We start from the raw sequence: 60602 nt of genomic DNA, 5'->3' as shown, positions 1-60602 counted from the left end.
GTTCTCCTAAGTAGATCAACATTGGTATGTATATCGAAAATACTTGTTTGATTAAATTGCATCGAGTTTTAAGCTAAACCCTTTACTCTTTAAGGGTAGCACTAACAAAATCATTTGTATTTATCGCTCCACTAGAGTCATAGACATAGCATGTCAACAGGACAGTTGATAAATATCAGGTGTCTGGCGTTTGCTACGCTGTTACATAACTTTATCATTCGCATTATGTGAGGGCAGTTGGCTGTGAAATATCCTAGCCATGTATTTTGACAGTATGTTTGTTATCGCATTACGTAAATACTTCACAACTTCCTATTTTTGGGCTTTTTTTTACAAAGCCCAAAACATTTGCTCAACAAAAACTTTTTGTCAATTTGACATTTGTCTGCTATAGTACATCTTAAAAATAAGCTTAATTTAATTGTTTTGGAACTTCATCGAGACGTAAATAAGTTGTCCAGACCTACAAGGCCAATAACTTCTGAATGATTGGGTTATGTACACAGGGTCCCTTATTGTGGATTTTATTTTGGTTTACTTTTCATGAAGGCATTACGGTTTGTTATCCAAGCGTTGCCCGTTGTGTTACCTGATGATGAGCAGTTGTATTTTATGTTTAGTGAGAAAACTTTCTGGAAAACATATCAGCGAATATTTTGTTTTTAGTTTCACGTTATGATAATCATTTGCAAAGTTAATGAATAATTTTTAATAGGGCATGTCAATATCATCAGAACTGTAGCTTATTTTATTTACTTCCTTACAGTTATCAATTGGATGTAAACGCGTTGAATACAATCGTCAGCACCGCAGCCGCAGGAATGTTTACTGAGTATGAGATGAAGAAGGTATATATTTGTATTTTCAAGTTATAGCCCTAATGTACACGCACAAGTCATAGTAAATTAGACTGGGCGACATCTTAACCTTTTGCACTGGTCTTGATACACTGCTTTTTATACCATGTCTGGTTGTTATTCAATTGCTGAAAAACAACCAGGTCATCATAATTATAATTAAAATTCTATAAGACTCGTGAAAAACTACAAGGAGAATCAGATAAGGTGTTCCGGAAAAGTGAGTGTCTTCCTATTTATTGACGATAATCATGGTCAATTCAAGTTAGTAACGTCATGTACTCAATAGTAAGAGAGAATAAGGTATACAAAAACGGAACCAAAAGGCAAACTAGCGAACGTCAAACACGTCAAGCTTCAAACTTTACTTAAGCAGCAGTAGCATATGTCTTAACCACTTAATCACTATGACGACCGTTAAATGTCCCCATAATTTTTATCAACCTGCATCTTTTGAAGACCTTGTTCATCGATTGACGACTTCCTGCACGTAAATCGTTCTAATGGGAACAGTTCCTTGAATATCGAATCAACTGCGATATTTTAATACCAATTGCTGTGGATGCAGCGTGGTTGCTATCTAGAAATTGAAAATTCACTACAGCTAAATTTAAATCATCACGCGTTTCATACAGCTTGGTGGAAAGCAGTCCATGTTGAATTGGTTGTAGGAAAAGACAGAAAAAACCGGCTAATGTAGAAGAGTCTGCTGTGTCTTGAAAATTTAATAACTTCTAGATGTGGCATAGCAAGGACTTTTGGATTTATACATAATTGAAAAATATGATTGTTGTTTGAATTTCATATGTTGCGGGTGTTCGGGATTACATAATGTGTCAACCGTGATATATCATATTAGTCAGTTAAGTTCATGTGGCCATCTTCTCTAAACTTGAAATATGAAAACGTATTCCACGTAAAGTGATCTTGAACCCTTTTCCTAACAAAGCTACATGTGGGTCCCAAATAACTTGTTCCCTTTTTTATTACAGATAGAAAACTGGAGAGATGAAATTCATCCCGATGGCGCCGCAAATCTCAGCGGGTTTGATGTTGCACTTAACCGAATTTCCGTCAATATGGAGTGGCACAACAAGTACTATGAACGGGTGGCCCAATGGCTCGAAAACTACGTCGGATCCGGACCGTAAAGTTTGCAAACATTTTGCGAGCATTCAACAAGAAATTGAAATTTCAAATCCGTAAATATCAATAGTACTGGAACGTGATATCGCAATCAAATTTCCAGGATTCCATATCGACAAATACATGTAAACAAGTGTGTAGACAACGTGGCGGTGTGGATATATCATTACAAACACTGCTCGAGTCCAACTGTAACTGCGTGCTTTTTAGCGAAGAATGGCAAAACCCTCACTGAATCCTGTCTAATGAGGGTATCTTAATATCCACACCGTATATAGAGAGACCAATATATCGTGACCATATTATCACATCGAATGATTCATTAGGTCATATTTGATTATAAATTGATTTTGAAATATATCCGTATCAAGCTCAAGCAAGAAAACACGTAATAGTGTTGGGCGTATGTCCATAATGATTGCCTGAAGTATATATATATGGTAGAGGTAGGTAGAGATTGTAGTGTGGTGTATATATAAACATTATGTATTGAAGAGCTTACCTAAGCTGTCATAAGACTCTCTGTATACATCGGCCATTAGTTTATAATTTGACCTGAATGCGAACACTTGCAAGATTTCTTTTCGTCTTTTTTCATAAAAAGTTATTCCTGTTTAAGAAAGACTGTTAACATTACATCATATTAACCATGATTTAAATTCAACATAAGCGTTTCCCTGGCTCCCAATCAGCTTTAAACGGTTGCTTTTGTTTTATTATTGAAACACTCGCTAACATTTGGTTTTGGTTGTTTATAAGGGGAATGAAATATTCACTTCGATGTGAAAGATTCGCTTCACCATTAAATCATCCTTATACATAATAAAACTTTGTTGTTTTCACTAATATATACCATAATTTTACTTTGCTTACTCAATGTCTTCTCCCACAGTATCACCTTGACAAATAGTTCTAATGACCCTACCTTCATTCACCATTAATCACGTGCAAACACTCGTAACATGTGACATCTTCACTGAATAGCCAATCAGCTGATGTGGTCGTTATTATCACTGCTACTCATTGCATACCTTCAGTGGTCGTTGTTGGTGTAACTAGTCCTTTTTCAGCGGTTATTTATGTTCTCCATCTGTTCCTTGTTGTTTGTGGAAATGAACAAGGCATTTTACCGTGATTTGACCGAGTATTTAACACGTCTCTTTTCTAGATGGTCAGCTGTCCACGTGCAGTTTAGTCATGACCATTTTGTTACGATTGCTTTGGGGTTGAAACAGGCGGGCTTTCGGTTTTTTTATTGTACAGGGTTAGGGGATGCTCAGCTCACATATTCCGTTGTCTTATCCAGTCTTGCCTTCCTTACCGATCCCGGGATGGTCGTAGCTTTACCTTCCTGTCCTTCGGTCAAGGGTGGTAGCGCATGTCTTTAGAGAGCCAGTTTGGCCCGTTTTATTGTCACTCCACACTCCCATTCTCTTGTGGGTTTGGGTACAACTCCGTAAACATCCAAGTTGGAAATCTTGGGATTTGGTTTCTACAACTAGGGCTGGCTAAAATGATAAGGGTTTGTTGTCCGTAGCCTTGACCATTAGACATTTGACATCTAAGCTTCCTTTTATGGCCTCTTTCAGAGTGTTTCTCTGGAGATAGGTCCCTATTTCTCACTTTCTGTTACGACTGCCTAGGACCATTACGTCACAGTAGGTCATTGGACAAGACGATACATGTTTCGAGAGTGCATGACAAGTGGAAAGATTGGTTTATCCTTCAAATCAGATTCCGTCAAAAGCTGACTTCATTACTCTACTTATTTATCGTTTGGCCAATTTGCCTGAAAAACACATAACCTCAACATAGTAGACTGTTATTTAGGACAGAGTTACGTTTGCTACGAACTGGACTTGAAAAGCATCAGCTGCCTTGACGCTATCTCATTTCTTTTACCTGGTATTAGCTTGACTGTTCTCCATCATGAGGAACTGTCCCACAAAAGGTCACTTCCTTTCATGGTTGCTGACAGCTCCCTTCTATTGGGGGGTACCAAATTTTCTGATCAGAAGGACTTAATAAGGTTCAGTTAACAGCGTGGTCGTACATTGCATGGTTCTGATCCCAAGGGCAAACCTCGCTGAAGAATTGACAGTGGCTAATGGAAACATGGTAAGGAGAAGAACCCTCCAGGATTCAAGAAGAAGAGTTCTTTATCCTTTCTCCATCATCGTTATCATGACAACACAGTCGTCTCGAAAGGTGGATGACATCCTTCACGAATACGGAAATTACAAAAGACGTTTGGGCGATCTCCGAGGCCACGAAGGGATAAGGAATCCCCTTTCCCCTGTTATATTTTTACTTTAGAAAAAAAATTTGGGACATATTCTCATTATTAGAACATTCAATAAGCACATGGAATCCCATCGCTTCAAGATAAAAGACATCATGGGATATCATCGCCTCAGTGCGGGGTATGTGGGCGACATCAGGGTATTAATCTTTCACCTTTGCGGACGTTTAAATTTTTAAATTCTCCGATAAATATAAATATGGTTTCTGAAGGGAGACTTCACGTTGAGTCTTTCCGTTTGTTTCTGTAATCAACTGGGTTCCTTCAATGGATTGGAAAGCATTACTTTCATTTTTTCGAGGCGGTGAGGCAGTTTTCTTGATGGCGGGCCTTTTAGTACATCATCTTGCAGGGTATCCTTTGCCAAAGCATGCTTTCACTATGACACCGACCTTTATGTTAGGCTGGCAAACTTACCTCGACAGTTATGTCCTGTAAGGGATTGGTCTGGAAAACAACTGCGGTCGATATGAGAAATGTTTGCTTAGCTGTACAATCCTTACGGGTTACTTTGCAGTCCAACGTGGCTACCGACGTATCTACCGTTGACGCGTACCTGGAGAAACAAGGGTTCTTCCAACTGATTCGAAGTGGATCTATCAGGTTGTGATATTTTTATTTGAGAACTTTGATGATGATATTCGGGTTCGGTATAGTGATAGAGCTCATGAAGTTCTGCATTTTCTTCAATGACTTTACTTTTGACAAGCATCTCGGAGCGTCATCTCCCACTTGTCGAGGAGAGTGTTTCATCTTTTAATCTCGGACTTCTTGAAGCTTACCTTCTCCTATTTCTTAAGTATTGTATTACTGAAATTAAAGGGTTTTCGTGTAAAACTAATTTTCATAATGTAATACTTACCATAACTGTATTGAGATATAGTCCACCTCCCATTTACTCCTCCTCTGTGACATAGCTTTGCCGTTTTCGTTTGGCTCAGAAGATTCGTACGTGAGTATTGGGAAAAGTAGACGGGACAATTTGAAATCATTGTTAATGAGATACTAAGATGTTCACTAAACACTGGTTATCTCTAACCTAACTAACATTTAAAGAACCGGGGCCTGATGTTACGTGAATGCAAACTCTTAAAGTTCCAGGTCATTGTTAATAACAATAAAACTACAAGGATTGGACATATCAAACCACATATCGCCTAAGGATGCAAGCAGTTTTCCAGAGAGATGATGACCGAAGAGTTTTTATTTCAGTCTTCATAAACATACTCCGACAGTTGTCGACAACTATTGCATTCTTATTGACAACTTCGAGACAATGTTCATAAAAGCGCACATATCACTAAGACAATTTCAAGATGATTTATTACTTAATTCACAACTGTTACATTTGACGAAAAGGTTAAGAATTTTTACACCATTTTGAATTCATAACGTAATGTCATTGTTTACGTTATGATGTCAGAATTGAATTCTTGCTGACGCAGCCCATGAAAACGTTTCAGAGTTCTATTACTACTAGTGGCATACTCCTTGGTAAAAGTTCGATTATGTGTTAATTTCTATGACAATGGATTACTCTATCATTTTAACATCTAGCGCTTGCATTTACGTAATAGTTAAGGTCATTAAACTTTGTGTAATAAAATTAAGCTGTCAACCTCAATCACATTGTGAGTCTCTATAAATAAGCATTTTGTCCTTGAATTTTTTTAAATCTAAGATAGATTTTCTTACAGTTACGCCTGACTAAGTAGCACTTACTTGTGTAACGTCCTGCACTACAAGTATTTCTGTAAGGCCCGGACACAAGTGGATAGCTTCAGACGAAATGTTTGGAGGCTCCACCGACAAATTTGATTTCTCTGATATTGAGGGTAGAAAAAAGATGGGGCGTAACGATGAGGATGGTGGCTGCAGAATGTCCGGTGCATCGGGGTTTCTGATGGTGTTGCTTGCCATAGCTATCGCAGTGGGTGTTGGACTGATCGTGCATTTCGCTGGAAACCAAAAGGAACTTAATTGTAACTGCCAGTGTGGACCAGCGGAGGGCGTTGTCACAATGGCTCCAGAATTTCTAACGGAAACATGCAAGGCTAAAGCTGTTCTAGGGAACCAAGAGCTATGTAAGTCCATTTTGTTTTAAATTGTTGCTATTTTTCAAAAATGAGGTAAACATATATGGGAATTTAACATTAGCATCGGCCCTACTTGGAATTTCAAAATATGATAAACAGATATGGGTATCGGGAGCTTAAATACGGAAAAGTTAGTCTCGGAATGGATTTCTTATAAAATGGTTACTCCTTGACTAACACCTTGGTAGGTGTTAAAGAAGTTGTTACATTATTTCTTCTAGGGCATTATTATGTGGCGATTCCAATCAAATTTTGTCATTAATGGGTGCACATTGTACCAACTAACATTTAGGTACCACATATCACATTATTTCAGGAGAAACGTTTTATTTGTGTTGGAGAATGCAGCCAAAATTCATATAATAAGTCATTACTTTTGAGAAAAGTACCGTTTTGGACATTTTAATTTTCATACTTCCGAAACCAATCTATTTTTCATACTTGATTAAAAGTTGGCCACAGACGATATATTTCAAAATGAGGATTCTTGGAAAAAATGAAAACTAGTAAATTTGTAATTTTACACATTTGTTTAAAAAAACTAAGAAACACTGATATTTTTTTTTATCATTTTCGTTAAATAGTGACAGCTTAATAACCAAAAGTCTGTAGGTTTTGCTATTTGACAAGGTGGTTGTTCATGTCAATATTTATCAGTTTGGTTAACATTGCTGAACTTTACCTCTGTTCAAGGTCACAAAAATGAAATTTGTTAAAATAAAGACATTTTTGTGCAATTTTCACAATTTGAAGATTTCGTTAGCAGCTGTATACAAATCTTTTGATGAAGGTCAATAAAGTGACCTTATTGGATAGATTATGTACAGTAATAGTGACTGGTTTTGCCTTTTTCAGTTCCGATCCATAATTGTGGCCCTTTGAGAAGCTAATAAGAGATAGAACAGTTACAGCACATTACATTACGTTTTTGTATAGTAGAACTGCTGAAATGATTGCTTGTTTGAACTTTAGTGTTGCATGGACTGGGTTAGTTTGATCTTGATGCTGAACATGGCCCAAGAAATGCAAAATGCATGCAACATGTGAACACATTCCAACGGTTCGCTTGCCCGCTGGACAGATACAGTAGTAATCTTTGACAGTGTCATCTTAATCATTTCTGTCAAACGCAATCCAAACATTGTATTGACTGTGATTTGTGTCTTGAATGGATTTGGCCTCAGAGAAGATTTTCATCTTGCTGATAGACCCAAACTCAGATGTTCAGCAATAAATCTGGGTGTTACTTTCGACTGGTATGATCCGCAGGTTACTGCTTCTAAATATTCCATATCCAGTACTGGAAACTCTGTTGAACAGGCATCAAGTTTCACCCAGTTGGCCTTGTTGCGTTTAAAAAGGTCAGGTTCATATGCAACCCTTGATGCCAAGGTGTTGGGCAGAGCCAACCGGAATTGCATTAGCTCAGCAAGACGACGGTCCCTCATGTACCTCTCTGGTGTGGACACATAAATTAATCCACGTACAGCATTCAAGGAAGCAGCAGCTACTTAAACCAGTTCCGCTGTGATACTAAGGAAGTAGTTTGAGCTGAGTTGTTCTCTAAACAGTTTCCACTGTTTCAGTCGACCATGGTAGCTCTCCAAAACCCATCTTGACCGAGTACACTGGCGGTCCTCGTTGGCAGTAAGTATATCAACAATCACATTGTCATCTTCACTGAAGCACAAGCTCAGATTCTCAACTGTTCCAAGAATTTTTCTTAAGACATTTGCATCATTTTCATTGCCATAAAAGGCCAAAGAGTGTCTAGTACATAACCACCTGAAAAGACAATGCTCACGAATTTAACATAGTTGCACTTCTTTAGCCCACAGTATAAGGATCTTTGAAGGGGATGAACAGCACTTTTTTTGGACATAAATATAGGTACCATCAAGGACTACACAGTTACTTTATCCCCGTAAAAACATCTTGTAAAAGCAGTGTTATGGCACTTAGCGTCCTCACGGGTAATGCGTCTTGCACCAAGGAAACGGGGCACAAAGGTCGGGCTCAAAGCTTTTATGACACTATGAAATGTGTGAGACACATACTGTTTTTTTTTGTCAGACCACACAAGACACCAAGTTGACACCATGAAATATTGGTCTTCACTTTAATCCAGAAAAAAAACTAATCATGAAATGTAGAGGAACATGATCCTCTATTGATGTGTGAGGAACAAATGCTATGGTTTTGCTGCATTTGTTCAAGTTTGTAATCAGTCCATGCTTAGAATTCTTCATTTCTGAAATGGTCTACGTTTATGCCTGTGTTGGTTGGAGTACCAGCAGAAAGCTCTTTCTTGAAGACGAAGTGCTAACGGTTATCTTGTTTGCAGATCTAGTGGCAAAGAAGGATTTAGAAAGTAACCAATTACATGGTCATTGCAAACACGAGCAACAGGGGGGCACCATAGAAAATGGAAAAATATCAAGTTTGTCCTGGCATGCTGGGGTATGGTGCAAAGCTCAGTGCCCTCTTTTCCACATATGACACACCTCTTATGTGAATTGCCACCATAAAATAATTTCTCAACCGATATTAGTGGTAGTTTGTTGGATGACATGAAATCAGTGTAAGCATCATCTGTATCATTCGCCAGGTCATACAAGTCTGACTGCAATGGCCTTTGCTTGAGGTACCGCTTGTAGCACTTTCCACATAATATGCTTTCTTGTTATGCTAATGATATCAGCAGTCAGCAGCTGATGCAGCCAGTTGTGCTAGGGTAAATATACATGTCTCACTTGAGCTCGGGCTCCTTAAGATAAATTTTTCAACCTGGTTTTGTAACCACGACCTATGCACATGTCTGACATGATTATTAGCAAACTTGATGGGAGATTTGCAGTAATTGGAATTTAAAACAGAATGTCTAATATAAGTGTAACTTTGTCCATGTAATTGTCTACAGATACCTAGCAAAAATGGTATTAATACTTTATAGTAATATCTTTATATGTTTCAGGAAATTAACATACTTGCACATTCAGGTTCGGACAAGGTTATCATTTCTGGCCTCATTAATTAATTAATTAGAATATCTAACTAATTTATATCCAATATTGTTATGTGTGATGATAAACGAAGAAAAAATATATTGATCATTTAATCATTAAGTTTACATTTTTAATGCCAATATAACATATGTGGTATCAAAATAAGGGACATTTTATTACTTTCGGCTGGTATATAAATATTTTCATTTAAAATTACCATGTAGCAAGTATTTCTCATTATGTTAGGGTGCCTTTGTCACTCAACCTGGTGTTATACGAGGAGGTCCAGTATGACTATAAGTAGCTATAATGACCAATCATTTATGCGGTTGTAGGTTATTTTTATGTATCTAAATATGGCGAAAAATAATAGAAATCTTTGTGGGGCCAAATGTTGACCCCACATTTGGTGTGGTTTCACTAAATATTCATTGAACAAGAAGTATGTGTATAAACATTTTTTTCGACTTAGCAGTACAATGAGAACTTTCTTGATATATCTGTGAAATGCCCGATGCTTTTAACCTGTAGTTTTCCCCTTCTTATCATCAGAGACACACGTCAGTAATTATGTAACGTATGTGTGTATTGAATGTACATTATGTGTAGAGGATCCTACAACATTTTCAGTTCTTACATAATTAAGAGGCTAACACAACTTCCCATCTAAATTTCGACATAAGATTTATAAAAAACTTTTCAATCGCGAACTAAAAGAAATTAGATACGAGATATTTCAGCTATCACATCGAAACGGATTTGATTATCTTTATATCACATGATTGATTATTCCTGCAAATGTATAACACTGGTGTTTCTATGTGAAACTTAAAGTCCTTTCAGCTCTTTATCTATGGTGCGTGTGTTACGTTATTTCATTATCTTAACTTATCATTACCATAATCCATATTAAACAAGTATCACAGAGGTGTAATGTAGCTTATTGTCACGCCACTTTAAATAGTGAAATGGTGTCAAAGTTCACAGGTGGCAGGATGATGTAACAATACAAATCATAGATAATTAGATATTGATTAGTCATGGTTCAGACTTGACGCATAATTTCCGTTTTCTACCATAACTTCTTGAAATCGATTATGTGATACTAAATTTGTTTCCATTTCATTTGTGATACATGAAACTCGCATGATTTTTCCTCATTTTAGCGAGCCTTTTGATAGAAATAAAACTCAGATTCATATCTTAACCTGACGTCACCATAATTTCATAGATATATATATTTGTAAATAATGTAAGGCGTGCTATTCTCCTTTGTATCTAAACTTGCTCAAAGATATTGCGTTTACAGTACAGTCAATATTTCAATTAGTAAAGAAATCAATTTTCAACTGCAGCTAATTATTTTATCTATATATTTAATAAATTTGTGTATTTATTTGTATATATTCGTCAGCTTATTGGCGATTTCACTATCACACGCTACCCTAAATGAAGATATAACAGCAGATGTCTCAGCCTCGATATTCAATACTGTAAGAATGTAAAAATAAAAAGGATATATGCAGGACATTTCTATTAATAATGGACAGATCTAGAACTACGACACATGGCAATTTGCTGAGTTATCATTGTCAGTCTGATATATTGAAACATTGATAATATTACGTGTATCATAAAAAGTGTCATTACATAATATTTAAACTCCATGTCAAAGATTGATCAAAAGGCACGCAAGCAAACACTGTCTTTTTATGCAAACATGGAATTAGATGCCGTAGAGTCAAATTATAAATTCCATACAGACATGCAATGTTCTAACAAAAAATGTGCCTTGTGATATGATACCTTCATGTTTACGACATGAATAGCTTTAGCAGTGCATACTACGAAGTTATTTTAAGATGAAATCTTGACATAAGATAGCTTAAATGGCAATATGTTTTGTCTTCTTGAATGTAGGTAATTTAAAATCGTGTATTTGCTCTTACATCAACATTTCTAGTTGAATATACAAACATATTCAACTTACCGTAGATTGTAAAACTTGAGAGATGATGTGTTTGCGACATGTTTGTGCATACTTTACTTCGTGACAACTTTCTAGTGCTAATACACTGAAGTATGCTGCCAAAAACAGGGCATCAAAACTGGTCACCTTATACTAACAACGGGTAAACTAATCGTTGCATTACAACAATGCTGAAGCAAAGCAGGAAGAGGTTACTATAATTTCAAAAGACTTTGGAATATGTCGGCCACGTAACCTGAAACCCTACTCGATGGGGCAAAACTCTCAACTAAAAGGTCTAAAGTGAGGCAGTGTCAAGGGGAAAAAGAAAGATCTGTAGATAAAAAAGATGACAAAGTATAGTCGCTCACATGCACGAAGTGTCTGAGAGCTTATGGAATAGGGAAGAATCTGTCGTCCTTCCATCGGTCAATCTACTTTTATTTTTTTTCTGTAAAGTATGAACAACCGGTTACTGATATTTCTCATGAAGGACCAGTAGGAAAATAGGCACAAAATATACTTAAGATAAGATCTTTCAAAATGTCCTTATAAACCTCGCTTGTGTCGAACACGCTTGAATCGAATACATCGGATAACTCGAATACTTTGTTCGAATCCGATTTTTTCATTTAGTGAATAAAGCACGGATGATTCGAACTGATTCGATTACTGCGTTTGTGTCGGATATATTTTGTGGTTCATCCCTTCTAAATTCTACCAAAATTCTCCTTTTTTGTGTCGAACATTCAGGCGTCACCTTTTTGCCGGGGAAAAACGTCGCGGCTTGGTTCCAATGAGTGAGTGTGATCGATCAGCCGTATCTGTGTTAACGAACTCTATGGTGATTTTCGATCGAACATTAATCTTTAATCCCTGCGTGTATACAGGTGTACAAGTGAAAGTTTGAATTTATAATAATTTGCGACGAAAATAAAGCACTGACTTAATAAAAAAAAAAAAAAAAAAAAGAAAAGAAAAAAAAAAACAAAAAAGAAAAGAAAAAAAAAAATAAAAACAAAAAAAGAAAAGAAAAAAAAAAAAAAACAAAAACAAAAAAAAAAAAAAAAAAAAAAAAAAAAAAAAAAAAAAAAAAAAAAAAAAAAAAAAAAAAAAAAAAAAAACAAAAAAAAAAAAAAAAAAAAAAAAAAACAAAAACAAAAAAAGAAAAGAAAAAAAAAATGAAAAAATGAAAAAAAAAATAAATAAATAAATAAATAAATAAAAAAAAATAAATAAAAAAAACTACCGCCCTAAAGAGAATTAATGGAGATATTAGTTTGTCATCGACACATCCGTTTATCATGAAATACATTTACTGGATATACAAATATATAAAGAAACTTTTTTATCTTCTATTTACTGTATACGCTCTTATAGTGATGTTTTCGAATAGTTATTCTTCATTGACATTGACTCAGAGCTATCGATGTTATAAAATGTTCATAAGTACGTATTTATTTTAAAATATTGTTGACGGGATTTTAAGGATATAAATGTTACGATATTTGTATTACTTTAGGTATCGATTTCACTAAACAATTTTAGAATCATCTCAAGCGTCAGAAGACTCAGGGTCCTGGTAATTTGTGAGCTTGTAACAAAATTGCTGATCAATTTGGAATTAGCTCAGTTTAATGTCAAACATCTTTTCATGCAAACCAAAATATCAAGATAACTTGTGACGTTGACATAATTAACAACAGCAAACTTTGAAGATGATTCTACGCAAGACGTCGAATATATTGATCAATATTTTAAAGTAAGAATGAAGATTAAAAGATACAGAACAAACTGCAAAAAACAATTTGTATCTGGTAAGTAATTTAGGAATAATTGAAGGCAATTGAAAGGGAACTCTGTAATCTGAAATCGAAATGGACTGATTATAATTGTGGTAGCTGGATAGTCAATATTCAGAGGTTTGGGGGGGGGGGGGGGGGGGAGGAGGCGTTGTGACGTCATGCGCGGATGCCAAGACCCAGGTCTATCTGTTTCCCTTAGACGTCTAACAAGACGTTCTATAGTGCAAATATGGACACCGAAATGTTGGACAATCTATATTTGCCTTTGGCCTTACATAATCATGCGCTGTAACCTAGGGAGTTGCATGGCCGATGTTCACTGTTTTTTGACTACGCGTTAGCAAGATATTGCAAATAATGTCACCATGCGTTTCTTTATACTTTGAGTATACATTTGAACCTTGAACAACTGTCATAAAAACACGTGATAATTAGTTTGGCATTATTTCCTTACATAGCCGTGAAAGCAACACAAACCACCACCTTCGTTACCTGGATTTCAAAGATGCAGAGTCAAGGTCACTGTTTTTATTTTCAGAAATTCCTTATAAACGTTCTTACGGTTTCATTTCTTAATGGATTGCATTGAAACGTCAAGTACATGTCTATCTTTTACAGCTATATCAACGTTAAATGAGTAAGGGATTAGTATCGTTTGAGAAGCCTTGTTAGCAATTGATTAAAGGTGTATAACCCAATTTTTGTCCTCTGCCTTACCTGCTTAGTAAAAACAGCTCATACACTTCAATTCATATATCGATATAATGCACCACAAACGTCACCAATTGTGCCACAAACGTCACTAATTGTGCCACAAATGTCACGCTGTCAGCACTGTTCATTTTTGATACGATTTAAAGTATTCAAAGGCGAAAAAGTTTGTGAAGAACATTTACCACTTTGTTATAGATAGACAAGATCATACGGCAGTTAGCAATGTCTCATAATAAAACTTAATAGCGTTAACATTAGCTTTTGATAAAAGGTTATATCATTACTGTATATAAAAACGTTAAATACATGCTCCAAGGTGAAAAGTTGAATGCTCACACTCATATGCCGTTATTACAATGTATGTAACATATCTTTCTCTTCGGACTCAAATTAAGCAAAGGTTTAATCAGTTGAGTTTCGAGGTGTGTTAAAAAAGCTGCAAATCTAATGATATTTAAATAAATAAATTCATGCTTAATTGCGGGAATTATTTGTTCAAAGTCATTGCATGTATAACAAAGGGTCAGTCAAATCTGGTCCTTCCAAACTAGAAATTTGACTTTAACAACTGTACCTCATACGATATCAAACATCTCATGTGAATAATAGTAGCATCGACCTGTATATGGCAATGTTTTTTCTCATTGATAAAGTGTGACTTTTCACTGGTGAAAACACATACACATACAAACAAAACCGGAAACATGAAGGGGTTGTTACTAGTAACAAGGCCTTCAATTCAATGATAAACTTTTATTTCCATGAAATTCATCAAACAATGCAATGTACATTACCTGATCAGAGATCATACCCAATCCCCAAACAAATGTCGAGCTTACACGTTAGACATTTCAAGTGGATTCTTGTCATCATTAGCGACAACTGTACGTTGTCGCCATATTTTCAGGCGCGTAGTAACTTACCACAGGTAAAACTCTCTGTGGACGTTTTGAAGTGAATTTTGTTAATGACATCAATACGTAACACTTTCTATGAGAATACATAATTAATTTACATTGAAATTTGTGGTTACATATTTTGAATAAAAAAACGATATTTTCTCGCGTATTGCGAAGTGGTAATGGGTGAGTAGAATATGCAAAAAGCCTAGTCAGCTTTCTCATTTTTATGTGTACTGAATATGCCAGTAATTTGGCTATTTTACTGTAGACAATTCATAGTGACTTCAGAAATAATAAACATATCTTATTACTGTGTCAAATATAATTGTATCTTTCATGAGTGCTGCTATGATACTGTTTATTAGACACGTTTGTGAAATGTATTTGCTTTTACAGAATTATCAATTTATCAAATATCATGTCTCTATTAATTGATATTCAGGTGGACTGTGTCCGGAAAGAACCACTACACCATCACAACCGTCAATGTCCACAACTATGGGAATGAGGACAGCATCAACCATGCCAAACACTACAATGCCACCCACCTCTTCACCACACCCGATCACGGATACGCGTCTACCTACCTCTGTAAAACCTCTTCACTATGAGTTAAATTTGAGACCAGAGATGTACAATAACAAGCCGGAGACATTCACTTTCAATGGAACCGTGGCTATAAAAGTAGAATGCAAAAGTTCCACAGACAATATAACACTCCATATTGCCACGCAGAATCTTACCACTACCCCAACTGTAGAGGCATCAGATAACACTGAGGTATCTCCTGTTGTACTCTACACCACTAGGGATGTGACAAGACAGTTCCTTATCCTGACTCTAGATAAACCATTAGTAGTTGGAAATCGGTATGTCGTTCGATTAGCTTTTGAAGACCGACTGTCCAATACTGTTCTTTTAGGAATGTACATAAGCACCTACATAGACGAAGCAGCTAATGTGACCAAGTAAGTCAGTGGAAGAGAATGTTTTCCGTGTAATTCTAATGAGCACATTGACTGGTAATAAACAGAAAAATGTTAATATTGTAATATTCTTTTACCGAGAAATTTGCAAAATGCATAATAAAGGTATATACAGGTATGACACAAATCCCATACAATGTAGAGCTTTGCAAATGTTTAAATTGTATAAGATGGTTCTACAGAATCATTTAAACCATGACAATTGTATAAAAAAAAACTGTTTATCTATTAAAAGTGGAAATGGGTAATCACCATATAAGGACAGATACTTAAACTTGAAATACTTTTTGTTACAGATATACATGCTAATCATTAAAGAAATATTTTTCATATAGATATATTGCAGCAACCCAATTTGCACCAACATACGCGAGACATACGTTTCCTTGTTTTGATGAGCCAGCATTCAAGGCGACGTTCGACATCACATTGGAGCGACAACCTCACATCATCAGTCTCTCAAACATGCCCCTCGCTAATTCAATAACTCTGTAAGTACAGCAAAAATAATACCAAAGAATCCAAAATCGAATGGGGTAACCGCTCCTTGCATCATCTTAATATACCTTATGTATGGATATACTCTATTGTATTTGATTAAAATAGTCACAACTATAAATCTTAACAGACACACAGATATGGTAATGGCACGCCATGCCAAAATACAAATCATTATACAGAACTTGAAATCAACACAAAACATTGTAAATTTGATAACTGCTGAATCATATCCATGGTTGTATACAAGCAAATAAACAGTGTTAAGCATCTTAATATCATATATTCCCATTAGAATTACCAGTATGATCGTATGCTTTCTGCATCGATAATTTTAGTTTCAGCGTATTTGATGGACAGGTGTCTTAAGTATCTTATCACAGATTCACGTTTATTATTTTAGGATGTACCTTGTTATATTTTCAGACAACGTCCCGAAATCATTCCAAACTCGTAGTTAAAACAATCTCACGGGAGACATCAGTTCTTAGAAAATTCTCAATAATCACTGGAAGAATCGGATCCTAGCGTGTAAATTTAAAATGAAATGTAAACATGTATTTTCTAATTTAATCTTGTTGGTTGTAGTGGGTTTTTGAGATCCTGTACTGGGAAATAACGGAACTAAAATATTTGAGTACAATAGGTTAAAACATTTTTTGGGAATGTTATTTGTTGAGAAGTCGAACCAACTGACATTCCAATGCAATATTTTTTTCTTAGTTGGGGCCTCGTAAAATCTCGTAAAATTCGCATGACGTCAGTAGCGTAACAATGGATTATTAGATTACTTTATGCAGTTTAAGTTTAACAGACATTTTACCTGTTCTGGGAATGTGAATGCAAAACACACTGAAAAAAACATGTTTAACAATTGATTGCAAAAACGAAAGCATATGATTCAGCAACACTATCACTCATCACCATACCGACGTTACAAAAGGGCTTTATACTGGTATAATTGTTCTTGTAGGGGAGATGGTTACGTTGCGGACCATTTCGACGTTTCAGTCACGATGTCGACATATCTTGTTGCTTTTATCTTTGGCGAGCTGGACAGTGTAAAGAATGTAACGGAAAATAATGTTCTGGTGAGGTTTGAAGATGTTAGACACGACAACATCGTAAACTGCATACTTTACACGGGAACCTTTCCTGTTTCCCTCTCTATCTACATTGAATATGCCGAAAACAACATATTGATTGGTGTTTCATGTTTAAAATGCTTGTAGACAAATCAAACTAAACAATTGAGTACTCGATTATTTCTTGATTATCCGTTTTGATTTAAGCATTATTTCACGTTGTAACATCCACCTATGATTCTGCAATGTGACCATATATATCAAACCTTAAAACGATATTAAAATGTCATTGCACGAATGGTCTGGATCAAGGAAGTATTTCATTTACAAATATCCTGAAAATGTTGAGGATCTAATAAAATTTACGTCGATTTTACCATTATGTATAATAACACATTTGTGATATGTATAGTTGTGATAATGCACCACAGACTGAAAACTTCGTACGTACATCGTGCGCAGATCATGCGCGCACACGCACGACATAGTATCATGTGCACAACTGTGCGATAGGGTCGCACATTTTGTGGGGTTTGGTAAAAAATGGTGGGCTTAATATTACGTATTAACAATTTATCGGAAATTTGTGAAGTTAATACAAAATACAAAAAATCAAATGAACATTAATATTGATCGTTGATTTTGAAAGTCATTTTCAATTCTGCAGTTTTCGGAATAACACTGGACCTGCATTGGAAAGTCTTATCGTATATAGTTTCACACCTTAGAAAGTGGCGGGTAGTGGTGCCTCGGCCAACAAAAGTTGCTGTATAGGGGTATATATGTGACAGGTCCGGATCCGTACCGGCTGGGTCGCCCCTGTAACAAGCACAACATTTAAACTTTACCCGAGTAAATTTATATATATTTTTGTGAATGAAAAATTAAAGTAATAGAGAAGTAATGAAAATAGAATTTCCAGTATGAGATTTTAAATGATTCATTACTGTCCCGTAAAGATACCTCCATTTAGTGGTTGCATATATAATGTAATGTAGGTCCGTACACAAAGCTTGTTACGTGTGGCTCTTTGTAAACAAAACACTTAAAATTACGCGTGAATTAACTATTCGGTGATTATCTGATATATCTACAAGTGTCCAACCTTTATATCAATGGCTTAATTAGGATATATACTTTGTTGTAGTGTTATGTATTTAGAAAATAAATAACCCCAGTACCAAACTTATTTATAAGTCTTTTCTAAATTCATATCAACAACGACGACATTTGTACGATAGAACCGCACAACATGCGCACAAATGTGTGATTGCTTAGTTTGTCCAATTTTCCTATCGTGCGCACATCATGTCCACAACTGATTCAACAACTGTGTATATATATACATAAGTACACATGTTTATTTCAGTTTGGGGTGTATACTACTCACAAGAACATCAACCAGACAGCGTTTGCACTTAACTTAGGCAGCAGACTTCTTGATACATATGAGGAGTATTTCAATATTTCCTTTGTTCTTCCAAAACTCGGTAAGACCTGTTTATTTTTACAGTTATTCTCCATTTTACATCAATTAACGAATGCTTCCAATGAATTAGAATGTTATTGAACCCGAGTCAAATAGAACGTTCATGTATTGTAAAAGGGAATATTTTCTAAATAATTTGATATTTAACAAGCATCTTACCAACGTTCGTTAATGCAAAAAAGTTGATAAATAATGCAATATAGAGTTTCCTACCCATGGGTTATTGAGATTTTTGGTTGCATTTTCATCATGGTAGAGATGGTTTCGGAATGGTTTTATTATGGCATTCATAGTCGTTATAAGTTTCAGATATACGGCTAACGTTCCACCATACTTTCAGCTTGCTTCTAAACGTTTCAGCTACAAATAAATGCTGCAGCAACTGATTGCAGATGACTTTGGAACTAGTCCTTCATTAGCTTATTCTTGTTCTACCTGTACTTATAACTATGGTCAACTGGGCACATAGTAACTGGTTATTAAGCATTATCTAAAATGTTAAGCTACGAGAGCTTTTTATGGCGGGTCCCAAATATCGTGAATCCCTTTCCTTTAATTGGAATATGAATTTCAAGATACTTATATATTCTGTTAGATAATGGACGAAACGAGAACATGTTGCGTTGGATTTACTTTCTGAGTGAATTAAGTTCTTTCGGTACATCATTCGTAAAAAGAATTCGCAGTTTGAAATCGAAAATTAAAACGACAACACAAAGGTTAGCTTTCCTCGTTCATTATGTTAAATCGACACTTCAAGATTTACATGATAGGTATGTTATTGTGCCTGCATATAATCCGTCCGATAATTTGATTTTTGTCTGCAAACAATATTTCATAACTTTCTGGATAACGAAGGAAACCTTACCTACTCATTATGCCATCTAAATACTAGCTAGTCGTGATTCGATATTACAATTATTTAGATTGTCTATCAATGATAAGAATACGAACCTCCCCCGTTTATACTGGATCCCTACACTTCACAAGAATCCATATAAACAACATTTTATACCTGACTCGTCTAACTTTTCATTCAATCCTTTGACTTAACTAATAGCCACAATTCTAAGTACCATTCTAAGGACTATCAAATCTGGGTTACAGTCTGATTGTGTTACTGTTTACTCAAGAATGGAATTAATATCATGTGGATTTTGAAGAACTCCAAAGATATTTTGACCAATCTTTAATACCATCCTTTAAAAATAATTTCGTCTATACGAACATTTTATCTTTCCATCCCATACACAATCATTCCCCATTCTAAACTAATGGAACGCCATCACCCTCTTGTTATGAGAGCTTTCTTCTCAAAACAAAGGTGAACGGTGGTATAATTATATAGCTGCGAATATGCTGAAGCGTATTTCGCAAAAGTTACGTCCAAATCAACGAAACATTATACGGAGGACGAAATCATAAAAAAAGATCGAGTTTATGGTTGACATCTTCATCGAATACGATTATTGGCATACCTAAAGGAACCAACTTCGCACCTCTGTTGGCTGACTTGTTTTGTTTTCAATATATTGAAAAAATTATCAAACTAGGTCACCTTGCAAAGTCGTTTAATATCACCTTCAGATACGTTGATGATGTCCTGTCTTTCAATAATAAGAAATTGATCGACTACGTCCATCGTGTATATCCATCACAACTTGAAATCACGTCCATCGTGTATATCCATCACAACTTGAAATCACGTCCATCGTGTATATCCATCACAACTTGAAATCACGTCCATCGTGTATATCCATCACAACTTGAAATCACGTCCATCGTGTATATCCATCACAACTTGAAATCACGTCCATCGTGTATATCCATCACAACTTGAAATCACGTCCATCGTGTCTATCCATCACAACTTGAAATCAAAGATACAGTAGATTCTTTTATATCAGCAGCTTACCTCGATGTTTTCCAACAACGAAACCAACATGGACAGCTTCCCATCAAGCTGTATGATAAACGTAATTATATCATTCTACAGAAAATAAATGCTGATTTGAATCTAGTGGCATTTTATATCATATTGCTGCACAGGCAAAGCTGTCTACCCCGACTGATAATATTACATATGCGTTTTTTTAATCTTAAATTACTCAACAGAAGTTTTGTCTGGCCTGACTATCACTTTTTCAGATAATGTGGGCTTGCCCGACTTTGTGTTTGGTGCCATGGAGAATTGGGGGCTGATGACATACAGAGAAATGTTCATATTGAACATGGAAGGTGTGACGACCACACATGGTATGGAATTTACGGCCGAGATTTTAGCACACGAGATCTCCCATTCAGTAAGTAGTCAAATATATATATTGCGAACAGCTAGGGAATAATGCATGCCGCTGTTTTCAATGCACCACCGCATCCACTGTAAATTTGTATTTGGCATAAACATTTTGTGTATGTACTCCTCCTAAAACACACATATAATTATAAGAAGATGAATGAAATAAAAAGAGCAATAATTACGTCAGAAGTTATTACAAAGTGGAAATAAACCAAATTCAGAACTCATTTATTAATCTAAAGTGTACCTGACCTGATCTAATCATAAAAACCTCCCTGGTATAGGTGCTCTTATGTTACCTTTCTATATATTCATACACCACATTTCATGACCATTCTTATCCGTAAACAATGCAGTTCTATTATTTGTTTTCTAGAGAAAATATGATTTTAAATTGTCTGAGGGCGGTTCGTGTTTCTCGGAACCGAGGTCAAGGACCGTGTCCCTATACTGAAACATTAACACGATGCTCTGAATAGTATGGTCCTCTCACATGCTGTTCGGTTAAGTAAACACCACAACTGCACAAAGACTCCCATATTAAATTGGCTCTAGATTGTCATTTGATGGTCTTGATAAAAGTCAAGCAAAAATAAGATAAATGCTTATTTCTATCGACTCTAGATCATGAAATCGAACACTAAATAATTCATATGCTTATCATTATGTAATAATAACATACATTCTTGAAAATGGATCTCTTTGTTTCATTTCGTAGTGGTTCGGGAACCTTGTATCTCCGGCCTGGTGGGATGATGTTTGGCTAAATGAAGGGTTTGCTACTTTCCTGTCTTACCTCGGAGTAGATCTCGTAGTTCCTTCATGGGGGATGGTGAGTATAAAACTATATGGAAAATTCAAGTCTCCGAAACAACACTGGCGGGTATGTCATGGAATGATTGTAGGCGGGCCTAATAAACAGTGTTTATGAATTGTAGATGGACCTAGTAAACTTGTATATCATACAACCGGTGATGGACGTGGACAGCGTTGAAAGTATTGTTCCTATATTCAGAGAAGCGTACACACCTGACCAGATAATTGGTCTGTTTGACATCATCACCTACTATAAGGTAAGCTAATTCTACACTTTGCCTTGATAGGGAACCGACTGTTCTTAACAACAACATCAATAACAGTGCCGACATGTTATCAAACTTTCAATTGATACTGGAATTCGATAATATAACGGAATAGTAAAACAATATAAGCAACGAGACCTTTAAAATATTAAGGGGAATCATATAAGATATTCCAGAAGGGTAAGCGTCTACTGCTCCTACGTTGAATAAATGATATATCGAAATATTTTTGTAGTATAGAAAAATTGTCATGGACTTTGACTTGGTTTATTTTACTTTGTTTTTCGAACAGAAGATGAACGATGGGTTGACTCTTTGACATATATAACATTGAGTGTATATAGGGACGAAGAGATGTTGTCATCCACATTGCATTCTCTCCAACCAAGACCTGTGTCAGGTGCTCGAAAGAGCTAGTCATAATAAAATCATGTATTTTATATGCACTGTGTTACTTTTAAATTTTTCAATATTTTGTTGTTTGAAGGGATGTGCCGTTGTAAGAATGTTGTGGTTCTTTCTTGGTCCAGAAACGTTCAGGAAAGGATTAGAGGTATGTTGTATTGGTTAACAAATTTGGTATATCTCCCATTGTAGTGCACTGCCACTCTTCAACACTTCACCAGGTAATGCTAAAACCCAGTCGTTTACATCATCAGTATGGCGATGTAGCGTACGTTGAACATCCTTGAAAAGGAAAGTTCTACCTTTCAAGGAGGGATACACGCTATAATCTTATAACAGAAGTGGGGAAAAGTTGATAATTAATTTCATATTTTTTTTTCAATATGATTGACAAAATGAATACTAACAGCACAAATGCTTTCCAAAATGGATCGTAAATGTTATATATCCCACTCCATACAAATCATTGCAATTATGCATTTATGTTGTCAACGAATGTGACGTGATCACAATTTTATACGATTTATATTTTGTGATGCAATCGACTGTATGAAATTACACGGCATACACTTTCACTTTATTATGAAAATAAAACCTCGTGTTGTGGAAAGACTATTAATTTGTCATCGTGACCGCACTTGTTACCATTTTACATTAATATCAATTTTGACTGTTGTTGGGTATTAAGAAAACTTTGATTATTGTATCAATGTTACAGAGATATCTGAACGAGAAGGCTTATGGAAACGGCGCACACGATGACCTTTGGGCTGCCTTGCAAACGGTATATGCAATTGTTCGGAGCTGCCCTGATTGTGTTCCAGGGCAACAATTTTCAATCTAATTGTTCATGATAACGCATGACATGCCTCCTACATGGTGTTTAGTTATGTAGCCATAAACTTCTATAATGATTCCTCGTCACGAAATGCCACCTAGCTCTTAATGGGGTAGTAGACATAGTAAACTAAATCACAAATTCTTTTAGACTAAATTCATATCTAAGTATCTTTTAGGATGTCCCTATGTAAGCAGTATAACAGGTAATAAAATATTTTTGGTATCAATATACTGTTAGCATTGCCTGTTTGATCTGTGATTGACCGTACATTTCCAACGTTTGATTTGTGTCCTAATCTATGTACAGTCCTAGATTCATTGTTCCACCAGAGAAGAAATAAACTTGCATATTTGTAAGAAATAAATGAGTGTGTAGTCTTGATTAAGAAAATGGTTCAGTTTTATATTAATATTTGATTGATAGACCTAGTTCACGCTCGTTTCTATCTTATATTTGATTATACTTTCATGTATCCAAAATATGATATTTCTGCAACTAGCACCTTCTTTTTCAATATGACCTGCCAACTACGGAATAAAGATATGATAACACACTATTATAAAAAATTGTACAAAAGGCTGACAGTTATAGTGAAATATTGTGGGATTATCTATATCAGTAAATATAATATAGCTGGTAATTTGTACGTGTCAAAGTAAGCGCGATCTTCATTTTAAAACGATCGAATTAGATTTTAAGAAATCTAATTATTTTCGCAATATGGACTTTAAAAGGACATCTGATACCCGAGTGTCTCATAATTTCAAGAACTAAATTTTCTCGAAAGCGTTAATGTAGCGAAATAGCAAAAATATTTCACCTTCGAAAACAACCGAGTAATTGGCAGTAAAGTATTGTAACATGTGAACATCTGTGCTTGATGCTTCGTTGATGTATGTATTTGTAGCAAGCAGTCAAAGATGGAAAGGATGATATTGATATAAAATCTATCATGGACTCATGGATACTACAAACGAACTATCCGGTGGTGACCGTCAGGAAGGTGAATGGAGGCCTGTACCTGCATCAGAGTCGATTTCTTCTACAGTCCAACAAGAACACCGATTTTGCAGGGTAAATAGTTTTAAATGTATTTACGATTATTTAACAAATATATTTTATCTGGGCAGTCGTGTATCATGATTGATTATTACCCTAGATTTAAGTAGGGGTAATGACAAAAAATATATGCATTTTGAAATCATGAAGTGCGCTAGCACTTGAAAATTCATGATGTTTACAACATATTATAATAATTATTACTTAACTTCGCTTGCATTTTTCTTTTTATTGAATTTATCTCGAGTTGCATATGCATCTTCATATTTTATCAGAACGTGGCCCTTACCTCTATTTTTTATTGCCAGTTGCAGGGAAATTAATTCGCTTCACATATATCTGTATATACATAGTTACAGATTAGCAATCACAAAAAATTGCACATACTTTACGATTTATAGAAACATTCTTGATACAGAACTAAATTAAAAAGGCTACCTAACAAAACTTTGTTTTAAAGGTGATAATTTAATTTAAATGTAAAATGTTATTTAATACTGACTAAAGTCACTTTGTACTTGTTATGAATTTTTCATAAAACATGATAATTTTAGGTTTAGCTGGACAATTCCATTCACTTACACCACAGACGAGGAACTGAACTTCAATCAGTCTGCAAATAACGTTGTATGGATGGCACCAAATACACAAGGTACCTATCTTTTATTTATTTACTGTAAAATGTAGTCACCTCCGACATTCTTCATCAAATAACATATCAGTACCTACTTGAACACCAGAAAGGGTCATATTAGGATGGTGTGGAGTAGAAATTGTGATAGTATTGTGTAACTTGAAATCTGTAAATAGGATTTTCATGAACCACTCCTGCCAATATAGTAATAATCTAGCTGAATATAGTTTCATATTTGTGTGAGGTTTCGTTTAAAAAACGAATGACATTTTGCATAGACCATGCTACAACTGTGACGATGGTGATAATAAAGTGTCACAATTTTCACCGAAAATTCTGTCTTGTATGTACTATTATCCACATGAATCCTGGTTAAGATAAAGTTGTAATGTGCTTGAAGATGCAGTTTTCTGAAATTAAATCATGCCCTCAATTTCAGTGTATGCTACAGATGCTAGCATCAGTAAGATGAATGGATGGGTTATCGGAAACATACAACATTACGGATACTACCGTGTGAACTATGAACAGGAAAACTGGAACGCTCTGATTACGCAACTGAAGACCGATTACACGGTACAATATTATGATCTTTTGATTCGAATTTTGGAACAAGACACATGAAACTAAATTCTAGTTGAAGCAAAAATATTTGTACTGATACACAGATGACGGATACATTTTAGGAAAGAAAATACTTATTCGAAACGTTTTTCTTTGATTATTTTCCCCGAATTAACCTTTGGTGTATACATGATAATGCATGATTAATGATTAATGACCAAATACACGGTAGAATATTAAAATCTTTTTAATTCTAATTTTGAGATAGGATGAATGGATATTAATTCATAAGTGAAGCGGAAATATATGCATCGTTATAGATAAGGAGAATGAGTTATGTGTGGAAGAAACATATCACTAAATTTATCTATTTAATTTATGGGGAGATGGTTGAAATTATTGTTAGAACAATTGATTAAACTTGAATGATACTTTATTTTATAGTCGACCACTAGATTCTTGAAAACTAACGATATTTTAAATGCGTCGAACGTTACCTGGTTTTATGTGCATATTAAAAATAAATTTCGGGTATTTCAGAAAATACATGTGGTAAACAGAGGAACACTCATTAGTGACGTATGGGCTTTATTCAAGTAAGTATTTCCAAACACATTTCTTAGGTAACATGCTTCTAATAGATAATTGATAGAAGTTTTATTTAAACATAACATTTTTAAACGACATAATAATCTATTCTTTAGAGTTAATTGATGAAAAAAATTGTATGCCTCTTATGCGAAACAGGTTTTAAAAATCATTTCAACCAGCCATTTAATAACCATTATCAAGTGAAACGGGTGATTTTGTCTTGGTAGGGCTGGACAAGCCGATTTAGTCACTGCCTGGGATATGCTTACCTACCTACAGTACGAGACTGAGTTTATACCTTGGCAGTATGCTTCATCAGAGCTCGTCTACCCGAACAATATGTTAATTAGGCGTCCAGCGTACGGAAATTTTGAGGTTGGTTTAGAATTATTTGCATTTTGAATTAACTTTCCTATAGCGAATGATATATTTTAGCTGTATTTTTATGCATAGACAGAATGTTACCGTAACAGACAAAAATATGTAAAACTAAATGTATGATATTTGACATAAAGTGATTTTATGATTGTTAATTTTACAAGTCTCAATCCTTCAGGTACTCCTATTCCTTTTTGTTGTTTTGAATAATCATTAAAGCGTGATGTGTGTGGATTTGTTTCATCTCTAGCGTTTTGTGCTGAGCTTGCTTGAAGGACGATCATTGAATGTGTCCTTAAACGATAACCGTCCTACCCAGCAGAGGTAACATTATTCTACAAATAATACATTTTTCATAACCGTTCAAGCTTGCACGAGCGTTATGACAGTAACCGATTCCAAATAATAAAGAACATACAATAGATGATATTTCACACGCGATGGACATGATATATTATACAATATTTGACACGTAATTGTTTTGTTTTACTTTTAAGTTTTTGAACAATTTGTCAGAGATAGATGACCCAACGTCTACAAGATTGATTTTGTTCAAATGTCAGGACATTTAGAACATGTTGATCAAAATGATCAAGCTTTTAAAAATTCTTCAAACAGTTTCACACAAGCATAGTAACTGAATATTACTTTTATCAGCACTGCGTCATGTTACATATTTATATATTCCTTATATATTACTTGAAAGGTGAATGATAGCGCATCCCAATAACATTGTTTATATACAGGACAATTTACGAAATACATCATTTATTACATATGCATATGTTTGACATATAGAATATATACCTATTAAGTTCAGTCATAACTATAAATAAGGAACTCAAAAGTCTGTATAGGTAGCAAATTAACATGACTGTATAGCTATGAAATCGTCAAATACAACTAATTATCATAACATATCCATGAACTACTATATACACATTCACATATTTGCATACAGTTATTTACGCGTGTTTAAAAAAACAAGTTTATCATATAATCTCCTTGAACCTTTCTCTTATATTCAGATCGCTGTCTAAATTGATATTTAGTCTATCCTGCCGATATGGTGTTCCAGAATGTGCGACTCGTGCCAAACAGTTATTTAATGACTGGAAAAATTCGGGAACATTGTAAGTATAAGTGGAACCTTGACTAAAACACCTTACTGATTACCTCCCTTTGTGGTATTTCATAACTGCCATGTTTAGCTGCTTCAATATATTGTAAAACCTATATTCGAAATTTTACAAGACAGGAATTAGGCAAAATCGACATAAACGAGTGATTAAGTACAACTTAATTCAGCAACCCACAAAGTCTTCTAACTTGGAAACAGGTATTGATTTAAAAAAAGACGTCAACCTAAATAGTTGAGAAAATGACTTTGTTAAGATATTGTTTTTAGGAATGAAATGTAAGTCGGCATTCGAAATTGACACAAGAAACACAAAATGAGGTACGATGTTAATTGGCTTTGCTTTAGGATACCACCCGATGTCAAGGAGTCGGTGTTCTGCCGTGCAATTAAAGAAGGAGGAGAAGAGGAGTGGAACTATATGTACGACGTGTACCTAAACGGACCAGCCGTGGAGCAAGCTGGAGCGCTTGGTTCACTGGGTTGTACAAGCCGTCCATGGATCATTAGCAGGTAACTAACTATCAAGTTGTGAAAAAGACACACAAGTGTATGGCACCATTTCATACAAAGTTAGTTTCGATACAAAAGAGCCAAACAATAGATGACACTACATCATACAGCTGTTTCGTCTTTTTAGGACTCATCACTGATGCCAAGGTACTAAATTTTAAAATCCTTAATGAACGAAAGAACTTTCAAAATCTAAACGGGGAAGTGCACTATCTCCATATTTCAGTAGATTTAGTAACTTTCCTCAATTTGATAATTTTACAACACAATCTACGATATGTATATGATGATTATTGAAATGAGATTAAACTTTAAGTATTTGTGATGTAATTTTCATTGGACCATAATCAATATTCAGTTCGAGGTCACTCTCCGGTATTCATAGCTCGGTGTTTATAATTTGTACAATGTAAAAGAAGAACATTTTTAATATATACAATACAAACTAAATAATGATAATTGATTTTTTTATCATCATTCTAAATAGGCGTGCCTTAAGTATGTTGTCCACACTCCCGCTCTGAAAGAACTTTTCATAAAAAAAAAACCTTAGTGAAATTATGAAAATTAAAAATGATCCAGTGTTTGGTTGACAACCTCTACGTCGAGTTTGGCGGTAAGATCTTCTATCAGACTATTGATATCCCCATGGGAACCCACTGCGTCCCTCTCTTGCCTGACTTGTTTTACTTTTCATTCGAGGTTGAATTTATTGAAGGACCTATCAAAACAGGTCACAAGGACCTCGCAAAGTCATTAATTTCACCTTCAGATATATTCATGTCGTCTTGTCTTTAAATAACAAAAAAAAAAAAAAACAAAAAAACAAAAACAAAAATAAATATATTGACTACATCCATCAAAGATACGCAGAGTCTACATCAGCTGCTTATCTCGATCTTTTCCTACAACGAAACCAATGTGGACAGCTTTCCATCAAGTTGTATGATAAATGTGATGATTTTATTTTCCCTGTTGTGAACTTTTCTTTTCTGGATAGCAACATTCCTGTATCTACAACCTATGGTATTTACAGTTGATTCGATATTCAAGGGAATATTCCCATCATCACGATTTACGTGCAAGAAGTCGTCAACTGATTGACAAACTCGGAACACAATGGTACAAGAGATGCAGGTTGATAAAAAGTATGAGAAGTTTTATGGTCGCCATAGTGAATTCATTGAGAAATATTCTACTTCTTTGTGTGACATAAAATTAGACATTTATGATGCTCGTTAGTTTGCCTGTTGCTTCCGTTGTTGTATACCTTGTTCTCATTTGAGAACGTGACACTACTTACTTGGGTTGACCATGGCTTACATTTAGGGTGTCGTCGATGAAGGAAAAGATTCTCACTCGTCTGGAACACCTGGCCTTATTCTCCTTGTACTTTTTCAGGTCTAACACAGCTTTTTCCAATATAGTAAAATCATGTCATGCAACCAGATCCAATGAGATGAGTTAATTGAAGAACTGAATTGAGGCCGTTTGTTATCATTAAAAGGGAAATGGAGAAAAGATTAGCTAATGGTTCAAGTTAACTGTAGATAAGGTCATTCATAGTAAACATATTAACGTTGATGAATAGGAAACATCGGGTTTATATCAACTACTAATTTCAGTGTTGGCAATCTTCTTAAATCGGCGTCTCTTCAAAATCATAAAAACCAGTGTTCTTTTGACGTACGCCAATGTTGTTTTTGGGGAATATTCCTAAAGAATTTTTTTTTCCGTTTCAGATACCTTGACTACATATTAGATCCCTCCAAAATAAGAAAACAAGATTCTGCGCAAGCTTTTCTATCACTTCTCAGAAATACCAATGCCTTCTATCAGACGTTTGAGTACATCCTAGCGAAATGGAAATTTATAGTTGTGAAGTAAGTACATGCCATTACATTTACCATTTTATTCGTATGTTTGTATTGTTTATACATTTTCAGGTACAGCGATAGCCGTTAGACTAAACATTAAGGATTCCATGTGACTTCCCAGACTATTTGAAGTTTTACAATTATCAGGTGTTACCAACCAAACATGATTAATGGGATGCTTTATTTTAAGTCTTTGTTAACCGGAATACTTTAAAGTACAGGTAGAGTGTTTTATTCACCGCACGTGCAGCCTTGTTAACACGATCGCTAAAGAGTTGTTGAATTTTAGGAGGAACACACAAAGATAACTTAGATCCGAGATATTGACAGGTGTATACACTGTTCCTATATAAGGTAGGTATCTCACTGGATAATGAGTCATTATAGCAGCAACATCCTCAGCGAGAGGCTACACGCTTACTTAAATAATGTATCAAGTTTTTTACTGCCTCTACGTACCTATATTTTATATCAATTTACTGGTTATGTAATACAAGTTTGGAAACTACGTTTTATTTTATTTATTTAATCAACATGCGTTTAGTTTAAACTTTATTTGTTACAACGACAATGAAAAAATAGTACATAGATTCGTTTCATTTAATCCTTTGTCTATATCCCGACAAGATAAGGTTAGATAATCTGTTATTAATCGATCATACAAGAGCATGTAGACAACGTCAACAGGTACATCCTCACATTTCACACAGGTGATACCGTGTCAAAAGGACCACAGCTATTTGTTGATGTACTTTTTGTAGATCCATGTATTCAGCCTTATCAGTATTGTTGAGCAATTGAAAATAAAATGTATATGCCTATAAGCATGGTAACTGAGAAAAGTTATTTATCGTAAGTAGATTAACATTGGGATATATATCGAAAATACTTGTTTGCTTAAATTTCCTAGTCTTTTGAGCTAAATCCATTATTTGTTATGCAATAACCTGACAAAACATTATGTGATAGTTTGTATTTTTCGCTCCACTGGAGTCAAACACGTAGCATGCCTACAGGTCAACTGATATCTGGTGTTTGTTACACCGCTGCATAAAATTCACGCATTGTGTAAGGGCAGTTGTCTGTGAAAGATCATAGCCACATGTACAGGTGTGGTAACGCACAACACACTAAAACTCCATGCGCCGATCGTGCAAACACCGTCCATATAACGTGCGCACACACGGACGATACAGTATCATGTGCACAATTGTGCGATAGGATCGCACATATTGTGACGTTTGGTAAAAATGGCTGGCTAATACTACGGACTGAAAATTAAATGCAAAATTCGTGAAAATAAAAATCCTTTTTAATTCGACATTTTTCGAAATAACACGGAACCTGCATTAATTACTCTTATCGTATATAGTTTTACATCTCAGAATGTGACGATAGCGCATCGCACATCGTATAACGTAGTGCGAGCCCACATTTTTTAACGGAAAATATTCTGCTTACTGCACAAGTCCCTGTGTTGTTGTTAAGACATGAACTTGTGTGTTCGCTCCAATTAAAACTTACTGTCACTTTAACATTGACATGTTCTAGTACATCTTAAAACTAAGCTGAATTTTATGATTGGAAACAACTGTATCGAGACATCAATAAGTTATCGAGACCTATGACGTCATTCGCTTCTGAACAATAAGCTTTTATACAGAGTAATTTACATTTCCTGATGGCATCTCGGTTTGATGAGTACGTATTTGTTATCAAAGCGTTGCCCGTTGTGTTACCGAGAGATGACCCGATGTCTTCTCTTATTTGATGATAAAACGTTTCTGAAAAACACATTAGTTAAATTATTTGTGATATCTGAACATTCATTGATGAAACATACTTATTATCGCATGTAAACAATATCAGAACTGTAAATCGTTTTTTTACTCCATACAGCTACCAATTAGATGTGATCATGTTGAATGAAATCGTCAGCACTGCAGCCGCAGGAATGTATACAGACTATGACATTAAGAAGGTTTGTATCAGCATTTTCAAAAGTCATAATTTTATGTTATTGCATCACAAACAGGAAATTAGTCTGGGCGACATTTGAATAGTAATACTTTGTTGTGTAGTTTTAGAGACATAACTCCAATCCAGGTTCCTTGTATTGGTGAAGTGTTTGTTTTATGACTAGTGTTTACATACAGAGGTATTATGATGAGTGACAATTATACCAATAAAAGGGCTTTCTTTTATACTTAGAGCTGAGTAATAACAGATGGAGGTCAGACTGGCAGACCATGTATAGCTTGATATTAGATATGATGGAGAAAACAAGTGTCATATAAGTAACATTAGGTATGGGTACATAGATGAATATCGTAACCCTGATGAAATATAATTTGTTAGTCTTTACTTTACTGATATGTACACTGATAATTAGATGATTAACTACATGTGTTATTAGCTGTAGATCACAAAAGATTGCTAGCCATGATCGCTTACTTTATCATAGAATAGGAAAAGTGTATATAATTCTAACTGTACATTCATACTTCAAACTAAGTAACTTTATACAAATTACTTTGCTAAAAACATATAATGGTTATCCCCGATTTTTAAACTGGACTTAATACATTACGTTTTATATAATGGCTTGTGCTTATTGTAATGCAGCTACATATCCTTTCCTAGATGTTGTAATAGAAAAGAGAAAATTCCACATAATCGTAATCCAAATTCAAATTCAATAAAACTGGGGCAAGAATGAATAAAGGAAAGATTAACATGAAACTCATGAAAAAGCACAAGGAGAATCAGACCAGGTTCTTCGGAAGAGTAAGCCTCATCTGCTTCATCGACGACACTCGTCATGCAAATTTTCGTCTATCCAAGAAAGTAATGTCGCATTCTCGAATGAGAATAAGGTATAAAACAACGAACGACCATCAACCACATTCAGCTTCATATCATAGTAACTGCGAAAGGTAAAACGCAATGTGTTGGGATGCAGGGTTAATGCTATCCAGAAATGGAAACAGTGAAATTGAATTCATTTCGATTATTCTACAGCTTGGTGGAAAGCTTTCCATTTTGATTATGTTGTAGGAAAAGATAAGCGACTGATAAAGAAGAGTCTGTTGTGTCTTGAATTTGAATTACTTCTGTTTGTGACATAGTAGGTGCCTGCATGTCTTTTGTGTTTACATCTTAATGCAAAATATCGTTGTTTTGACTGGAAAAAGTTGCGGGAGTGTGGAAACCGTGACATGTTATATACATGTACCTCTTTTTTGGACTGTTACTTTGGCCATCACGCCTAAATATATAAATATAAAAACGCAATCCACGCGACGTGATTTTGATTTTTTAAAACTTAAATATTACATTTTAGTCCCAAACATATATCAAGGTCTATTGTAAATGATGAATTAAGCTAATGTTGACTTTTTTAATCGATAGGATTAAAATTTAAATGTTCCCTTTTTATTTACAGATAGAAAACTGGAGAGATGAAATCCATCCCGATGGCGCCGCAAATGTCGGCGGGTTCGATGTTGCACTTAACCGAATTTCCGTCAATATGGAGTGGCACGATAAGTACTATGACAGGGTGGCGAACTGGCTCGAAAACTACGTCAGATCCGAACCGTGAAGTTTGCTAATACTCTAAATGAGTATTTAAGAAGAAATCAACATTTCGAAACAGTATACATTCATAGTATGTGATTTCACAATCAAATATCCAGGAATCAGTATCGACATTTACTTATCACAAAGGGGCATATTTGATTTGGCTGTGTTGATATAAGGTTATGAATACTTCTTGAGTTTGACTGTAACTGCGTGCTTTATAGACATTTGGAAGCGCTAAGAATGACAGACCTCTAACTGTGTTCATGACATTGAGAGAATCGTATCATTCACTTAGTAAATACAGAGAGCAAGATATCGTGCATATATCATCACACCCAAATGAATTGAATTTGAAATATATCCTTTATAAATATCAAGCAAGAAACAAGAAATAGTGTTTGGCACATATCCATTGCAATAGTTGTACCTAAATAAACAGAATTAGCCTAACGCATTTGATAACGTTAAATACTTTCCATGTATATCGGCCATCAATTAATCAAAATGATTTATATAAGTTTTATTTTTTTATAAGATTTATATACGTTGTTTAACTTGTTTCCAATTCCAATTCCTCTGTATACTTTGCTATGTATTAATATGTATGTATTATTCGCATGTTGTCATGTAATGAAATAAAGTTTATCTTAATTAATCATTTGACTGGAATGTTATCATTGGTAGGGCATTGATAAGTAATACTTACATAAGAAAGGTAGTTTGTTGATGAATATTGAAAAACATATAACCATGGTTTATATGCAACATTAAACTTTTGCTGGGAGTTAACGTCAGCTTTGAAGCTGCTGTATTGTTTATTATTAAAACACTCGTTAACATTTAAAAAAATGTTTTGTTCTTTATAATAAGTATGAACATCGCATTGCTCGCTTCATCAGTAAATCACCCTGATATGTCTCAAAAAATTGTTTTCGTTAATACATACCATGATTTATATGTTTACTCATTGACTATACCCACAGTGTCACCTTGACAAATGTTTCAAATAATGCCACGTTCCTTCCATATACTCACGTGCAAACTTTCGTAACATCTACCATCTTCTCCAGTGAATAGCGGATCAGCTACTGGGATTGTTTCATCACTGCTTCTTCTTGATTCTCCTAAGTGTTAGTTTTTGGTGTGACCATTCTTTTTCGGTGGTTAATTTATGTTCTTCATCTATCCCTTATTGTTTGTGACAGTGAACAATTTTACGATTTAACACAACAAGAGAAACCTGTGCAATAATAACAGAATTGTTGCATGTTCATATAGGAATGCAGGCATGTGATACATTGCAACACATGATACTCATATAAAAATGGGTTGTCATTCCAGGTAGATATAACTCTAAATATTGTAACGGTCCCTTCTGCTCACTGATTTAAAAAAAAATGCTCAAACATATTGCGCTTACAGAACAAAGATTTCAAATTGTAAATAATTCCATTTTCAACTTCAGCTGATTATTTTTCTCAGTTGATTATTTTAGTTTGAGTATTTTTTTTTATCTATTTTCGTCAACTTGTCGACCATTTCACAATCGCATGTTACACTTAACAAAGATATAACGACATATGTCTAAGATATTCAATACAGTTAGAATGTGAAAATAAAAAAAACACATGTATATCCCGGACATGTGTTGGCAAATAACAATATCAGGTGATAAAATGAAGGTATTCATAAAAGGCATGTTGTAACATTGTATGTCAAGCCTTACTGCTTCTGCACAAACAACTTTTTCTTTGGTTGTGTAACATATTAACAATGAAGAGATTTTGAACCACGGCACCTCATGAACGACTCAAATTGTAGTAGTTTCTGCATTATCATTGTCAGTGTGATATATCGAACCATTGATAACATTACGCTTATCCTAAATTGCTGTCAAGCTGAAACAAATGTTAAAAACTGTCAAAAGACACACCAATGGATAGTTTTGAATGCAAATTTATTATTAGATACAGTGGAGCCAAAATAATGTATACCATACAGACATATTTTTTGTTTTTGAGATGAAGTCGTGACATATGTTTAATGTTCTCTAAAGCTGGCAAATGTGTGTAAGTGTTTTGACTACTACAAAAATATTTCCATTTGAATATACAAATATATTCAAATTAGCATGAATTGTTAAATCTTAAGAGCACGTGTGTTGTGTGCTTGTATTCTGGGTGGCTGTGACATTTGTGTGTGTACGTTACTTTGTTCAAACTTTGAAGTGCTACTACACTGAAGTATACTGCCGTAGATGGGACACCCTAACCGGTCACGTTATATTGACAATCAGTGGATTCAATACCACAATGCTGTACTTAAAGCAGGCAGTAGTATCTACTGTTTAATACATTATACTGACAAAAAGGGACAATCAGTGGATTTAATACCACAATACTGTACGTAAAGCAGGGAGAAGTATCTACTGTTTTCAAAGCATCTGGTATGTGTCGACCACAGCACAAAACCAAAAGGCTGCCTTAATCGGGCGAACCCTGAACTAAAAGTCAAATGTAAGACAATGTCAACTATAGGCCCATCCTCCTGGATGGCTTTGTGTTGTACATTGGATATCACTTTGGTTCCATCACAGATATATATATACCTAACCTTTTTCACCTCTGACTCCTAAATGATACAGTTGAACTTGCTATAATAATTAGAATATTTGGAAAGACTCGACAACCCAATTAATTAGATATCTGTGTAGCCAGGGTTTTTCTACCTATAAACCAATAAATGATTTAGACAAGGGTTTCCATTTGATTACCATCGAACTACTTACCCAGGGCTTCTATCTGATAACCAATAAACTACTCAAACAGGCTTTTAGCTCACTAAAACCAGATTATCAAGTTCGATCATTACTTGTGACAGTAGTGCAATTCATTTGTAATATACAGTGGAACATTGAACAATTATTGTAAAGCAACTCATGGTTATCTGTGTTATACTGTATCAGCAAAGCTTATCCTCGAAGAGATTAGCATCGTTTGTGACACCTTGTTGACATTAATTAATAGTTTCTGTACCTGTTTATTTAAACCAGCTTATACTCGCCTTTATCCTGAAATCCTCACCGCTCAGAAGGTGATTTGATATCACTACCATGCACCACAACCGCATTAAGTCGCTAATAAGGCTACAAAACCTAGTGTCACGCAGCTCCTATGTCGCGATGCATTTTATGCGATTTGTAATATTTCAAGGCGAACAAGATTGTAGGAGAAATTAAAGATTACCAGTCAGATGTATTAAAGGTTCTTGAGCTAGCAAAGCCACACGACATTGAGATAAACAATAATACAACGTCAGACACATGTGCTCTTAACAAAAAGCATCTGACAATTTTCCTGTTCAGACGCAAAAGAAGCGACGGTTAAATAAATTTATATATGCAAATGAAACAGCTTATCGATTCGTACCTGAAAAAGAGAAACCATATAGAACAACCTTTGTGTGATCTGTTTCTACTAAAACGAAAACAAATATTCCGAAGTTAAATACATGCGTTTTGTACCCACGCGTGTTTCGTTTACGTCATCAGCGTGAGCGAAATGATGACCTTTGGTGGCGGTTACAGAAGTATATAAAGATATGAAATTACTAAAATTTAACTACAATTCATTACAAATTATAACTAAAAATAAAAAGGTTTTACTATCTTCAACGCAAAAAGGAAACAAATCCGAATAAAAATTAAATTATTACCAAACAATTATGAACTATTTATTGCGCGTTTTGGATTCCGTGCGTGCGTAAAGTGCTCTTTCCGACCATGCCACATGTATGTCTATCCAACTATTGGAAGGATTAACTGATGCCTTTGGCGTTGGAAAGTACTCGGCTTTTGTGGAGGAAATATAGCTATTTTATTATACTCATATTATACTTCCTATACCGCTGTAGATATATACCAATGTATGTACAACATCAAACATATACCGCATGCATGATACATGCAGCTCACTTTATTTCTGAGAGAAAGTGAAGTAGGATGAATGTGTCACTGGACAACTCTATAAAATATTCTGTCAAAGATATTTGTTAACAGCTATTGAATAACAGGGATTCATTCAAATAACTTGATCTACTCTACTTCGTGCAATACTTTACATCTAATAGTTAGTTTGAAAAAGCACTATTTTTGAATGCACTAAACTACTTTAGAATGCAAAATATTCTGCTGTTTTAAGGGATATGTCGTTATTAGAATGATGTGGTTATTGTTTTAATCCATAAACGTTAAAAAAGGATTAGTGGTATTCTGTTTTTGACGATGAATCTATTCTCTTCAACATTCATTGTTGACGTCATCATAATAATGACATCATATTGACGACTTTGCGTAATATGAATATCCTTGAAAACGACTATCTATCGTTTCAGGAGGGATACGCGCTATACATCTATACTGAAATTGGTGATATTTCTAATATGCTTGGCAATGTGCATGTCAACAGCACAAATAGATTAATTAAATTGGCGGTTGTCGAGTTTTCACTTATGTTGTCCATGAATGCCATGCATGCCATACGCTTTCATTTTACTACATAATTAAAAGCTCGCATGGCACTCGGTACAATATCAATAGTTAAGCATGCTTATTTGAATTCAATCATTGGCCCTGATAGACTGATTGCTGCATCGTTCCGAAAGAAAGATTTTAAAAAAATGAAATATATATATATATTTTAGATAGTTTATATGATAAGGAGGAATGTTTTGAACCACAAAAAAATGAAGGGTGCTGTATCAGGCCATTCTCGAGTTCTCTCACTTTTGAGTCAATGATTTACGTTTATCCGTTAACTACAAAAGCCTACGCGAGTGGCTAAATAATTTTTATTACGAGTTGTCTCCCCTTCTATGCGGCTGTTAAGAAAACGATGGATCCAGACACATTTTTTTTGCTGTACTTTTTGAAATTAAACTACGCAAAAGTGTTTACCGAGTTATCAAATTTATAACAACATTTACATGAAAATGCGAAAGAAGATTATTTTGTGGGATTCATTTTTCTTGATGATCGTGCTAGTTATCAATATATATTTGTCGTGTACATTGTTAAACACTTGTGTATATTGCGAATACTTTACGACTACATTGCCAATGTGCCAGGTATATTTAAATGAGAAATATAGAAACGGAGCTCACGATGAATTTCGGGCTGCCACGAAACGGCGTATTGATTTATGCAATGTCCTGAACCTATTTGTAACCAAGGGCACAGTTCTGCAATCCAATTCCTCGTGATAACATTTGGCGTGCCTCCTGCATAATGTTCTGTAATGTAGCCATCAGATGCAAAAATGACATCTCAAAATGCCTTAGCTGTTCGCGGGGCAAAAACATAGTAAACCAAATTACCCGATAAGACATATTTGAAATTAATATACGGTTAACATTGCCTGCTTGACTTGTGATTGGCTGTGCGTTTCCACCATTTCCTTTGTGACTTAAACTGAAGAATGAAAGGCCATTTTTTATAATAAATACAATTTTTCAACAATAGTGTGTAGCCATTTTCAAAGCTGACACGTATAAGGATATATTTTAGTATATATATATATTCAGATCAAGTGTCGTTAAAGATGTTCATATGTGTTTGATACTGTGTTGATGTATGTATTTGTAGCAAGCGGTCCATGATGGAAAGACTGATATTGAAATAAGGTCTTTAGGACTCGTCGATACTACAAACACACTATACGGTGGGAAGTGTCAGGAAGATGAACTGAGGTCTCTACCTGAATCAGAGGCGATGTCTTCCTCAGTCCGACTATAACACCGATTCTATAGTTTTAAAGCTGTTAACGATTAGTAAACAAATCCATGTTATCAGTGGTAATCGTATTATAGGTAACATTACTATCTAATCGGGAGTAATGACCAACCGCAAATAACCATATAATATTCTTATCTTTATAATATCAACTCTTCAAATAATATAGATTTTTTTTCTTGTCACCATTTTCATTTTTGTTTTTTAAGTTTCGTTTTAATGAATATCTCAGGTTACGTATATATATATATTTCAGTACTTGGTCCTCGGCTTATGTTCAAACGACATCTTAATCGTCGTAAATAGATTCTCTAATTACATATATCTCATACAAAAAGATTATAATATTACTGAAGATCACACATCACCTGTGACCTTTCTGCAAAAGGAGACGGAGTTTAAGCTTCTTCAGAGCTCGTCTACCCAAACAGTATGTCTATTAGGCGTCCACCATATTGTTTTATCGTCTTGACATTTTCTCTTATTTTGAGATTGCTGTCTAAACTGATATTTACTCTACCCTGCACGAGTGCTCAAGAATGTGCGACTCGTGCCAAACAGTTATTAAATGATTGTAAAATCTCGGGGACATTGTGAGTTCAGGTGGAGCATTGAGAAGTACATTCCTCTTGTGGTATTTTGTAACATTATCATTCATGTATTTGTGTCTTTGTTTTCTACCTAATGTCGGAATTCTGTCAGCAGGTGATGTGACATTTTAGCCAATGCGTGCTACTGAGATCTTGTATAACGTGAAAACATCCAAAATGATACCAGTTTCCCTTGTCTTACTTGATATTTCGTTTGCCGCGGATCCATTCCTAAATGTTTGTTTTATTTTGACAAAGATTTATCAGGAATGTCATCTCCGTGTGTTGGTTGGACTTTAAGAACGCGTGTTTTATTGATAGAACGTTAAACATGATGTGTCGTCATGCTCGGTACCAAACAAGGTGCGTGTATCCAAATTGAGGTTTTTACACATATTTATTGCGAATGCGGCATTGACATGGTTTGTGTTCTTTCAAAATGAAAGCAACTAGAAAAAACAATTATCAGTAGTTTCTTTATATCCGATCAGCCAACATTAACTCACTTAGTAAAATCTTAGATATGTTGCAAATATCGATTTGTCAGTCTGATATGTTGGCTGAGTAACCAAAAACTGATGTTGTACCTCTACACCAAATATTTTTCATATAGATATTGATATTTGAAAAAGATAATTCTTTTACAATTTTATTTTGATATTGTATAAGGTGAATGGATATCAATTTGCTAACCTCATAGAACTAGGCTTTGTGCGAGATATTTCGTTTTGATTACAACTTCATCTGGACATTTCATGACAAAAATAATGCATTTTTATCAGTGTCATCGTTGCTAATCATAGAACGATAAAGATGTTTGTAGAGATAAGAAATATCTTGAAGCCAGTAAAACTGAATAAAGACAAATCCAAACTGACAGAAAAAACATCGGAGAATGAACTCATATGATCAGATAGATATGTATCTTAATTTGGTGATATTAATTTAGTTTTTGTAAATATTAAATTTTTTCAATCACAATATGTTTGATAGCATGCTTGATACAATACTCTCATACCAAAATTAGGTACAAACAGATATAACATTTTTGTGACATTTTTGTTTTTCCACCAAGATGCTATTTGTTTCATAGCATGTCTGAAAACGCTTATTTTCTTTCAATATATGCAACATTTGCCAATACAATCTTTAGGTACCTTTCATAATTCAGGTATCATACTTTTCTCCATTCGTATAACTGTCTTATAATTGCACAAAATTGATAAAACGTTTATCTCCTGAAACATATACATGCATATGGCTGCTGCTGAATGTGATGTATCGAAAAGCTGTTCTGAATAGATCGATGTGGTCATTATTGAAGTATACTTTGTCCTAAAATGACATATACAATTATATCATATGTATCGAATTCATAAAACATCTATACTTTAATGTGTATAAAATAATTTAGATATGATATCTTAGATACAGAGGTAGAGTATCTGCCTCCATTATGTATCATATTACTTAGTATATGTAGAAAGTAACTTTCAAAGGAGATAATCAATCACAGACAAAATGTGTTATAGGTGTAGTCTGTAATATGAAAGAATGCCTTATATTGAAAACTTGTTCTGTCTTAATAATGAAGTACATGTATCAAATATGATAACATCAAGTAAAGATGAAAGTTCCTGACTACATTGTCTAACCAAGACATTGCGTTGTTGCTTTCAGATTCAGGAAAGGGTAAAGGAGGGGAAGTGCTTTCCATGGACATAAAAACAGGTGTTTGCTATTTTCTCTATATCACTCCTTGATGGCATTTCACATCATTCAAGAATAATTTATGGAATGGCTGGTTTTCACCAATGCAACTAATTCTTCGCCCTTTGAGAATTATATCTTATTTATGCATCAAAGATGTCTTCTAATTTTGACATGTGTGGAGCTCATCATCAGCTGGTTACAATGTGACTGAATTAATTTTCAAACAACATTCAGCATTCATTTGGCTCTGTTCATTATCCTATACAGTTTTTTGTATCTTGAGTTTGTCATTAAATATCATTGATTACTGCAAACAGCAGTTTCGAGTGATATTAATTACTTATACTTGAATTTGGAAATAAAATCTAAGCTTCTTTGTATCTGCGCTAAGTGTTTTGTTACTTGCCCCAGTCATGTACATATGTTCGTTTTGAGTTTTCATTTACTGGCAAGGTCAAATGGCATAGAAGAATTCCAATGTACATCGGAAATTAAAACCTTCATTAAACATTGTTACACTGAAATTAAGCTATAAATAAGTATATTTTAAACATACACGTATTTAGATTATTCCAGTGAAAAATCAATTTCAAAAATAAAAAAAGTCATATCAAAACAAAGATTTAACATAAACATATTATAAAGTTATGTTATTCAAAGATTTCGTAGCTGAAGCAGAAGCAGCCCTCATGTCACGAAGAGCATATCGGGGTTTTCCTTCAAGCACCTTGCGTTTTTGCAGTGGTGCCATACGCAGAACAGAGAAACTTAATCGCTTTCTACAATCAGTGTATAATGAACAGTAAGATGTTGGTGTTTTACAATATCCATATGAGTTCCTGCATAGTTCATTCACAAGGCTTGACGGACACTTTTTTCCGTAACAAGGTACCCATTTGGATACAGTATCGATTAGGGTAGCGTATGAAACTATAAACCAAGTCTGTAGTAGTTTTGTATTCGTAATTTTAGTGTGTATACGTTGAAATAGGAATAAGACAAATCGGTGTGACCGTTTAGCTACGTGAAAGATTCGTAAGGAACAACCAAGTCGATATCTTCTTTGTTGAAAATAAGGTTTTATCTGAAACTGAGAGTTTTGAAAAAATCTTGTTAAGATTTAGCTGTCGTTAGACAAATTTTAATCGAAATTGAAAATTGACACAAGAAACACAAGTTGAGAAACATTCCGTATTGTTTTGCGTTGCGATGTCAAGGATTTAGTGTTATGTCGTGCAATTAATGAAGGAGGGGAAGAGGAATGGAACTACATGAACAATCTGTATGTAAACGGATCAGTCGCCGAGCAAACTGAAGCGCTTGGCTCACTGTCTTGTACAAGCTTTTGCATTGATAATTAACAGGTTAACCTCGACATTACTAGTCATTGATGGCAATGTTAAATGTTTGTGTTGTCATTTTTGTTGTGCATTAATTAATGCTAAGTTTGAGATCACGCCTCAGTGTTTGAATTAAAATGCGCTTGATACATTTGTGGAAGATATCGCAAATTAACTTTGAATGAACCTTACCAGCCTGTTCTGTCAATGTTTACTGAGAAACGACAAACTTTATATGCTACAGAAAAAGCGATTCGCTAAGTATATTAACGTCTGTGAAAGAGAAAAATTGCAATTACAAGCTACCTTCTACTGTCAACAACAATTGGATAAACGTGCAGTAAATCGTTGTTGTGTTAAGAGAGTTTATCATAACATGGTTAAAACACTAAATTTGATTTGAAACCAAATTGATATCATTCCTCACTTCATATGAATAATTTTGATTTCTTTTCAGATACCTTGATTACAATTGATATCTAATTATATTAATATGAAAATAGGAAGCTCCGTAGGGTTTTCTTAAAATGCTTAAAGTACATGTCATTACCACTATCTTTTTATGTATTTTCACCTAAGATGAAAGTCGTTACATTAGAAAGATAGTACAAAGATATATGTGAATACAATCTTATAATCTAGAGTAATATACAGTAGAGCCAATCAATGAATTAAACTGAATCACACAGCTGTTTCGTCCTTCTAGAACTCGCCAGTGTTGTTAATAACCTAAATGATGAAGCCCACGAGGCGCCTATGGAAAATCCAAAAGTACTATGACAAAATACATTTCAAATGAATTTCGTAACTTTCATACTTCAGATAATTCTAAAACAGCGTCAAGTGCATGTGTATTTTCTTAACCGTGCTACTATTCAAATGAATTAAAACGATGCAATCAGGTTACGGCAAACCTCGGGGACTTAGTCTTGTTATAAAGTAAAGATTCGATCTGACTTTCTAGACTATTAGAAGTCCTAAAAATTATCAAGTGTTTTCCGTAATGATCACTTACTACTGTATAATTGTATACTTGGTCCAAGATATATATCAAAGCGATATACATATAACCAGGTGTTTATAGACTAAACAAACAACGTAATATAAATATTTAAACACATGAATAACAAACAGCATTACAACAACAAACACCAACATCGTGGGCAAAGGATCTACATCAATGAATACACATTATTTTTGATGAAAAATAATATCACAGAAAAAACGTTTAGGTCCGCTGTGAATGAACATACCCCAATCGAGGTGATATTCCGGTATATCATCCATATGAGTACTAGATACTCAGCTCATTCTCTTCAGTCGTACTGTGTGTACTGTATATGTTTATACAATAACGGTCTCCATTGTATGATGTTTCTATAATAGCATGTCTACTAAAATAGTCAGGTTCCGAGGGGGTAATATCCCAGGTTAGAGGAAAAGAAACAATAAAGAAGAAAGATAAGTTTGACCCAAATTTCCAAGGGTAATGTCCCCAATGGCCGAATATATTTCAGCATGCTCATTCTTGGACATTCCTGCGGATATCTTTTTCCTGTAAGAAGCGTCATCTGAAATTAGCATGATTACGTAACATGCCAGACAAGTATGTACTACGTTTGTTTCTTTTGTTTATATACTACTCAGTGTTCGAACAAATAAAATTCACAGTATCACATAACTGCCTCACTTTGCAGGTATAAGAACATGACTCTTATCACCAATATGAAGCTATCGGTTGCTAATGTAGAAATAATCGAACAGGATTACCTTGTACATGTGTGTGGACACAGAGACCAATGCTAACATGAGTTTATATAATAATTGTAAATATAACCATAAAGTTTCTGTGATTGAAGGTATTTTGCTATTTTGTGAAAATTTTACCTGTATAGTATAATGTGATATTTGATGTTTTTCTTTTCATCTTTTATCATTGAACGCTATTTAAGAAATACTGTCCGCTGGTAACTTTGAATCTATAACCATACTTCGGTATTGTATTATTGAAACACTTGCAAGCAATGTTTTTTTCTTGGTAAGTATGAAATGCAAACATTAGTATGAAAGTTTTTGTTTGAAAAGTTTTGATAAAACGTTTTGAAAAAAATAAGGAGTTTATCAATATACAAAGAGTATACTAATTCAAACTAAAAATCCTACGTGGAAATCAATGAAGACAAGCCACAACCAAGTATGCAAACGGACAAAACGGTTTCAGCCGACATCGTAATAAGAACTAAAATCGTCGCGACAATGGCTAAGTATGACATAAGAAAGAGGATGCTGAAAATGTATAAGAAAATTAAGTTTGGATGTTCCGTTATTGTAGTTTAGTTTCTAGGACTTATCATGTCGTGTTAAATTAAATAAAACCAAATGAAGCGAACAAGATAGAATATACTTAACCGCAAATCATCCAAGGAAACCGATTCATAAATGTCCATTATTACAAGATTCTTCTCTGTTGAGAAGTACCTCATACGTCATATACAAACCCTTATTATCTTACGTATGAACATATCTACTTATATGTACATATCTAGAATTTGATAATTTGCAAACCTGATGGGCAAACTGTAAACGTTCATATTTAAGAGATAATCTTATTTTAACGGTATTGGCGCTGAAACCATTGCGCTAAATTAGAGTTGCGCTTATAACCTTTTCTGTATGATGCAGAAATTAATCCTTGCGCTTTTTTGTGGAAAAGTGATATTGCGCTAAAATTAAGTACGTTTCCAGAACTAGACATGCTGTTTTATCAACCTAAAAGACTATGTGAATGAAAAATAATTGTAGGACAAATTGCTAGACTTAGTTAACGTTCAAAAATATGCTCATTTGCCGTGTAGAAAACAAGACCAACACCATCACCAATAATGCGGAGTAAAAGTTTATTATTTCCTGGTTATTAGCACATTAGAAAAAACTGTGATAGAACGGCGGTGCAGGAAGGTCATTTTCTCTTCCGTACACTGCACACTGCTTGAATGCACAAGGACTCTCCCTCCAAGCGTATCGTACCGCAGCCACTTTTGCGATACCACATGTATTTGTATTAAGTGTAACGGATGACACTCCATGTGATACAATCGGGACTGATTTCCAGTGTTGGTACGTAAGGGGGCATTGGTGATCTAAGCAACACACCTGTTTTATCGAATCAATAAAGAAATAAAAACACAATAATAAGATAATATAAAAATATGATGATATATTAACTTCATGAAAATAATATGAAAAGTGATATTTTTTTTCTTTCCTAATATACCTCAAATTCTGCGCCACCTACAGTCCTGGTAGCGTTGATAGTCAACATGATTGGTGATTGTCCGTTGTCATATTCTATATTCAAGGAGTGTTGAGCATTAGTGAAACTCGATGGGTACGGACCTTGGTAGTTTAATTCCGTCTTATGGTACGCCACACCGAGAGCTGACAAGGCCAGACGGGAAGCCACATCATGTTTAAAACGGGGATGTATACTGAAACAGTTAGCTTCAAACTATTATTAATCGTCACTATTGTTACATTTCACTTTTGTTGCAGAGGCGTTATTGCGAAAGGAGTTAGGCAACAGGCAAAACCTATGAAAGCCCGATCCTTAGAAATTTGAAAAGGATGCACATCTACTTGATTACTAAAGTACACAAAGATGAATCTAGATATCTGCAAAACAGCTATAATACAGTGAGATGTGACTACTAAAATGCTTGATCATTATGCTACACATTTTTATTGATAATTTATAAAAGTTACACCTAATATTAATCCGTTCCTGAAAGTTGGTCAGTAGGTTAACACAGACAAACTGTTTGAAATATTTTTAACCATCAATTTATGAGTTTTAATAAAATCCGATGTCACGTGTGTCGGAAGGATCAAATACAGGCCCCTTTTTACGAAAGCAAGGTGATAGTGCAATGCAAAACATGACCAAATAGAATTATTTTAAAAATGTCTTAATCAAATTTTCTATGGTGTCTACATGTTGCAGCTGATTCACTATTCAATTGCCCATTCCCATCATCGCAATTTTTGGTGCAAGTTGTCGTCAACTGACGGAAAAAAACTCATAACACTGGTTTTCAAATGATGATTTTCATGAACATTATGGGGACGTTTCACGGTTGTCTTTTGATGCTCGTTAGTTTCATTTCGCAAACAATGCTTACTCTTAAGGAACATTTCTGGATTGTATGTGTAAATATTTCGTTTTATTTCAATTTTAATTTAATTGAATTTGAGTTTTGATTTTTACAATGTTGAGATGTTGGCATCTCTTTGTTGTTTTTAGAATTATGAATATTTAATTGAGACCGTATTACTTTTAGTTGATATCTGGTGAAATACTGGTGGATACCAAATATGAAGTTGATACTTTACTTTCCGCGTGGAGAGCCAAAATCGGGTAAATCCATTGCTACCGCCATAAACGTATTTGGCATCTTCGTATTCGGAACCTTTCCATACTGAGCAGTCTGGGACCAACGTAAGGACGGAAAACCAGTGGCCAACGAATTATTTTTATTAGCTGCAAGCTGTTGACATTAGGAGGTTCAAGATTAAGCATGTATATTATACTATCTATATATGCACTTTTTTTTTTACAGTTTTGATATTCAGCGGGACGTTTTTTCGTCTGTAGAATTTTTTTCTGCATTCTGAGAGTGTTAACCACAATATAGAACTCTATAACACCCATGTGACATCAGTGTTACTACTGCTGACATTCCAGATGGCCTGATTTCTTTACAGTCTCATGGTAACGTTTGCCTAATTGCTAATATTATTCATACCTATATAGTTATGTAGTTTTGAATATGTGAAACGCACAACCTTCTCTGACCCAATAAATACATAAAGAAAATATCGATGTAAGATTGGAACAATTAAAATGAGATACCCCTACATATCATAAAACAATGCTTGGAGCTCTTACTTGTACGAAGCCAAATGGAAAGTTTGCTGAAGTCGTGTGTAGTGAAGCGGCGCTGAACTTATGTCTCCAGTCTGATATCATAGCTGGAAACTGACAGGCATAAAGTTCTGGTTCGTTGATATTTGACTCACCTTTGCGACAAATGGAATGAAAAAGTCTTCATTTACAAATGAATTAACTAGTAGTTAAGTGATTAAACATGGCACCATATTAGTAACTTATACATCTTCTGATGCATTTCATATTAGAAATTTTGTTGAAGCCGAAGGATTTAATAAATCTCTTTATCTATCCTATTGACTCATTGAGAAATATTACATTCTTATTTCTTTGTCAGATACAAGTATTTGATGCTCGTTAGTTTGCCTGTTAGGTCCGTTGTTGTATACCTTGTTCTCATTTGAGAACGTGCGATTACTTACTCGGATCGACCAAGATCCACATTGTGGTTGTCGTAAATGAAGCAGAAGACGATTACTCTTCCGGAACACCTGGTCTTATTCTCCTTGTACTTTTGTCAAGAGTCTACGTGTAAATCTTTCTTTTGTTCATATCTTACTTTAATTTTGGTATTGACATGTTGATATTTTGTATTTTGCTAACGTAGAAAAGCGTCAACATTTTACCATCTATATTAGCACGTCCCATTTGATTTATATCGCGTGTGTCAAACATCGGACAGATTCATTAATAACTTTGATCTTATTTTGATATCATGTATGAATCATAACGCATGAGGTGACCGTATTGTCATGACTACGACACTTAATATTGATACATATGCCACACTTTGAAAATTAAAGCATACCCTGATACCATATGGCACCATATATAGTATTTCGGAGAAGTGGTGTCACCATCCCATTCCAGAGGGCGGAATGTGCTGTCAATCTTTCGTCCACATACAAAAGACGTATATTTGAATAGGTTAGAGAGACATAGCATGAAATTACATAACATTGTAGAAGTCACTTTAGTCTTTTATTACGACGGTATGAACGTATACCTACCTCCTTCTGGACGGACATGCCTTCAAAGCGTCAGATGATGACCAGGACTCTATCTTTGTTCCTCCAACATTTGTTTCAATCAAACCGATTGGATATCCGAATTCAGATGACAATCGTTTACCGAATAACCAACAAACAGCAGAAAATAGCGTGAGCGTATCTGTAAATCAATATCTAATATATTTACTGAGATAAGTAACGCATCTGACGTTTAATATATAACCAATTAGCTCTGTAAAGATGATAATTACAACTTCAGGGCTGTTGAACACGTTAAGAAATGCATTTAGCATGCAGTTCATGGCATTAGTTGTTTGGTCATTATGATAAATATGCATGACTCTTCTCTCATATCAACTTCACAAAAACAAAACTTAATTGCATCTTATGATTTCGCCATTCTTATCAAAGATTCAAATCAATGATTTAATTGACAATAACGTCTTAATGACAAAGTCTTTGGTAACGAATGCTGATATATTAGATGTTCATAGAACAGGCTGGAACAAACCGTCGGCAGAATAAGTAAAGTGATCGAAATTTTCTAACTGACGGCTTGATTTTTAACAGTTTCAATGCACGAACCAAAATGCGTCTATAGAAACTATGGTATGATGCAGATGTAAACTCAAAAAGGAAACGGATGCAATTCAAAATTAAGCACATTAAAATATATTTCACCTGGAAATAAGAAATGAAATTTTCGAGATTCTTAATCAATTATTATCCACAGCGATTGATTCCTTATAACTTTAGTCAGCATGAAAACATTCATATATCAGAGAAAGTATAATTTACAGCTATTTGTGGCCAATGCCAAACGCAAAGAAAGAAACTGAAAAGAAAGCAAGTACAGTAGTTATTTGCTCAAGTATAAGCATGTTCCTCCTCTGGTACTAACCTGTTATTTAGGTAGATAGAATGGTTCTTGAATTATATTTTTCAATTTTTTCAACAACAACGTGATATTGTCTACTTTATCATCACTAGTCATTTATACAAAAGTCACAATAGCACATATATATATATATACAAGCTCAAAAATACAGACTTACTCTCGTTTGGTATCGCCCATGGGATGACAGGTCTATAATCCTCAAGAGACACATTAGATTGATCATAGGCCTCCCTAAACACACGTACATTTAGGTAGTTTGAGGCATCTGCATATTCTTCGGTCGCATTAATTATCTGAAATTTGTATTACTTCGAATAAATGAATGTTCGTATAGATATTCAATATCAAACTAAAAAATATAACTAACCTGCTCTTGACGTTTACTTAAATCACTGAAGCAGATTGATTGTTACATTTTGAATTTATTCTTGACACGCTTGTTCTATTTGATGTCACATATCAAAACTAGTGAAAACTAGTGAAAGAGAACTAGTGAAATGGCGTCAAAAATTTCAAAAATAAAATCATATGAAATTGTTTCATTTCAAGGTTTACCTTCTTTGTTTAAGTATCAAACAAACCCATTTCATTGGAAATTGCATATTACTCTGACCAGAGCACACCCAAACGTCACCAAACATGACGTCTTGTAACATCAGAGTCCCTAGACTTGATCTGGCTGTGAGGTTGTAAGGACCGTAGTTATTTGTAGCCATGACAACCTTTGCCATCCACATGTATCCGCCATATGTATCGTGAGTGACGTTTGTCTGGGTGACCTCATTGCCATTCAATGCTATGTGAACAGTGTCGCCTAGTTTAGAGGACTTCCCCCAAACTATTGCCCCACGTCGGCCTTTTTGGAGAACCATATGGTCGGCGTAAGTAGCAGCTAAGGTAAAGGTCGATTCGCACACTAAAATGAATTTATGTTATTGTAATTAATATTCAATTCATCAACCAAATATCACAATCAAGATTTGCAGTGTTAATTATAACCCATACCATGGCTGAGAGATACAAGGATGGAGACCAAAAGGATTACTCCCATTTTTGACACCTTCTACCAAGCAGTTCAGATTCCTTTGTGTGAATAATGGTGTTGAGATAACTTGCTTATAAGACCTTGGCAGTCTTATCTTGCAACGTGACTGAGGTCAGAAACAGACAACATTTATATACCGTCTGTACCGTAATCTGATTGTAGAACTTTATCACCGTAGCAAACGTTATGTATGCTATGTCACTTTATCAACATACTTCTCCATATGTGAAGAGACCGATTTAAAAGAGAGTATGCAGCTATTATTATATATCTCAATCGATATTGTGACCTTATGTGACACCCTTGTTTCATAATTAGGATTGCATTCGTGTACATATATAATTTTTTTCATCTTATGAAGAATGCCAGTTGGTTTTCGCTTAACTAGGCACACACACATTCTAATCAATAATATGAAACAGAACAGATTGGTTATGTAAATTTTTGTGTAATTTATGATAATGCATGAGCAGGACACACATTCCATCCAAACAAGATATCTTCTCTTGTGAATAAGGCAACGGTAGAAAAGGGTGACATCAGCAACAGAACGAAAGACGGCCAAATGGACAAATAAAAACTCTAGATTTTCGCTAGGCACACGTTCCTATATAAACTGCTTAAGCAAGAGCAAAAGTATAGCAACAGGTTAGATTGTTGGTGTTGTTTGCAATAAAAAACATGACCCAATAGGAACATTCACGATACTAGAACATGTCTCAAGGTGTTTGATATCCAAATAAAGTAATTTTGCTATTGAAAAGATTTTTGGCGTGTTGTAAGTGCGAAGAACGAGCGTTTACGTACGGTGTAATTAATGTCGCTGTCTCCACTATCATCTGCTCCTGTTTACAAATGAACTACCTCCTTTTAAAAACTGTCACATGATTTTATCAGAGCTATATTTGAGAAGGTTTTCCGGACAAATTGATTGTCATACCAGATATTGGAAATCGATTTTGAATATCGGAACAGCATAAAACGTAGTAGAAGTGTATAAAACACAAACAATACTAAAATAACGTTTCTGTCAATGGTTCGGGTTTAGGTAAGCACTAAAGTGTAACATATGGATAATGTCACATATTTAGTTTACAGTAATCACATTTTTTTACCCCTAGGATCTTCTGACCCAACTCCGAAGCAGTTCACCCCAGCATGCTACTTGCCAGCACTGAGAAGAAATCATATGGCATTTTTGAAATGTTCTATTCGTCGACCACAACGATGCTCAATGCATTCATTTGAACACGCGAACAAAACAGCCCTTCACATAACAAGCTACTGGTCTGAACTTCATTTTGGTTATTGAGAAATCGTTTGAAGTGCCACTGCGACATAACCTTTTTTTTCCTTCTTGTTGGTGAAAATATAAATGGAAAAATTGCATTTCATTGTATGCATTAGTGATTATTAATTTAAACCATGTGACTTATAGATTAGACATGCAAAGCAATCAATTCTTCAATCGTCTTGAATTTGTAACTCTATCATCACAACGGGCAAAGTTAATTGCGACTGTCATGACTTCTGTTCACATAGGTTTGTAGAGAATGACGCAACAAAACGGCAAATATTATAAGCTTGACGATCAGACTTGCGATAAACCTTTGATCCGCTACAAGCTATTGAGAGAAAACTTGTGTGCTTATAGTGGTATCATAAATAGGCAAATATACCAGGTACATTTTATATGGCTTTTTATCTATTTCAAGTTTATTTCAATATACGTTTTATGAATAAAACCAACAACAGAGAACAGTCAACAGAGTTATAACCAGACAAGAAGAAGGGGAAAACTATGAACAAAAGTTTGAAACGGAAACTCTTGTAATGATACACGGGGTATAAGAGCAGGCGTTCCGTATATGTAAGCGTCTAATACGACGACAACCACTATGTAAATATTCATGTTCCGCGATGAGGGCAAGGTATATATCAACGCAGTCAGCAGACATAAAAATCCATCATGATAACTATAACGTATCAAGTATTTGTCTCTGTTTGATGTATTTGAAATCTAAATATATACACATTACTTTATTGTTCTATAATGCGTCAAGAATATCTACCTAATGCTGAAAAATAAGAAAGTGTTAATGTCATTTGTGTGTGTATAAGATGTTGCCAACATGTTCCCCGATGGAATTGGTTTGTTGTATGCGTGTCTGTTTCAGAGATTTAGACTTACTCTGATAACGTTACATCAACATATGGCCAGGACTATAAGTTCCTTGGCCATCCATCTAGCAACACCAACAAACCATTTACCAACCAACAAAGCATCCATTTCATATCTGTGCACTTCACTTAGTTATTAATCGTTTACGCTATGATAATATGCAGGTAAGGTTCTAATGCAGCGCAATGGTAGAAGAAGCCTTTGGTTATAATGTAGTTATAAATATCAATACAAATGTTACCTGTACGCATTTATATAGAGCTAACGAAACACGCGTGTCGCTGGATTGATGTTGCAAGGATAAAGATGTAAATCTACCACATCTACTGTTATTATAACAACACTTCTGTAAAAGTACAGCACTTACAAAACAATTACATCACATTTATTGCATATTCTACAAGTCCACATTATAAATATCAACAGCAATAATGACATGATGACAACGGTCCAACTTTTTAAAAATTTTACTTAAGAAATATTTAAACATGTGAACAGTCATACATTTTATGAGAGCTGCTGTTATAATATGCCGTTGCAAGGTAATTATCAACCTGCGAGCAAAACACTCTTCAGATGCATGGGGATTTTTTTTTTCAATTTTTATTTATTTCCTAATACTTCTGTTATCAAATACTTTAATAAATATACTGAAAGGATAAAGAAACGCAGGGTAATATTTATTCCGATATTTTGAAAACGCGTTCTCCAAATAAAGTGAAACTTTGTGGATTGAGTAATTAGGTCATATTGCACCTTGTAATGTATCGAAAAGTTAGTCACGGTACAGTGCGCAGCTCTGGTAAATGGAGGAAGGAAAAAACAAGAATCTCGTGCACCGTGTTGTTCTGGTCTCATGCAGCGTTGGTCAAGTCACTCTTCGTTAGTCTTTATACAGACCAACTGCTTCCCTAAAATTAATTGAGAATTTGATTCGTTTTAAGAATGGCACGACTCACAGAAGTTCAGAGGGGTCAGGCCATTCAGATGGAGATGCAAGGACAGCTGCAAAATCAGGTTGCTATGCACTTTGGTGTTAATGTTTCCACCATAGAACGTCTTGTAAGACGTCTTCGGGAAACTGGGCGATTGGCCGATCGACCTAGGTCAGGACGTCCGCACATAACGTCACGACGTCAGGATCGCTATATCGTCGTCTCTCATGTGCGTAATCGGCGCCTTACTGCCGTTGAGAGTGCACTTCATGTTCGTGGAAATCATGGGCGTCCTATAAGTTAAAAAACTGTAAGGAATCGATTACGAGAAGTTGGTGTAAGAGCACGTCGCCCCTACGTAGGTCCACACCTTACCCCTGCTCGACGTCAGCGTCGTATGGCCTGGGTCGCTGCACATGCTCCACGAACGGTTTCCACTGAGGCTGTGGAGACAAGTTTTCTTCACGGACGAGTCTCGATTCTGTCTTTATCGATCTGACGGCCGTCAACGTGTCTACCGACGTCGTGGCGAAAGTTTTACGGACGCTTGCGTTGTAGAGAGGGATAGGTTTGGGGGCGGTTCAGTAATGGTGTGGGGAGGAATCTCACACGTGTTAAAATCACAATTGGTTGTTATTGATGGCAATTTAACAGCAGCTAAGTATAGAGATGAGATCCTCCGACCCCATGTTACCCTTTCTTACAGCAGCATAATCTAACCCTCCAGCAGTATAATGCTAGGCCCCACGTAGCAAGGATTTGCCAAGTCTTTCTGGTCAACAACAACATTCAACCACTAGATTGGCCGCCATATAGCCCTGATTTGTCCCCGATCGAGCATCTTTGGGACCAGTTGGATAGACAGGTTCGAAAGCGCCAGCCACCACCTGCTACTCGAGAGCAGTTGACTAGAGCTCTGATTGAAGGATGGGACAACATCCCCATAAGACGGATTAACGCTCTCATGAACTCTATGACCAGAGGAATAAGGGCCGTGACCACAGAAAACGGCGGACACACAAGATATTGATGACTCAGTTCAATTTCAATTTCAATATCCGATGGGTCCATTTAATAATCGTTAGTACCTCTAAACCAATTATCAGATGCAAAATACAGACTTTGGAAATTTTTAAGCTTTAATTTATCTGTAAGTATACAAAATTTCGTTTTAAATGAAGCCCGATATCATACTTAATTTCTGGTTTAAAGTTCACCCTGCGTTTCTTTATCCTTTTAGTATATTTAGGAGAATACATTACCTTCTATCCACTGATTGAAGATATCAAACTCAATAGAATTGGTCCTTATTGTGTCTCGCTTAATATAAAAACTAATAAAATGTAGATCACCTTTTCTATCCTTATCCTTCAATTGATATGTAGTATATAAAATGCAAAATCAGTTCTTTTCCATCTCTTGGATCTATCATGAAAACATCTTTCATTTAGTTTGTGGTCCTGGACTAAACTTACATGCGTGATATCAACGACATCGCATTCAAATCGGACTAACTGAAACTAAATGTGAACAAAACGGAAGATTTACCCTTGTAGAAGGTACAAGGAAATAGAGAAGTGTCGTATGGTTCACCAACGACAACCACCATTTAACAAACACAATTCAGTTTCATCAAAGTGTCGTAGCTTACTTTGGGGACAGTCGCAGCGTTAGGAGCACTACGATTTTATCTATCCTTTCGATGCAGAACTGACGTAATGCGATTATAATATAAATGATTAGATTAGCAAACCAGCAACTCTTACGTAGTGCGATCTCCAATTTGCATATAACATCCTATTTGATACAAGAATAAATGTCTCAATATTGAGCGTCACAGATGATATAGTTATTCTAAATGCAATAAAAATTATAAGCTTCTCTCAGAATCCATGATTTATTTGCTGATTAAAGCATATGGAACACAACCATCCGGACAACAATGTAAGGACTTGAAAGGAAGGACATCAAAATATTCGCAAATTTTGTAAAAAAAAAATATGACATGTGTTCCTTATGTAATAGCAATTTCTAAAAATCACTTACCGATGGAATATATACTACTCACAATTTGATAGGGATCACTTTTTTATTTAATGTGTAACGTATCTATTTTAAGGATATATTCTACAGTTCAATTTATACATATTTCGGCATTATAAGATGCAGATTTAACAACACCAAGCGAAGAATAACAGTGTTAATTTGCTTCAATGCTCATTGTACACAGATACCCCGAAAATCGCAAATTACGACAAAAGATGCGAAACATTAAGTCCTGCGAAACAGTGTCGTTCAGCGAAAAATACAGTGTTAGTATCGAGTATAACGTCCTCGAGCATCAATTACGCTGTAGCAGCGGCGGCGCATGCTTCTGACCAAGTCTCGTATCCGGTTTTGGGGAATACTTGTCCATTCAGCGACGAGAGATGCTTGAAGTTCCTGAAGCGTTCTAGGTTGGATGTTTCTCGCCGAAACAGCGTTCTGGAGCATGTCCCACACGTGTTCTATAGGATTGAGATCTGGAGATCGGGCTGGCCAGTCCATCCTTTCAATTGTTTCCTTTCCAGATACTATTCAGTGCTCTGTGTGGTCGAGCATTATCGTCCATAAGAATGAATTTCTGACCTATAGCACCGGCATAAGGCCTGACGGACACGTCCAGGACTTCGTCACAGTACCTCTGTGCAGTCAAACTGCCATTAAGGAACACGTGAAGGTCGGTCTTGTCTTGCGTGCTAATGCCACCCCAAACCATAACAGATCCACCACCGTATCGTTCATGTTGGGAAACGTTAGCGGCATGGAACCTCTCATTTGGTAGTCGCCACACCCTGGCACGTCGGTCACTGAAATCTAAGCAAAATCTAGACTCGTCTGTAAAAAGTACGGGGGACCAGTCATGGAGGTTCCAATTCACATGATCACGAACCCAAGCAAGTCTAGCTTGAACATGTCGTAACGTCAAAGGAATTCTCACAGTAGGTCTGCGCAACCTTAAACCAGCATCATGAAATCTATTTCTCACAGTTTGTGTGGAGATACGAGTTCCGGTGGCATTCTGGAAGTCATTACGTAGTGACGTAGCGTTGATGAACCTTTGACGTCGAGCTGCAATAACAAGATAGCGGTCTTGACGCTGCGAGGTAAGTCGTTCCCGACCTCCACCATGTCTTCTGGAGACAGTTCCATAATTTTGGTAACGATTCCACATACGTGACACAACACTCTGGGACACACCAAGGTCATTGGCCACCTCCCTTTGTGACCTACTTGACTGGATCATACCAATGCCCCTGTCCATATCTGAAGTGCTTAGACATCTTCTAGCCTGCTGTCAGGGCATTTTGAAACCATTAAAATTCAAAATGTAAAGCAAAAAGCGAGACATTCTGCCGCAAACGTATTGATAATAATCTGCACGTAGGAGGCTCGTGCGTGTACACGTGAAGTGTAGGCGTTACGGGTGACTGACCACATTAATACCCGATACACATAGACCTCGTTACATATATAAACCAACAAATATAAGGAATACGTATTATTTTATTTTAAAAGAAAATTTTGCTTATTATCAGGTGTGATCCCTATCAAATTGTGAGAAGTATATATGAATAGGCTGATTAAATAACTTCGAAGTCTGGATACGAATGATGATATTTTGAAATAAATATTATGTAAAGTGACTTGTATGTATTTTCTCATTAATAATTCAAGAATAAGATAACTTCCTCACAATGATAGTAAATAACATGAGACAGGTTTCTGCATTTCCCGCCATTTTTTCCCGCCAAAACATACAACACCTATCAAAAAAGCAAAGATATCCCGAACGGAAAATTACCCATGATTCCTAGACACAGAATTAATGGTGAAGTGATAAGTCGGTGATAGTATTATGAGGAATTTTCCATGTTAGGACTCATTTAGTTCAGATTTACAACAAGATAACGAAAATATACTATATGTAATTGTGGGGAACTAAAAACAAAATCCCCACAATAGTGAAGAATTCCCATAATGTTGGACTTATGACTGGTGTGAATTCCCCACAACGTAGCATTTGCCAATCTGTGTTATATAACCTTGACATTCATACTCAGGGGCCTAAGATCATACATTATATCGACAGGATGCAATTTACAACAAATGATAAAAAGTTAAAAAAAAAAACGAATTAAAGACACAACTTTTTGTAATCAAGCATTTTCATATAGATAAACTTTTGCACAGAAAATAACGGAAATTCATTCATAAATACCATAAAGTAAAGACACGGTAAACGTGTGCTCACAAGAAACCCTAACAGTGTTCAAAACCTCAGTATACCGTAATGCACATGGCACGACCGCATTTATAGAAGCGATTAGGAATGGGCACAAGCGGATCACTCTTTCAGGGACCTTTGTTCATGTGACAACCCATGCTTAACAGGAAAATAACACTTGGCTTCTTTTTGAAGACGTGTTTAACACGCTCTTTTATTCTGTATATATACAACAGGACAATTCTTAATCGCGGTGTTTCAAATCTATTCATTTCAAATCTATTCATTTCAAATGCACTCATTTCAGAATTCCAATGAAATAAGACATTGAACTAATGTCGGGCGTTGTATTTTGTAAATTGTGGTAATGAATTTCGGCCTTCACCTCCGTTTAACTGATTTTATTTTTATTATTTTTACATGCTATCATTGGGTATCACGGGATAGGTAACACAAGAGCATACTAGCTTCAAAATCTAACCATATTTCAGTTTTGTTGCGAAAACATTGCTACGTAATTGGTTATTTTAAACATGAATACCTCCTAACAGGTTGATTTTATTCGTTGCATTGAATTTTAAATGAAACAGCACCATGTATGCAAATGACTCTAAAACCACATAGTCGACGTCATGACACCAATATAACAAATGCACCAAAGGTAGGGTGGTGGGCGTGTCTTTGCTTTAAAAAAAGGGGGCCTTTAAACGTAACTATGTCCAAATTTGACAACATATTTAAATGAGTTATTTAAATATGCAAATTGGATTTTCCTGATATTTTCGATTTGCGCTTGATCAAGATCTACTTATTATGTAAATAATCAACACGGACTAGATGAATTCGATTTTAATTTGCTGGTGATTGGAATATCGGGAAATGCGGACTTACCTATTACCTTTTCACTTTTTTTCAAGGTTTTGATCATCGCAACGCAGTGAAATGTTACAATGAACTTGTTTATTTTTCATTGACTGATATATGAATAACCAGTAATCATTGTTTGATTCCAAGATGAGCTTTTGTAACGATTATACATTATTCATAGAAAATGTGAAACGAATACTGCAGGCGTCATATTACAGTGTAAAACACGTTATCTGTCTTACAACATTTAACGTACACTTACAGAAAAAAATCGCGAATAGATAATTTGTTTCCTCAATAAAACATCAGACTCTCTTTCTCTCAATACATTTAAATCAATTATCAGTAAGACAGAAATGATACATGACAAATACTTTTAGGTAGGAGATTTACGTAATTTAAACATACTTCATTTCCGTTTGAGAAATCCTGCCAGATCTCATGATTACGATTTTTTTTTAGAACAAATGGTAATACAGCTGGATGTAGATGCAGCAACCCATGTGAAGACTTTTATTACTATTTTTATGTTTGTCCCCCTATACATTCATATTCAAAATCTTTTAATAAGACAGTTACAACCTCTGTTTGAGAATTTAATTAGATTTACTCTTATACGGCGATCAGAAATTAAGCAAAGATGATGGTATCTCTTAATTGCAAAAAAAGTAAAATAGGGATTTGATTGAATGTGACACTCTCTGTATATTCAATTTTTTCCAGATACAAGATCTTTTTGTTTTTAGTTGTGTTTTGAAGAAGATAACTTAAGGTTTGTAGATGTATTCTTACGACTATTAAAATCAACACAAGGATATTTGTATCATAACAAAATATCACAATGGAATCATACATACATCACAGATAGCTAAATGAATCACACATTTGTTGTTTTAATCAAACGTCATACAAACATAATGCTCGTGTAGCATATAAATCATATATTAAGAGACAAAATGTCTGATGTACATACCAATATGGCAAAACCTTAAAATCACCGCAACAAAATGGGTGGGATATACAGCTGAAATGAAGCCAATCCGAGTAGATAAATAGAATGGCGCGCGTTATCTTCATATTGCCATTTTCATGTATCAACAAAAAATCAAAACAAGACAAAAACCAGGAATAGGTCGTTTCACTTTCCCGATGAACAAAATAATGACGTTAGTTTAAATCCCCTCACGTCTTCATAAAATAAC

The 60602-nt window shown here is 35.1% G+C and overlaps 2 protein-coding genes across 2 annotated transcripts; one reads left to right on the top strand and one right to left on the bottom strand.

Moving 5' to 3' along the window:
* The first annotated feature begins 6094 nt into the window (after positions 1-6094).
* On the top strand, positions 6095-33839 carry LOC132550463 (aminopeptidase N-like). Its single transcript, XM_060214530.1, has 21 exons — positions 6095-6389; positions 15239-15764; positions 16118-16273; positions 17254-17371; positions 18735-18855; positions 21003-21157; positions 21872-21985; positions 22092-22226; positions 22723-22788; positions 23359-23424; positions 24389-24555; positions 25095-25192; positions 25614-25750; positions 26279-26334; positions 26557-26704; positions 26958-27031; positions 27736-27840; positions 28194-28358; positions 30101-30241; positions 32135-32216; positions 33681-33839. The coding sequence occupies exons 1-21, from the start codon at positions 6095-6097 to the stop codon at positions 33837-33839; spliced, it is 3084 nt and encodes a 1027-aa protein (XP_060070513.1).
* A 12334-nt stretch (positions 33840-46173) lies between these two features.
* On the bottom strand, positions 46174-56813 carry LOC132550462 (sialate O-acetylesterase-like). The gene is made up of 10 exons (XM_060214529.1): positions 56616-56813; positions 51110-51167; positions 50686-51020; positions 50262-50397; positions 49207-49366; positions 49005-49087; positions 48197-48327; positions 47641-47795; positions 46526-46739; positions 46174-46404 (listed from the first exon to the last, which is right to left on the bottom strand). Exons 1-10 carry the CDS (start codon positions 56811-56813, stop codon positions 46174-46176), a joined length of 1701 nt encoding a protein of 566 aa, XP_060070512.1.
* Between the last annotated feature and the right edge of the window lie 3789 nt (positions 56814-60602).

This window comes from Ylistrum balloti, unplaced genomic scaffold, assembly GCF_031769215.1.
Source record: "Ylistrum balloti isolate Yb309-2 unplaced genomic scaffold, AGI_CSIRO_Ybal_v1 Utg370124, whole genome shotgun sequence".
Lineage (NCBI taxonomy): Eukaryota > Metazoa > Mollusca > Bivalvia > Pectinida > Pectinidae > Ylistrum > Ylistrum balloti.
Note: the sequence above shows the minus strand (reverse complement) of the source record. Positions and strands in the feature narration are given on the sequence as shown.

Excerpts from the sequence above, each read along its gene's own strand:
- LOC132550462 (XM_060214529.1), bottom strand. The coding sequence starts at position 56,813 with ATGGACTGGCCAGCCCGATCTCCAGATCTCAATCCTATAGAACACGTG. Across the intron at positions 51,021-51,109 it reads CCTTGTATCTCTCAGCCATG|TGTGCGAATCGACCTTTACC; the intron begins GTATGGGTTATA and ends AATTCATTTTAG. Across the intron at positions 46,405-46,525 it reads TAGGTGGCGCAGAATTTGAG|GTGTGTTGCTTAGATCACCA; the intron begins GTATATTAGGAA and ends TCGATAAAACAG.
- LOC132550463 (XM_060214530.1), top strand. The coding sequence starts at position 6,095 with ATGTTTGGAGGCTCCACCGACAAATTTGATTTCTCTGATATTGAGGGT. Across the intron at positions 16,274-17,253 it reads CTCGCTAATTCAATAACTCT|GGGAGATGGTTACGTTGCGG; the intron begins GTAAGTACAGCA and ends TTGTTCTTGTAG. Across the intron at positions 32,217-33,680 it reads CAGACTATGACATTAAGAAG|ATAGAAAACTGGAGAGATGA; the intron begins GTTTGTATCAGC and ends TTTTATTTACAG.